Consider the following 66,106-nt stretch of genomic DNA (forward strand, 5'->3'; position numbering starts at 1 on the left):
TGTGTGTGTGTGTGTGTGTGGAGGGGGGAGAGGGAGAAAGAGAATGAGAGAGAGAGAAGAGAAAAGAGAGAGAATTTAAGGGTTAAGAGAAAAAACACCCAGGCTAAAGTCATAAAGAATAACCAAAATGGTACAAATAACATAGCAAGAGAAATAGGCAGGCTAAAGGTGACGGATAAAAAACAGACTAGATTAATAAACTAGGCAAGCATACTGGATTCTATTCATTTTCTTTAGTTATTGAATACTATTAATTTCCCCTAGTTATTTAGCTTCCTCTATTACTCTTAGCAGTAGATTAATTTCTATAATTATATTTTGCCCCACAAAAGATTGATAAGTCATTGGGTTGATAAGTAGATGACAGAAATTAGGCACTTATGGAAAATATAAAAATAATAGATGATGTGGATCCAATGTGTAGATGAAGACTAGACTGCGAACGACGATAGATAAGTTGGGTTGTAATAAATATATAAGGTCGTTGCTCTCCCTACAGAAATTAGTGCTTTTTTAAAAATCAATGACACATTCTTTTTTGTCCTAACAAATAGGTGATTTTTCACCAAATTGTAATCATTTTGTCCCTTCAGGAATGGTTCACCGTCATTGAGCATTACCACCGAACCAATGCCACCATTACTGAGCTGGTCATCGGAAACGAGTATTACTTCCGGGTCTTTGCTGAAAACATGTGTGGCCTTAGCGAGGATGCGACCATGACGAAGGAGAGTGCTGTGATTGCCAAGGACGGTGAGTCGGGAGTGGACCCGCATCTGGAAACCTTGGTGGGCTCACCGGGGAGAACTAAAGAGGAAATGCAAAGAAAGGGAGTGAGGATGAGCATGCTGGGAAACCACACAACAATATTCAAGTAAAATTTCGGCTCTACAGGCAGATTGTTTTCTGGGGGAATTGTATCATGGTTATAGAGCTTACTAATTTAATTCATTCCAGTTTCTGGTTGCTGGGTCTATACGTGGTGAATGTCACACAGATAGGGAAAGTGGCACATTCCTTGGTTTTCTGTTTGTGTTTTGACACCGTCAGGGTGGTGTTTACATGAGACTTGCTCTAAAAAGGGTGGGGAGGAGCTGAATTCTATAGTTTCATTCAATGGCTCTCAAGTCCTGTAAATGAATAATTAGCTAGTCTGTATAGAAGACACAACGCCCTGGTATTTTATTTTAGCAGTAAGCCTAGATTGAGCGGGTTGTGCCAGAGGTTGTAACTGACAGCCCAGTCATGCCCCTTGATGCTCCGAGTCTCACCCAGGTTATTCCTGCCCCATCCTTTTGCCCTAGGGGGCACTCCTCCAGCCACCCAGCCACGTGCTCCTGGTCCATCCCCTCTCCCTGTGTCTTTTCTCTTCCTCTTTCTCTTCTCTTACCTCCTCTTCTTCCTCCATGGTCTCTCTCAAAACTCCCCTCCCCCATTCTCAGGTCCCACCTTTCTCTCTCTGCTGGCTTTACGTTGGGGAGCAAGGTTTACACAAGAAAGGCTGGTGTATATGTGAGGATACTACACTCATCGGAGGGCAACCAGATCTCAGGGTTCAGAATTTAGCATGTGTGTACACAGCACCAGGCCAACCCCCCATCAAAATCCTTCTCTGTAATTTCCACATGAGGACGTATCTTTAAGAAACTCAGAAGATTTTGTGTCTCATAACCATTTCAGCTTCTGCTTCAGGTGTGGCCCGCTCTGTGTGTGTCCCCATCAGAATAAACGCCATGTGGCATTTTCTCAGGCTTTTCTGAGAAGAAAGTTTTACTCATGAGTAAAAGATGCTAAAAATAACACACTCTCAAGCTGACTTCTATTTTTAAACATCTTTTAATCCTCGTTTTTTAAGGTAAGATCTATAAAAATCCAGTGTATGAAGACTTCAATTTCACAGAGGCCCCCATGTTTACTCAGCCTCTGGTTAACACCTACGCCATCTCGGGTTACAATGCCACCCTGAACTGCAGCGTCCGAGGAAATCCCAAGGTACCGTGAATTACTCAATTCCTAAGGTACAGTGAATTACTTAAATCGATTCCAAAGCATCTCTTTTGTATTTGCCACGTTATATAGGCAGGTGAAAGATAAACAGGCCTTCCAACTCCTGTCTTCCTTGGGTCAGGGAGTGAAGAAAGGTGCAGTTTCTGGATAAACAATTGTAATATTTAAATGTGGTGGTAACAAACATGGGTGCACTTTTATGATCTAGTGGCTAGCTGCTGAAGAAACAAAACCACACAGCAGAAACAAGATGGGTATGGTTTCACCTGGAAAAAAGGAGGTGGCATCGTTGTGCATAGTATGTGTGCCTGTAACGTACACAATCTTGTATTTTTGGTTGTGATCCTAGCTTCTAACAGCTGAGCTATCTCTCCAGCCCAGAACTCACACATTCTTGATTCATCAGTTGCTTCCAGATTTAAAAACTTGATGTACAGGTGTGTGCTATGAGCTCATAACAGAGATGTGCGTACACAGTGTGACTTAATGCTCATCAAGAGCTCTATAACACACTCAACAGTCACACAACAATTCGGGGCAAAATCTTAACTGGGCTCTGCTAAAACGGGGGTATCAAAACCAATTGAGGACACTTAGAAGTATTCTCAAGTTTCACCTTGTTGGCATTTAAAAGTCACAGCAGAAGTTGTCCATAATCATCGGTATCCCTGGGTGGCTGCCAGGGAAAGAGTTTTTGAAAACTCTGATTGAATGAAATGTAGTAACAGTGGCATATTATCTTTGGCAGAATGAGGGAAGGCCAAGGGAGAAGCCAGGAGGAGCATGGGAGGAGCCAGGAGGAGCATGGGAGGAGCCAGGAGGAGCATGGGAGGAGCAAGGAGGAGCATGGGAGGAGCCAGGAGGAGCATGGGAGGAGCCAGGAGGAGCATGGGAGGAGCCAGGAGGAGCATGGGAGGAAGGTGCTGAACTAAGGGATGTGGGGTGAGTCCCTCCACATGGCAGTAGGGAAGTGTTAACCGCCAGTTTAGGAGGAAGGCTCGGGCTACTGCTCTCATCTGGGGAGTCTCATCATGGAGATGCTACACACCACCCTTTAGGAATAGCATGGGGGTGGGTGGTAGTAAAAAACCAAGGCCCCAGAGCCTCCAGGAATGTTTATTTGAGAGGTGGAAGAGGGAGAGGAATAGATAAAAGAAAATGCTCCCACTCTGGGATTCAATAGAGAGACAAAGTAATAAATGCAGAGAGTCTGAGAGATCGTATTGGGGGGGGGGGTATGTTTACAGAGGGAAGTAGTAAGTAGGAAAGTGGAGGGAATCAATGCCTAAAATGTAGACCAAGGGTCAATACACAGAGACCCACCTTCTTGGGTGACTGGTCTGTTGCTGATCTTGTGTTATTCAGTCAGAACTGATGTTGTGCCACTAAATGGTAAGTAAGATGGTGGACCGATGGGGGGGTGTTACGGAGGAGAGGCTTATGCAACTTATGAAAAATTAGAGACAATTTGAAGATCATGTCACCTTTTGGGGTATTCTTTGAAAAACTACCCATCAATACATTCTCTATTTTGAACTCACAGCACAAGCACAGCATAGATCAAGTTTTAACATCTGGATATGACTGATGAACCCAGAACGTGCAAGTTCAAGGCACACAGTGTGACTTGATGTGCACATTGTGCAACAGTTTTCACAACCAGCACACTTACAAACACACTTGGAGGCCAAGAGAGGCATAGAACTCATCGTCTTATCATTGAACACTCTGTGCCCGTGTAGATTAATGTGGAAGGCAACTTACTCCGTCTGGGAAGCGCGCCCCTGAGCCGAACTCTGAACAGTCCCTGCTTGCTTCTTCAGAGCTGCCCATGTGGCCTCTTGCTAATGAAATAGAGCTGAATCAGGATAGAGACAAACAGGAGAGAGGCAGCTGCCCTTCTTAGATGCCCCCTTCTTTCTGAACCATGTTTTTAAATCCTGACACTGGGTCTCCCAATATGATCCACGCATCATAGACTTTGACTTGACTTTCTTCAATCTGAACTTCAGCCCAAAATCACCTGGATGAAAAACAAAGTGGCCATCGTGGATGACCCACGATACAGGATGTTCAGCAACCAAGGAGTCTGCACCCTGGAGATCCGCAAGCCTAGTCCTTATGACGGAGGCACGTACTGCTGCAAAGCAGTCAATGATCTGGGGACGGTGGAGATCGAATGCAAGCTGGAGGTGAAAGGTACGCCAGCTAAGAGCTATCTGTAGGCTTAAGTTGAAGGCTGTGGCCTAAAGAACCCCGGAATGTAAAGTCCAGACAAGACACGGTGACTGGGATGGATTGGTGGGGAGGAACGGGACACCCCTACATCTGCAGTCATGCTTGTTAAGATACCTATTTGGGTTAACTTGCTTTGGTAGTTTTTTTAAACTTTTGTTAATTAAGGGAATATTTAATTATCCCATGTGTTAGGTGGGCAGCACTGTGAGAACGAATGAAGTAAAAACAGTACGGCTTTGTGACACAGTCCAGCTGCAAATAAAAGCCTAGTTAAGAGCTTCTACTCAAACTGCAGTTAAGGAAGTCACAGCATTCCTAGTAATCTGTGAGACTGCATATACATACATACACATACATAAATACATACATACATATTGATACATGCATATACATATACCTACCTATATACATATACATATATACATTCAAACCGCAGCTAAGGAAGTCATAGCATTCCTAGTAATCTGTGAAACTACATATACATACATATATATACACATACATATTAATACATGCATATACATATATCTATCTATATACATGAATATACATATATACACTCAAACTGCAGTTAAGGAAGTCACACCATTCGTAGTAATCTGTGAGACTGCATATACATACATACATATTGATACATGTATATACATATACCTACCTATATACACAAATATACATATATACGTTCATATACTTAATAATTTCACTTATAGGTTTACATTCTATTTAAGAAATGTCACAACAAATGCAAGCCAAAACAAACCACATAAGGATTTATATAAGATAAAACTATTAGCATATATTATCATCTTAATCACATTGTTTATTAACAACTGTTTAGCCTAAGAGTTTTCCTTAACAACCAAACCCACTTTGGGATACCAAGAGATATCAGCCAACATAATTACAATGTCTTTTATCTCATTCTTTATTTTATTTCTATCTTCTGATGACCAAAATATTTTATTTTCCCTGTCTATGATGAAACAATTAGAATCTAAAACTTAAAAAGATGGCTTTGTAAATATGTATCTTATAGTCACGATAAATGTCCGAAATACTTTTTAGAAGAATTTTTTTTCTCCTCATTTTGGTCTAAATAGAGTATAAGAAGTTTCTTGAACAATGACATGCTCTTGAAATGTTTCTTCCTCTTATGGTGTATATTCTCCTTATATTTTATATTCTTGGGCATATAATAATTCAGAAGTGAGTAAGGAGAGATGAACACAGGGCCTATGATAGTCATAAAAAATGCATTTGAGAAAGCCCTTACACATGTAACAAGTACACTCAGCTGCTTTCTTAGCATTAAGTGATGATTTAGGCCACATTTATAAGTCATCTGGTTTCTACACTTTTTTTTTTACATCAACGCGTCATCGATATCATCAAGGTATCATTGATGAATTTCTATCATCTAAAAGCAAAATTAAAAATTGTCATAAATTCATGCCTTGAAAATAACAAAAACATTAAGGGCATAAAATGATCATTTCCTAAGTGGTTCAGTATTTGGAGCCTTCTATACAAACAAGTGATATTATGCACGTAAATGTTACACTGCTCTGAGTAATTCTGTGGTGAACTGGATTTAATAATAATAACAATGTATTCTTTTGCAAAAAAAATTATAAGATATCAACTGTAATTTTTGTCTTAATATAAGCTTTTGGTCCTAAAACCAAAGACTGTCTATCGTCGAATTGTTTTCTGACAAGGGGTCATAGTTAAATGAGTTAAGCTATGTATTAAAAGGTAAGAATGCTAACTGAGAATAAATAAATATGGTACAAATATTCTAATTCTGCAGTGATATATCAAGGAGTAAATACCCCTGGACAGCCAGTCTCCCTGGAGGGGCAGCAACAGGTTCAAAAAGTTCATACCCCACTGGATTCTTCCATTTTCTGTTCCATTCCTCTTACATGAAAACGCACTGTGCATGTAAAGCTTGGTTTCCTTGGATGCTTTTAACTGTATTCCTTAGAAGCTCATGGCATACAGTGTTTATGCCATGAACGAGGAAGGCAAATTATCCAAGACTATTAATTAATGTAAAACCTCTATCTTTGATCAGAAGGCATAAAGTACCAGAGCGCTCTCCCTGAAAGCTAGAAAGCTACATTTGACGAAAACTTCATTTTATATATGACTATCAAAAAAACAAAAAACCCTTTGGAAACAAGGAAATTTACATAATGCTTTCATTTTTCAAATGGATAGAGATACGAGGGTCCTTGAAGATAGTTTTATAGCATAGGGAATTTAGATCCATGATGGAATTTAGGAAATGGGGCACCTTGAACTGAAGAGAGCATGCTCTGTGCATTTTGGGTGGAGAATACAAAGATGGATGTAACATTTGGAAAGTCTCGTATGTAAGATTTTTCCCTTTGTAAATTCACTGGAAGAGTACCTAACTTATTCCTCTATTGGTTTGGATATCTTTATGGTATTCCAATTATTTCATACGTTTGTAAACTTAAAGGAAACGTTTAAGGCCCTGTGCGAAATGTGTTACACATCAAATCTCTATTGTATGTATATGACCCGCTCTCACTTGGAAGAGCTAACTAGGAGTTCCTTGGGAGCTAGGCAAAGAAACGAAATTAAACTCTAATGTCGATCTATGCCTGACTTTACAGTATCTGCTTTCTGACTTTAGAGGTATCGGCAGTCCCGAGGAAAACGTAAAATATCAGAGCTCTTCCCCCAAAGTCTAGTAGATTACAGCGCAGTCACCCAGGAGCTTGAGTTTAAGGCTTGACTTAGGCTAGTTCCACATCATAGATCCCAAATAGAACATTATAAAATATGCTAGTTTAATATTTATACTTGATAATTTTGCCTTTTGTAATTTCAACATATATATATGAGCACTAACAGTGTTAAATATTGTCTATGTTTTTCTTTTGTTGAAAAACACAATATATATATGTTGTAGGGTATTTTTTTTTTTTTTTTTTTTTTTTTTTTTTTTTTTGTTAAGCTAACGGTTTGGAATCTCCTACCATAAATATTCACTAGTCGGATCAGCTTTGCCACCTATTCTAGCAAAGTGGTCATGCATATTATTAATTTTTTATGTATTAATGACCCTCTTGAAGTGACACCCTTCACTCTATTTTTCCTTTGCCCTTCACCCGACTAAGGATTAATGAAAATCACCTCACAATTCTGACCATAACTTCACCTTCAACGTACACTCAACTTTGATGTCGGCACTTTATTTTAATGCTCACAACATCTCTCTCTCTCTCTCTCTTTTTTTTTTTCTCTCTCTCTCTCCCTTAGTCGTAGCACAGTAAGGATTTTTGAATTGTATATTGTCACCTAAGGTAAGCTTTCATATGGTTTTAGCATATGAAGCTTATGAATGTCATAAGCCATACCAAGCCTGTGGAGTATGGCATGATTTTCACCCTGTAACCCAGCGGAAAGAGAACCTGCTAACTTCCTAGCTCTCGTTTGTATTTCTGGATCCTGGCACTAACGTCCACTGCTGACCCTTCGCAACCCTTTCCTCTTGACATACAGCAAATTGTTGGATGCGGCAGAGCATGGCTCAGAGCATTTGATGTAGATGAAATTGAATGAATGATCCCATGCAGTCTGAAGTCTTTGCATCAAGGAATGGACCTGTTTATAAGTGGCATCATTTCTACCAATATGTGACGTGGTTGGTTTTTTTTGTTTTGTTTTGTTTTTTGTTGTTGTTGTTTTGGTTTGTTTTATTGTTATCATTATTAAGGAGAATGAGTTTCTCAACTTTGCATCGAAGAAGTTTTAAGAATGTTCACACAGCATGCTGCTTTTGTCTGCTCATGGAGTTTTTTTTTTAGCAAGTGAAGCATCTATTAAAGGGCAGAGCAGAGTTCTGGTTGCATAGGTTCTCTCCTGAATGACACTCTGAGGGTTTTTTTTTTTTTTTAAATATATATGACAGGGATTCAGAAGGTACGTATGAAATACTAGTTGGCGTTTCTCTCACTCTCAGAAGGTATTAGTTCTAGGTTTTGCACAGTTTATAAATGGCCAAAGTTAAAGCGGGTATTTTTTTTTTTTTCTACCCTAGTGTGCTTGAATCAGAATGTTCTGTGCTTAACTAAAAAGAATGTTAAGAAATGGCTCTTCTGCTGACTTACAGCCACTTGGTCAGGACCTTTCCATCGCAGGGAGGGTTCCCCAAACCTGTCAGAGGGCAACCCACTCTCCAATGAGTGGGGATTTAAACCAAGATAGAACAATGGTAAAGGAGTAAATTATTATGGGTCTGCCAAAAACCTGATTATTATTTTTTTTTGAGATGCCAAGTACATTATATTGTGAATGTATTAGAACCAGGAGAAGAGTTCAAGTAGGACTGTGTGAGTCCTTGTAGCTAACAAGAACAAACCCAACCCTGTTTGTAGGCAGCTAGCTCAGGAGCGTTCTCCCTGTCATCTTCCACATAGCTGCTTTTAACATTCCCTTTCTTCATTTTGTCTTCTCTAGGTGGGCTGTCCTTCTGCAGGCTCCTCCTGCAAGGCGTGCCTCCGAACATAATTGATTCCTATTTGCGAGACTTACACTCGAGCAATCCTGAGGAATACTGAGGGGTGTGGGTGCCTTTGTACGCACCAGTGCTTTGACACTTGATTGGCAGCGGAAAGCATCTTCTGGTTTTCTCCCGGGCCCCCAAGTGTGGTCATTTTCTCTCCTCCTAACCTTGAAGAAAGAAAAAAAATTGTTTGCACAGATTGCTTAATTAAAAATTGCAAACAAAATCTCTCTTGCGGTCATACTTTGTTCACTGTGATCTTGCCTGGTTCGCTGGACCTTAGTAAAAGCCAGCTGTGAAGTACAGAAACACTGTCATGTCCGTTTATAATAGCATCTCCAAAGGCTTCTCTCTCCCACAGCAAAGAAATCACAATAATGGAGTCACAATCCACCATAATGGGATCCTGAAAAATCTATCTCTCTGGATTACCCTTTTGTTGTGTGGTCCTGGCTGGCCTCGAAGTGAGCCTCCTGCCGCAGCCCCCTGAGGACTGGAATTAGAGGCGAGGCACGAAATGCTCGTCAGCTTCAATAAATTTCTCTAAGTCTACGCCTCTAAATGGGACTTGTTAGGTCCACTCAAACCTACTTCATGTGAGGATCTATGCCTTCTTTTCCCATTTGCGTTTAATAAGAGGCACCATAAACTTTACCTTTAAGGCATTTTCTTTTCAGTAAAAAAGAAAAAAAAAGGGGGGGGGGGTATTTAGTAAAGGGAACGGATAAGTTTGCAGTCAGTGTGCCGAAATGACTTGGTATTTGCTTATGCACTTGGAGTTGTAGTCTCAGAGTTAGGCAAAAGGCGTAGGGCCCTGATGCTACCAAACTTGGGTCTGTTGCCCATAATGTTCCCTAGGAGAAATTTTGCCCAAACTGCCATTCCTAGTGATGGAGGCCTTCTGTACTTGATGAAGCAGCTGCAGACTTAGTATTCAATGATAGTAAACCTTAAAAAAAAAAAAAATCTAGCTGTTGATAAATGCTCATATAACAGTCCCTTAATCTGATTAACAACGTCTCTCTTCCTGAGTTTCAGCTAAAGGAACAGAAGCAGACAGTACCACACCTAATTTTTTAATTCTCTTAACCCCCCACTCCAATAACCCCCTTCTTCTGTTGTTGTCCCAGAGGCTAAGTCCATTGTTGCCCACAGATGTCACCATAGCATCTTGAAATGACATTTAAAAATATTGCCTTCTCTCTCTCTCTTCAAATTTTCAACGGTAATGTGTGAGAGCAGTCCCCCCTGGGCTGACAGTGAGCTCACCAAGGGAAAGATGAATGAGTGATTGCTATGCATTTTATGGTCAAACTATGATGGCTTCCTTTTTTTTTTTTTTTTTTTTTTTTTTTTTTTGTTCCCACTGCTTGGTAATCTTGCTTCCTGGATATTTGTTACTAACTGTGCTCTTGTACTTTTAATCACTCCAAAATAATAGTTGTTTCTCAGTCTACTAGGCTCCATAGAGAGGTTCTGACACCTTGTGGGTACTAACATTTTCAGATGCTCAAGTTTCTATATTCAAAATGTCATAGTATTTACATTAATCTATATGCTTCTTCCTGTATACTTCAAATAACCTTTAGATCACTACTATACAAAATGAGCAATATATATATTGCTAAGTAAATACTTGTTACATTACTGTTCAGGGAATTCTGACAAGGGCAGGGGAAGCCTTTCCTGCCTTCAATGTTCAGCACAAACACAGTTTTCTTTGAATATTTTCACTATCCTAGCAGCTGAATCGGGGACATGAAGAACTGACTGTTATAATGCACAGTCCTTAGGCAAACATCGTTGTTCGTTGGTGTCATGGGTCTGGGATTGTTCAGAGGTTAACCAGTCTGATTGTGAATATATTTTTTTAAAGGAGAGGCTTTTATTTCTATAGTGGTGTCTTGTCTACTCAGAAGATTCCGGAATGTACTGTCCAGCCTCCTCAGTCAGGGGCTTTTAAAGGCAAAGAACACAATGTTACATTGTGTCTATGCACAAGGTCATCTGGGCAAAGCAGGCTTTTGTTTCCAGAAATGGAAACTGGCAGGTTTGCTAAAGTCGTACAAGACAAGGCCGAGTGCAAAAATGAACCCTTAGCAGCCCCTTAACATTTGGAAGTCCAACTTCGCTTTGTCGTTCCCTTAAGTCCAGAGACTGTAAAGGTTTAAAGATAAAGCTAGCCATCGACATGTGAGCCATCCCATTAGGAGAGCTATCTGAACCTTAATGGCTCATATTTTTGCACAAACGACGTCTGGCTCATTAAGAAACACAAGCTGACTAGAACTCCTTGTACGCACCCAGTAAATGACTGTGTAGCAAAGCCAAGCAGCTCGCCCCCTGCAGGCTGCCTGTGGTCACAGCCGCTGGGCGGGCTGCCTAATGAGAACGCTGGCTGATTTTGCTGAGTCACAGTCAAGTCAGGGCAGAGAGTCTCAATTTTGAAGCTTCCTCCCAGAGTTTCTTTTCCTACACATAACTTAACCTCCTTAATTATATCTGAAGGGAGCGTGGCAAACGTAGCTCTGACAGGCCTTGCCCTTTTCCCCCAATCCCCTCTGCCGTGACAAGAATCTATAGATTATTTTTCCCCCTAAAGCTATCCCCTAAGGTCTGTTCCCTGATTCGGCGACTTCATCCTCCCGAGGTTGACTACCAAGGTCCAGCATTCAAAGTAGTGAATTCTAGCAGTCCAAAGCCCTCTTTGGCATTAACCTGCCAAATCAGAATTAAACACCTTCTCCTAACACAGTGTTTCCCATTTTTCCTTTATAAACTGCCGTTTTCTTATGGGCCACGGGTTGGGATTCTGTAAACCCCACCCCTCAGTTACCTAGCAACAGCCAGGTATACCCCACCCTTCAATTACCCAGCAGTAGCCAGATATGTTCTGTACTATACTGTTGTGTGGCTGGTCCCTCAGGGGGAAGGGATTCCCAACACGGACCCCCCCCCAGAGGCATCCCCCTTACCCCAAGCCTCGCGCATCTCCATGGGCCATATGCCCCCACTCTCTTCATCTTTCCCCTAAACCTAGGACGTCATCTTTTCACAAAATTGGTGCCCTGTGACTTTTCCTTTCAGTGACTTTTCCTTTCATTGGTGCCCCGTCATCTTTCCTTACACCACGTCTTTCTCCTCTCTATCCAGAGGCAGGCCTTCGTTGCCCAGGACAAATGTCCCTTCCCTTTGTTCCCTCCCCCTTTTCCCTTGCCTTCTATCTCCTGCTTCTTCTTCTTGCTCTTTGTCCTTCTGGGACAAATAATTTTCCTTTGTGCTGACAATTTGGTCTTGTGTCTTCAGTCAGACACTAGTCCCTTTAATATCTTCTACTCAGTAATGTTACATCTCTATATTGTTAGGGTCCGAGAACTGCCAAAGAACAATGCCTCAGACTCAAATAGTATGCTAAAGCAAAGGACATTTTATTCAGCTGAATTTCCTGCATGCAGGGGTCTCCCCATTTGGGAATGGAGACACTTATCAGACTCGATACTCGAAGACCCAGCTTTTATTGTCACTTAGGGGAATTCTAGGGAGGGGTATGTGACCTTTTACCTTGATTAGTTAGCTCTATCTCTAGAGGTCTGCCTGATTAATTGTAATTGGTTAGGCTCTAGAGACTTCCCAAGGGGTTGCTTACTCTAGCTACTTCAGGCCAGAAGAAGAGGTATCCTCAAGACTGGCTGCCCGAGGCTATGGTTGGCTGACCACGAATTCCTGGATCTGGATTCTCATTTCTGGGAAACGGAAACTCAGGCCTAGTCTCTCAAACGGCCAGTTTGTAGCCTGTCATGGAGTTAGTCTGGCTCTGGCTAACTCAGTCCTTTCATTATGTGATCTGTCTTCATACAAACAGTTCTTAGACTATGCAAAGCTCCAAGAAAAAAAAAAAAGGCTATTCTGAAACTCTGAACAATAAAACTGTCAGAAGCTGTCACTGACACCAGTTTATTTTTTCCTATAACTTTGCTGTAATTAGGTTTAAATGTCACTCCGTTAAAGAAAAAAAATGTGTATCATGGGAATATACCAGATTGAGGGTTGGAGGGCAAGAATTCATTTAAAAATTGAAAGATCACATTTATTTTTTAAAGGCCTAAAAAAGGCTTCCTCTAAGTCAATAAGGAAGTAGTAAAAAGGTCTAAGAAATGTTGAAATGAGATAATATGTTCTTAACTATTCACTTTGAAGTTGAGTTTAAAAACAAGACTCAGTCCAACAACTGAGTTATTGATAACTGGCTCTGTGTATCACGTCGACTCCAAACTCAGGAACACATAAACAGGGAAGGTATAGCGTGCATATATGGCTTTGAAGTTGGGTAATGTGTTTATATATCTGTTAGAATAAAGGTACAGGACAAGATATGTTACTTTCCTTTTCTGTATCAAATGTGACCCTGAGTCACATTTTCTAGCACCTTGGGGGATTGAAAAAAAATCCTCTGCCCGTATAGAGATAAAGCCAAAGGTTCTCAGATCAGCTGTGCTCTTTTCTGGTGCTTAGGAAAAAAAGAATGAAGGCAAGTCCTCTGGTCTTCAATCCAACTAGCAACTGACTCCATGGCTTATTAAAAGGGAGTGATTGTAAGACCTGTGGCACTGAGCTACTTCAGCCTCTGAGGCTATAGCTTGCCTAACGTATTAGGATCTCCAGAGACACAGAATCAAAAAGAGGTAGATGATTAAATTAGATTAGGTTAGATTGGATTAGATTGCATTGCTAAATGATTGGATTCTAGGGAGTGTGTCTAAGAGCATTGGTTATGAATTATGGAGACTCTGCGCTGACAGTTTTCTGTTTACAAGGTGCTCGCCTGGGGAAGCCAACAGCACAGCTGAAGTCTGGGAATCAGAAAGCTGGTGGTATAAATTTCATCCTGCATTTGAAAGCTAGCTGGAGGACCAGGAGTTCCTACAGGCCTCACTAGATGATGTCCAACCACTTAGGTTATCTGCTTTACTCAAATGTGTTAAAAACACCACAAGTGTCATCTAAGAATCTCTGTGGCGTTATGATACCCAGTTGTGGCAGAATATGTGATCACACTGTGAACCCTGAGATTGTGTGATTTGCTGGGGAAAAAAAAGTTTTTAGTTGTGGTGTGTGTGGCTCAGCCTTAGTACACACTTATAATCCAAGAGCTTTCTGCTTTAGTATTGCAAATAGGATTAAATAAAGTCCACCATAGGTGGAGAGGCGGAGCAAGTAACCAGTTGACAGGAAGTGAACATAGATTATTAAGAAAAATCTTAGAGGGAGTCAGGAAGATGGATAGAGAGACAAAAAGGGAGAAGGAAGGGACATTGACTTGGAAGGAGGTTTTTATGAGCCAGGCATGAGAGAAGGACATTGCTTCTGGGACACTGGCCGAGGAGGAAGGTCATCTGGGTGCTTTCACTCCCTCTCTGATCTAAGAGGCTTTCAACCCAGCATCTGACTCATTGTCTTCATTGGTAAAATTGAACGATTAAGACTTTGTATAAAAACAAACAAAACAAAACAAAACCCACCCAGTTCCATTACCACATAAAATTAACTGCCATCGCATGTCCCATGCTCCTTTATGTGTGTTCCTTTTGAAAGATTTGGACAGTTCCGAGACTCAGTACAATTTGGCAGAAAGGACCTCCAAATTTTCTAGAGTTTCATTGTGGATTCTCAAGACTTAGCTTCCTCCATAGGTCAAGGACTCCATGGATCCAAGCAGACCTTCCTGCTAGCTACACTTCCCACGGCCCCCTTTTCTTATGGTGTATATTTCTTGGGTCTATTTCTTGGAACTTTTTTCTGGACCCAAATTCCCATGGGAGCACCTCATAGCCAACATGCTCATTCTAGGCCCAAAAGTTTGTCCTAAAGTCACCTATGTGCCAGGAAGCTGGGGACAGAGATGTGACTTGAATTTGGCTGGATACTTGAGCACCTAGGCCCTCTAACAGTTGACTAAAATAAACTACACCTGTTGTGGTTCCTTATTTATGTGAATCCCAATTAATTAGTATTATTCTTTCATCAAAGATTCAGGTTCCTGCTACAAGACTTTGTGAAAATCCTTCACAATTAAATGTTTGATAAACGATAAGAGACAAATCTATTAGCGAGGCTGATGTGTTAATAAAAAGATAAAGAGAGGAAGGGGATGTGTTCTGGTAGAGATGTGGTGAGGCATGGGGAAAGGGGGTGCCTCAGCAGGTCCATGCTGAGGCACCCCTTTCCTGAGGGACCAGACATAGGACTGTATAGTATAGAATAGAGTTTATTCAGGGCATGGGGAGAGGAGTTAAGAGGGCACTAAAAGCAGAGAAAGGCACGGGGGGGGGGGGGGGGGTAAGAAGTCGACCATGAGCACACGGAGAGAGAGGGAGGAAGGGAAGGGGGTCAGAGAAGGAGCAAGAAAGGTAAGAGCAACTGTAAGAGATGAGCAAGAGAAGAGGGCAGGCAGTCCCTTTATAGTGAGAGAGGCATGCCTGACTGTTGCCAGATAACTGTGGGGCAGAGCTTAGACAATGCTAATAGTTGTTGTCCAGATCCTAAGGGTTGTCGCTGTTCTTAAAGTTTCCTGGTGATCTCTCTGGTGCCTGAACAATGTCTGAAGGCACTTACAAGGGGCAAACTACCAGGACATATGTAGAAGAGGACATAAAAGTGCTTAGGGCATTGGGTGACTCAAACATGTCACTAAGGAGACACTGTCCCGCTCCTATGTATCCAGCATTTCCTCCCAAGCAATACTGACATTACCTCTGTTTTCTGATAGGGACAGGGCCAGTTCCTCAAAGCAAGTGAATCATGCCTGCTTTTCTTCCTCCTTCACCTGCATTTTAATCTTGGGGCCCAGGAAAACATCTTAAAGAGATATTAAATTATACTCGCTGGCTTAAAGTTTTCAAGTGAATTATAAAGACTAAGCTGAGTTCCTTCACAGCACCGTGGCATGGAAAATTTGTAATTTGTAAGGCAACCTTCTTGGAGAATTATGACAAAGGGTCATCGGAAGGGAGCCATGTTTCAAAATAAATGGTCATGTGGCCATCTGGGAGAGTCTAGGGATGAAGGAGCCAAGGATCTGTCCTTTGCAGGCTGCAGATAGGGTGCCTCTTCCTGCCCCCTGGTGTCCACTGGGGCCACTGTGAACTCAGTTCCTATTGCTGCACTGGAAGGTACCACTGAGAGATGACAGTTGGGGTGACAGTGAAGAGAACCCTTTAGCGAGGGCTATTTTTCTCCTCCTCCCAGGAGCTCGTAGTCAGAGTACCACATAACATTCCTCCAGCAGAAGCCATCCAGTGAGCTTTCCTAAGTCAGTTCATGCTTTCAAGTCCTCCTTGTGGCCAACACCAACTGTGGCCAAATCCATCCCTTAATCATCCCCCCCTTTAAGGACTTAGGCACCAAGAGAGAGACCAAAAGCTTGTGACAGCCAAGACACAGCAAGGCTAGGCAGCAAGGGGAGGAGAGAAGGACACTCAAGTGCCTCCAGAGAAACAACACCAGAAATAAAGTGAGCAGGCAAGGACCTAAAGGAGGAGAGAACGGAACAGAAAGAACGGGGCTCTTATCCGCCTGCCATACAAGCATCAACCCAGCAATGGCTTCTTAACCCTTTCTGGTAGGGTATTCTTTTCGGAGTATCTGTGAAGCCCTGTCCTCACCTGTCCTGACTTAGGGCAAATTAACAACAACCTGTGCACCTTTTAATATTCAGACACTGCCCTTCACTTTTCTTCAGACATATTGTCAATGTGCTGAAGGTTTTCTAGTTCAATTCCAGCACCCACACGGTGGCTCGCAGTCATCTGTAATGGGATCTGATGCCCTCCTTAGGGTTCCTCGAAGCATAGTATAGAAAACATTTTAACACAGTACAATGTGAACCCAGAAAAGAATCATAAGTTAAAAAATGATTAAAGGATATAAACAAGACTGAGAGCTAAGAACTGTGTCTAGGGGAGATTAGTTTCTTTAACCCTCAATTACTTTTGCAATTTCAGATTTAAAAAAAAAAAAAAAAAAAAAAAACACCACAGTTACCACATCTCCGGGGTTCTGTTGTGAAATTCTGCTTGTTTTCTGAGCTTGAATATGACACTAAGCATTTCTAGAGAGTAGAGCAAAGGTTTTTGTTGATTAATTACTGAGTACTCTGTATCTGCCCACCTACATAAAGTGTGACCTTTAGGATGTCAAAGTACAAAGCTGTCAGGACAGGTCAGAGTAAATGTGATAAAAGCCAGTGTTTATGGGGCCAGAGAATGCTTCGGTGGTTAAGAGCATTTGCTGTTCTTGCAGAAGACCTGGTTCAGCTCCTAACACTCACAAGGCAGCGTACAGCTACATGTAACTCCAAAACCAGGAGATCCAACAGCAGCTTCTGGCCTCCTGAGGCATACATATGCTACACACACGGATGCAAGAAGGAAAAATAAAACCTAAAAACAACAACAACAACAACAAAAAACCCAAGTATTTATACAACAGGATCGTGCAATCATAAAAAAAAAAAAAAAGAATTGTGAACAGTACATTTTGCAAGTCTAGCCAAGAGAATCATTTAAAAAAGCCATTGTCATTTCAGTTGTGTGTATTCACTGGATACGATGTGAAACTTTGATACACGGAAACAACGTACCATGATCAAACTGGGGTCCAGAGGATATGGTGGTGCTGTTTTGTTTTGTTTTTCCCAGACCACTGAAAACTGGGTTGTGAAGTAGTTATTTCAGGTCCAGCTGTACCTCCCATGGTTGTGTGAAACTATGTAATAATTTTGGGAACTCTGGCTTAAACTTGAAAGTTGTTGAGGGAAATCTGAAAAGTGAGTACAAGTCATACAAACGAAGGGAGAGCAAGGCCCACTTCCTGCGAGAACAAGGCCCACTTCCTGCGAGAACAAGGCCCACTTCCTGTGAGAACAAGGCCCACTTCCTGTGAGAACAAGGCCCACTTCCTGTGAGAACAAGGCCCACTTCCTGCGAGAAAAGCAGCCGTGGACTCCAGAGCTCACCCTTCGCTGTATTTTGGAGGTGCTTATCCAGGAAACTAGTTCATTATGTCGTCTTAAAAGTCATTCACAGGCTGGAGAGATGGCTCAGTGATTAAGAGCACTGACTGCTATTCCAGAGGTCCTGAGTTCAAATCCCAGCAACCACATGGTGGCTCTCAATCATCTGTAATGGGATCTGGTGCCCTCTTCTGGTGTGTCTGAAGACAGCTACGGTATACTGACATACATAAAATAAATAATCTTAAAAAAAAAATTCATTCACAATGGCACAAATCTGCACAGTACATAGAAGCTGGGCTGTTCAATGTTGGCAAAAATAAATCCCCATCTAAGGCTTTGGTCATGTTGAGTGTCCTTTGCTAAAAATAATTGTGACAAGAAGTATTTGGGGTTTTGAGACTTTTCAGCCCTTGGATTCTATGTGTACGTACAAAATGAGAAATCTTGGGACTAGGAACCAAGCCTCAACACAAAATCATTGATGTTTCATATACGCCTCGCAAACTGTCTTGAGGGTATGTTCATACAGTTTTCCTATTTGACTAACATGTCTTATGACATCAGCTACGGAATATTCCACTTCCAGCATCAGGTCCTATGTATAAGTTTTGGATGATGGTGCATTTCAGATTTCTAAAGTAGCCATGTTTAACTCACACTTCATGTAATGTATTGGGTCGCATTCTGCAGTAATTGGGATTAAAGATTGTGAAGGTCACAACCTAGCTCAATATTGTATTGGCTGCACGTGTATTTGTGGACAAGAATTTGAGCCTAGTTAAGTTCATCTGTGAAATGGGGAGATGGGGGACGTCATTAAAATGGGGTCATCAATCGACTTATCCTGTTGTGAGCTACAGTAATGACCAGCGTGGTAAGGCATGCTCACTGACGATGCATGAAGAGAGGACGGGAAGAGCGTAAGAGCAGAGGACAGGGAGCACTGGGTAGAAGCAATGTCTTCTGGAAGTCACATGACAACTCTTAACTCATGAATTCACAGCGGCTGTGGTTGCCGCCACCAGACGTGCACAAAATCAAGCCAGTCAACATTCTAGAATGGAGAAAGAAAGTGTCCCCTACTCCCCATCCCCGAGGGAGGAGCTGTGGGCAGCTGAAGGCTTCAAGGAGAGGGAGAACCAGCTCTCTTTAAGGATGGATGTAGCCTTTATCTAGTAGGTTGACCGTGGCTCACTGGAATCACTCTCGATACTTGGTTTCACACGCAGGACAAATTCAGCTCACAAACTGGACTTGATGGGTTACAAAATCCAGTAATAATTAAGAGGGCGAAGATGGAGCAGTTAGGAGATAGGGGTGGTCTTGGGAGGAATTAGGGAGAGGAATAAAGGGTTAATATGATCAAAGTGTGGTGTGTGAAATTCTCAAAGAATTAATAAAACAGCATCTTTAAAAAAAAATCAGAACACAAGCGTGGTTGAAATGGGCAGAAGGCTCTCTAACATCCACTCCCACACTTTTCAATAGTAGTAGAAATTAGTCGACAAATCGTTGGCCAGCTAACGACTTTCCTTAGCTCTCCTTGCAATTAGGTGCCACGCTCACATAATAGGGTTCTGTCACAAATGAGGAATCCAGGAAGTTCAGCCTTCTTCCCTTTCCCTCCTCCTAGCTGTTTGGGAATGTGATCAGCCTGTTTTGACCAGGACAGAGACAATACCCTAAAGGTAGCAGACAATAAAATAGAAGAAGCCAGTATCTCTCTCACACTCAATTATCTGTCCAGACATTATGCTTGGGCAAAGTGAGCTTCTGCCTCATTGGAGCTGCCTATTGTACCTAGATGTAGTTTACCTAGACGTACCGTAAAGCAATTGTTGATACCAACTGAGAGAGTTGTGTGCACCTTTACAACTACAACGCTTTAGAAGACACCCAGTGTAATTGCTTGTAATCAGCTGCTCTGGAGGCTGAAGAAGTTCAAGGCCAGTCTAGGCTACAGGGCAGGATTCAGTCTCAAAATCAAAGCAAACAAAAGAATAGGAGATAAAGCTTAACAGGACAGAGCAAGGCGCTAGGTTCAAAGTCCCAGAGCAAGATAATAAAATACTAGGAATATAGAATGTGCTGCCAATTTTTCCCCACCTGGTTCTGCCTGGAGAATACTGGGATAAAAGCCTGCAGCACCACCACCCAGCTGTCAATTTTTTTTTTTTTTTTTTTTTTTTTTTTTTGTAAAAGGCCAGGTAATGAACATTCAAGACTTTGTAAGTCACCTTGTGCTATAACTCCTCACCTCGGTCGGAGTAAACCCGACTATAGTCCCAGAACTGAGACTTAAACTATATCACTCCCAACATCATCAACAGTATTCTTTGCTATTTCCCCCAGTAATTTAAAAACGTAAGAAGCATACTTCTGTAGTGTGCTGTGGAGGATGAGATGGGAGGCCTGTCTTTTGAGCCAAAGGTTGCTGACCCTTCCTCAAATTACAGTGAAGGGGGATTTATCTGATGACCTACGTTGCTTAATCCAAGAATTTGGAAAGTAGTTTCTAGCTTGTCTTATGCGTTTAAAAGGTGCAAAAGATCAAGTGGGCAGCCTGTGTCTGGTTAGGCAACAGAACATGCTTATGACAGGATGCCACTAGTCCAGATGGGTGCATTGTGAAGTAAGGAGCTGGTGACCTTCCATTATGTGGCAATCGGCCTTCTCCACTGAAGAAGACTGTGAAACTGGCTTAGACGTTTCTCTACTCCAAGGAAGAGCATGTCTAAAAACAGCCACCGCGATGAGTGTCAAGTGGTCTGAAATAACGGGCATTTGGGTTTCAAACATCCAGTTCCCCTTTGATGACAATATTTTTGTGATCTAGGTTTTGTTTGTTTGTTTTAAAACCTCGCTGTCTGACCTGATCCCTCAGTGAGGGTTAACTAAGTTAATATGCGGAGGGGCTTTTGTATATTCCCTCCAGGGTGCTTGAGTGTTTTCTGGTCAGTACATACATGGTGAGCACTCCAGCGTCTCAATAGGCGACATCTTGACTAATAAAAGGCCAGGGCGTAGACAACACTAGTCAGAGTTGTACCTACCACTCAGTAGAAAACCCAGCTCAACCAGGATCCAGGCTAGCCAGACGTCGTCACGGAAACCTAAGCAAAGGCTGGAGAGGAGGGCGAACCCTGGAGTCCCAATAGAAAAGTTACAGCGGCAGAGCCACCATTGCGTCTGAAAGCGCAGGCTGCGGTGACCCATCTCGGGCGCCAGGAACAAGCTCACCGAGGCCCCGCCCCGGTTCCGCCCCCAGTCCCGCCTCCGCCCGCGAGCTCGCCGCGGCCCCGCCCCGCGGCCCGGCCCCGCCCCCGCGGCCGGCCGCTCAGTGAGTCCCACCAGCGGAGCTGGCCCGGCCGCAGTGCCCTCGCTCGGCTCTCTCCGCCCCGCCCCCCGCGCGGGCCGCGGGCTGCGCTGGGTCGCGGCGGGCCCCGCAGGCGGCCATGGCGGCGGGCGCCGGGGCCAGGCCGGCGCCGCGATGGGTGAAGGCGCTAGGGGAGCCGCTCAGCGCCGCGCAGCTGAGGCGGCTGGAGGAACACCGCTACAGCGCGGTGGGCGAGTCGCTGTTCGAGCCGCCGCTGCAGCTATACTGGACCTGGCTGCTCCAATGGATCCCGCTCTGGATGGCCCCCAACACCATCACCCTCATCGGCCTCGCCGTCAACCTGGTCACCACACTAGTGCTCATCTTCTACTGCCCCACGGTCACGGAGGAGGTAGGGCTGGCCGCCCGCCGGTACTGTTCCCCGGGGCCCTTGGGCCGGCCTCCTTCGGAGCCGGCCCCACTCTAGGCGTCAGTGGAGCGGGGAGACCCCGTGTAGCGAAGCATCCTCGAGGTCTAGCAGGGAGGTGCGGACGCGACCAGCCCGCTGTCCGGTGGTGGTGGTGTTTATTTTCAGCCTCCCCGGGGGCTCCTAGAGACCGCCTCGCCATTACTCCAATCCTGTGACCATTCTGAGCTTCCCTGGAGGGGGCTGTCAAGGTCACTGCCCCTGCCCTGTGTCTGCCCACTTCATCCCTGGGGCCACGGGACCACCGGCCCGTTTTTCCGCACACTGGGGATTAAACACCCACATCCCCCATACTGGCGTGGATGGGTTGGGTGAGGCCAAGATGCCCTTTAGCACTTTACAATTTTCTTGTTTCTCAAAGGTGGTGCCTAGTGATCCTGAAATTACTAGCAGCTCTGATCAAAGATAAGTTGTTTTCTGGACGGCAACTTTCTCGTTGCTTCATTGACTTTTTCGCGAAAAACAAAAAAAAACAAAAAAAAAAAAAAAACAAGCAGGATGTAGGTGATGGTCCTTTACAGTCATCTAGACTTACAGATTATAAAAGCCAACACGTTTTGTTGGTTGTTATTATATATGACCTATAAGAATATTAAGTGACTTGGCTCTGTACAGTGGTGGTCGGAAGTGGTTCCCCGGGCTGGGTACAGAGGGCATAAAATCAAGGGAGAGAGCTTTGACACACTATGTAAGATAGCATTACTCTGCAGATCCCGTGACATTACTTTCTGTACGCTCCCTCCAGAATTACGTGTAAATATAGATCGGGCACAAATGTGAGCGTCGAGGTTGGATAACAGCAACTCAGTAGCAATAGTCCATGCATCGAAGAAAAAACTTCTTTTTTAAGAGCTTAGTGGAGCCCGCCGTTTAGAGCTCTGGCCTGCTGATGGCTGTCTGTCACTTGTTTCCGTGTGACCTGAAAGCACGAAGCTATTTGGGATTTTTCTGGTTTCCGAACCCCCAGAGGCGCACTGTATCAGGATGGAAGGATTGGCAGGCCTGCTAGTGAAGGACTTGGCTCCCCATCAGCCTCCACCATGGCAGACTTACCCGATCTGTTTTCCCGTGTTGAAAATAGAAATGTCTGCCGGGCCAATTTTACAAGGCAGCCTCCAGGAGCGAATGATCCGTGCAGATAATGGTAGGGCCCTGCACTTCACTCAACAAAATAAAACTCTCTCTCAACCCATGAAAAACACACAGTTGATAAACAGTGCTGGGAAGCATGCACAATAAAATTTAGCTTTGATTTGGGCTTAGATTTGGCTAACGGTCTTTGGGTGTTTCTGGCAACGTCCAATTAAGCTGTTAACGCTGATGTTATCAGCAGAATGGATAAGCGAGGCCTAGGGCCTGGGGCGGAAGGGGACCTGTGGATGAGATAAATTTGTGATTACCTTATTTTCTTAGACTCATTTTTAAAAGAGGATATGATAGGCCCTAGCAAGCACTTAAGACATGTGTAAAGCCAGAATGGCCCAGGTAAAAGGGCTGAGGGGTAAATGGTAGATAACCTATGACAATGTGTAAAGTCTCTGTCACTGGATCTTGCATTTGCTTCTAAGTGGCCTAAGTGAGAAGAGGAACAACATTGTAGAATCCACATTGTTTTGTTTTAATAAGATGTAGCTTCTAATGTGTTCTGAGAATAGTTTCTGGTCATTTTGCTTTAATAGATGGCTTAGCTTGATAAAATTTAGGGCCAAGTTGATCCAGCTGTGAAGGATACATGCTTTGGGTTGAGTTTGTGGTGTGTGTGAAAACACTGGTGTTTTCTAGGATGCAAGTATGTATGTGAAGGGCGCTCACATTTGTTCTAGGTTTTACTCGTATCAACCTGAGGAGGTTGGTTGGCCTTCCTGCCGCCCGCCGTCTTGGAATTTCTTCTTGCCAGCCTGAAGTAACAGTGGCATATTTTCATAAGAGGAAACCGAAGTCCGCAGAGGTTAAGTGAGGTTAACCCAGCTTGGTGGTTTTGGAATTTCATGGAGACTGAACCAGGGCCTTCAATGGGACAGCCAAGAAAGCTCTGCCTCGGAGCTTAGGTTAGCTCCAGCAGGTTTTACATGTAATTTTTAATTTTGGAATAGGGCACACTTGGTTGATCAGGCTGCACTAGAACTCAGAAGCTACGCACTTACTTCTAGAACGTGATTGGGAGCAAAGGGAAAGGGGTCAGAAAGTTCTTTGCAGACCATCCTTTCTGCTTAGGGAGCTTCCTAAGGTGCAGTTTGCTATGGCAGGGATTCTTCCTCTCATCCTTTCCTCCTTCACTTACCAATTACCTACCTGCCTTTCAGTGTCCAGTTCTAGCTCTGTCTCCCCTAACACTACCACCCCATGAACTCTTTTCTTCTAAGTCAAATCAACCACTCAGTCTCCGGGACTCCCACAATCCTGAGTGTGTGGTAACTAACAGCCACGGGCTGTTTACTGTCTCTCAGGCACTGTTCAGAGCTGTTCTGTTAACTCAGTCTCCTGGTCTGATGACGAAGATAGTTACTATCCCCATTTCATAGATTAAGGAAGGCAAGAGTTCTCTTCCAGGATTATAGAGCTTCTAAATTGGGGACTAAGATTCCGAACCAGACAGCTGTGTTTCTGCTGCTGTGGCTCTCCAGTAGAAAGTCTCCGTTTCTTTTTGTTATGTGTAATCCTACTGGGCAGGACAGCCCTACCAGGTTTCAACTGCTCACCCAGTGTCTTGCATCGTGTTTGCTAATTGGGTGCCTGAGCGAAACAGCACAGTGTAATCTTGAGATGGCTTCCTCAGCTCCCATCCAGTTCAGGATTCTTGGAGTATATATTGGCCTGTTTGGTCTGAGCATCCGCACATGTTAGTAGTTGGGTAGAACTCCTCCTCCCACCCCACACACACCTCGATGAAGCCTTTTCAAATATGATCCTTGGGATCCAGTCCCTGGCTCCTCTTGCTGAAGTAGAATTATAAGTTCTTAGGACATAACACGGTCCCAGAGCCTATTGAATGCACTTATTTCAAGTGTATGTCTGATAACTTGGTGATTCAAAGCTAGTTCTAGCTTCAGGCTTCTAGGGTTACCAGAATCAAATATCCTTGTTCCTAGCCACCGAGGTACCAGTGTTTAGGAGAATAAACAAGCATTGGTAGTAAGGAATCAGGTTTATGGGAAAGGCATCCCTGAAGGAGCTGAGTTAGTTCCTTGGAAATCTATTTTCCTTCCTAGGGGAGTCTCCATGGAGTGAAGGGGGTAGTGAAGCCAGGGTGAGCAGTGTGGGCTAGCCAGGGTGTGTGCGCTCCACAGCATTGCCAACAAACTTGCACCTCCTCTTTCCAGTAGTTACCAAGGAAGAGGGGTGCAAAAGTCATCTGAGTTCTGGAAGTTAATAACAGATAGGGCTTCTTGTTATCCAAAGGTTTATGGAGGTGCAGAAGAGCAAAAGGGAATATGGGGAGCCCCAGCTCAGTAGCGTTCTCTACTACAAAATACTTTCTGACCTTTTTTTTTTTAATGGCTAATATCAATTGTGGCATAATACCCTTTTACCTATTTGCGTTGATATTTTCTCCCCTCCTTAATCTGTGTGTTTACATTCACATTAGTGATTCTTTCAAGGGCACTATACACATTCATATTTTTTTAACTAGGTTTAATTCTTTGGGATCTGTATTTCCTTTTCATCACCTCTTATTTATTTATTTGTTTGTTTATTATTATTATTATTATTATTATTATTATTATTATTATTATTATTATTATTATTTTAACCAGCTCAATACTTTGTCAAGCACTGCTACTTAAGACAGGAATCTTGTAATGGAGGCACTTCTCTTACTAAAAGAAACCGTAATTCCCATCTGACAGAAGGTGAAAAAAGTTCAACAAGTAGGGAAGAAACTGGGGTGAAGTGAACTATGGCCCAGGATTTAATGTTGCTCTCTGGCACCTGGGAGCAGAGGTCTCCAGCCATCCTGCAGCTGAGGTGCCCCCTGCCTCCTAACACTTTCCAGATGTGTCCAGAAGAGGCCTTTTCAGGGGTCAGTTTTCTTTTGTGATTTGTTTCCGTTGGATGGTGACTTCACTCTAGTTCATTTCTAAGGAATATGCCGTTCCTCTCATAGAAGCCTACACTGAGTATTGACAGCGTGTGACATTGTGATATATAGGAAGGATTATACATTCTGCTCTTGCTTCATTAGGCCAGGGCATAATCGCTGACCCCTCTCATTTTATTGAATTAAAGAACAGAACATTTATTGGGCATCTGTCTAATGCATTTGATATACTAATAGTAGATTTGGGGTGGGAGTTGCCTTCTTCTTTTCCTCAGCTCCTCTTAGCATTTCAACAAGAACCCCAGAATTCCCAAAGATGGGGAAAGTAATCCAGGACTCTTCAAAACAAAGAGAGAAAGAAAGGCTACCTTCCAAAGGACTTCTCAGATCTGCAAACCCTTGGTCCTGGAGCGCCTGGCTGAGCACCTTCATGGTGTAAGAGTGTCTTTGCCCCTGCTCCTAGCTGCCATATTTCATATAAATGGGCGTGTTCAACTCAGTGCTGGTGTGTAAACTGAGCTGAGGCCAGGAGTCCAGAGGGAAACCAGCGAACCCCTGGGGCTGTTCTATTTGGCCAAGGATGTCCTCCTTCCTGACCATTCACCTGCCCTGGAGGAAAATTGCCTTTGGGAACAAGGAAGTGCCCTGCTTGTCACAGGCTCCCAATAAACAGTGTGTGAGAGAGTTTTCCTGATTTCTGTGTGTATGCATTCGAGTGCACAGAAGTCGATCTCCAGTAGTAATTTTCCTAACGCCCCCCCCCCCACATCTTGTTCTTTTGAGACACGATCTCTTACTAGGTTTGAGGGCTCAGTTAGACTAAGCTGGCTGGTCAGTAAACCCTAAGGGTTTCCTGTCTCTGCCTCCCCAGCACAGGGATTATAAACAACTCACCTGTCTTTTTATGTGAGAACCTTGGCCAACTGATTCCCACCGAGCTGTCTCCCCAGCCCACAGCAGAGTGCTTTCACACCTCCCAGGCACATAGAGAAGCTACAGAAGCGAGGCATTTAGTCATCTCTAATAGGTCTGTTTTCCTGAGCTTGGATAGCAGTCTACTGGAGAAGCTACAAGTTCTGTTAAAAAAAAAAAAAAAAATCAGAGACTCAGACTGGAGGGATGCCTCAGTGGTTAAGAGCACTGGCTGCTCTTCCAAAGGCCCTGAGTTCAATTTCCAGCAACCACATGGTGGCTCACAGCCATCTGTAATGGGATCCGATGTCCTCTTCTGGTGTGTCTGAAGACAGTGACAGTGTACTCATACATAAAATAAATAAATAAATCATAAAAAAAAAAACAGAGACTGGGGCTGGAGTGATGGCTCAGCAGTTAAGCTCACCGACTGCTCTTCCAGAACTCAGAGACTCACCCGACAGGGAGTCAAGCCGCCTCCAGCAGCATCACATCCTTCACACACACACACAGCCTGTCTCTTGTTTCCCTTCTCATGCAGATGCTGTCTGAGGTGTGGAAACTATTAGACTCTCATAGCTCACGTAGGGTGACTCTGTGACTCCCCTTGGCATGTGCCAGTTCACCCAGGGCCATTTAAAGCAAAGAGATCTTTTTTTAAATATAAAAATCCGGAAAATAGAGAACGACAGTTCTAGTGTTTCCTAAATTTCCATTTCAGAAGACCCTTGGGGTATTGCCTGTTCTAGCGTGGTTGGTTAATCTAACTGGTCAACAGGATTTCGGATCTTCGGGGTCTTTGGAGTGTGTCTGAGAATATTTCCAGAGGGGTTATGTGAAGAGCGGAGACTCTTGAATGTGGGGAAGCAGTGTTTCATGGGCAACTGGATAGAAAAGGGAATCACAGTGAACACCAGCATTCGTTGCTCCGTTCCTGGCTGTGTGGCTGGTGTGGCCAGAGTTCTCATAACCCCTTACAGTGCCTGCCCACCCGGTGGAGTATCTCACCACCCAAACCAAAATAAACCCTTCTCCTCTGAATCTGTGTCATACATTCTGCTACAACAAGAAAGTTAACAACTATGGAAGACCAGCACCAAGGAGAGGAGCCATTATCTTAGTGAACTTGATCATGGTTCAAAGGCTTTAGAACTGGAGAAGACCCAGAATGGTGTAGTGTATTGGGCTGTTCTGGCGGGGGTTGGTAAGACCATGAGAAACACAGTATAGGCTTGGATCATGAGGTTTCAGAGGGGGAAAAGGATTTAGGACCTGACTGCCAGTGATCTAAACTCTAAGAGTTCTCTCAGCTCACGATTAACTTTACCAAAGACAATTGACACATACTCTCCCTCTTATCTCTCGGTGTCTAACTTCCCTCCACACGCCCTGACTTCTGATAAGGGGATGTGTTGTAATGTAGAGTTAGCTTTATGATAAGGGTGTCTGTTTAGGAAAGAACACTGCCTCTGTGGGCTCCTGGAGTCTTATTTCTCTGTACTTTAGTCTCTGGCAGGACTTACAGCGTGGAAGCATGCGGGGCCTCCTGTTTGAGGATGCACTGGTGTCCTCTGAACCTGCTTGGGAACATGCACACCAGTGACAGCAATAATCCAGTTACCCTACAACCCAGGGCCCTCGTTCTTAGGAAGTCCCTTGTTCCCCAGTTCCTCTTTGTCTTCTTGTTTCTCCATCAGTAGGGCTCAGTGTTGCCTCTGTGGACGGCCTTATAGGCACCGACCACCTCCCTTCTCATAGCCCTTTCTGTGATTTAGTGAGAGGTGGTGGTAAGCCCTCACTAAGTCAAGTCGCCATTTTCTTCCTGGCTGACGTTCCACAGAGGACTCCATTCCTTCCGTCCAAGCCTGTGTATGTGACACTCTTGGTTTTTCCCCCTTTGCTGGTTTCTGCTTTGTGCGCACCATGTATGTGAGTTAAAGTGCCTGCCTCACACATGGAAAAGGTTCAAGTGCTTACAGTTCAACAGTCTGGTCTTCTCTCCAGTGCTTTTCCAGAACGTACATGGCACATGCAGCTACTGCTTAACACTCATTGCTCAGTGCGGCTGAAAGCCAAGGGAAGTCTAAGTTTTTTTGGTTTTCTGATGAAACAGTTTTCTTCGGGATTCTTAAAGTACTAATATCTGGGTATCTGTGAGGTTTCTCTCTCTACGAAACTCAGATAACAAACAGCTGATTTACTACCCTCTGGCTTTCTCTGTAAGAAAAGGTTTTCTTTTCTCTCGTTTTCGCCTAGATACATTGAATATTAAAATACCTTTTGGTCTGCACTGGCTGATTATTATGTCTCTTTTCGAGCTCCTTCTAATAAATAAAATAAAATGAAAAATAAACTGATTTTTTTTAAATTAAAAAAACTATTACAGGCTGGAGAGATGGCTCAGTGGTTAAGAACACTGACTGCGCTTCCAGAGGTCCTGAGTTCAATTCCCAGCAACCACATGGTGGCTCGCAACCATCTGTAATGAGATCTGATGCCCTCTTCTGGTGTGTCTGAAGATAGCAACAGTGTACTCATATACATAAAATAAATAAATCTTTAAAAAATATATTACAAATGGGAAGAGTAGCAGTAGAAATCTCAAATTCTCATGTTAAAAGCACCACTTGTCTTTTCGAGATTATCATTTCTCATTACAATAATGCAGTTTTGCCCGTCAAGTTATCATTAAGAACATCTGATATGTGCTCTTAAAGGTCTAAAGAAAGGTTTGAAGTAGAAAGCCTTTGCCATTTGTTTCCATTCATTTAAATTACACATTTTAAATGCCCATTGACTGGCTGGAGGGGTGGCTCAGTGAGGGAGAGCGTGCATTTCACTTCCAGAGGACTCAGGTTCGATTCCCAGCACCCAAGTCAGGGACTACAGCTCCAGGAGACTAGACACCTCTGGCTTTCACGGACATCCAAACACATGTGACATACACGCCAACAGACACACATGCAGGTAACTGAAAATGAAAAGAACTAAGATGCCAGTTGGCTATTTATTCAAAGAAACAGCTGGACGATTGACTAAATTCCATCCTCATTAACTAGAGGATTCTAGACCTGTGCTTGTTTACCTCACTGCTGCCAAGTCAGAGTATTCTTACAGATTCTCAGGCCCCTGTTAGTTTCTTAAATGTCTGTATTTGAGATGCCAACAGTCCTATAAACACGAACCATACTGCAACTGGAAAGCAAAACCTATGTAGAAGGTGTGTTTTAGCATGGAGTATCGTGACCGGTGTGGTGTGTCCTTTGATTTCTTTCTAGGTGAAGCATAGGTGGAGAATGTAGGGAGAAAGCTTAGGACATCCAAGGCGAGCCTGTGAGTACCCTGGCCAGTCAGGAATGGAGAGAGGCCCAGTCTTAAAAGCAACCCTTAAAAATGGAAAAGCAGGATAATCAGCTGCGTGATCACTGGTGTCAGGAGTCTACTAGTAACAAATTATGATTTTTATATAGTTTATCCAAAGCAACGTTCTGTTTACTAGTAGGAAGATTGAGGAGTAGATTTGGGTTGACTTGGCTATTTGTAGAATCACCATAAACCATGCACAGGTTGATATTTAAAATGTATATTTGCTGCAAGAAATAGGCAAACAATGATAGCAGCTAACGTTATCGGGCTTTTACTGGTGGCCAGGTTCTGTAGAAAGAGTGATAACAGTTTTCTTATCAGATAGAGCCTTTGTTGATCCCGCTTTACGGGCGAGGTAATCCTGCAGCTTATCTTGATATAACCGGATTCTTTTAGGGCTATACACCTATTAGTCCTAGCACCTGGAAGGCAGAGGCAGGATGGTCACTGTGACTTCAGAGTTAGCCTGGATACACAGTGAGACCTTGTCTCAAAACCAGAACATCAGAGGATAAATGACTTGTCTAAGCAAGGTCACATGGTCATTATGTAGCAGAGCCAAGAAACCAAATGCACATCCACCTTTAAGATCCTAGTTCTTTAACAATTGTGCTTTTTCCTTCTTCTACGTGTACAGTTCTAGGCTGGCTGCCTGGGACTTGAGTTTAAAATGTTCCCCCAACGACTCCAGAAAGCTTGGTAGCAAGTAGTAGGCCTTTGAGAGATCTCAGTTCATAAAGCATTAACCCATTGGTGAATCATTTTTGAGGGGAGGGTTGCAAAGTGAGTCTAATTGGAAGGAGTAGCCAATGGGTATGTCCTTGAACACCTCCTTCTTATATGCCTTCTACTGGATAAGAGGTCGACTGTTTTGGTCTGCCTTGAGCTTCCTACTAGCGCGCTCCCCCACCCCTACTCCCAGATAAGAAACAATGTGACCAAGCAACTATGGACCAAAACCTTACAGAAACCCTGCTGTACATTTATTTATCTGAAAATTGATGAGCAACGGGTCTCTTCCTCTTGTGTGTGTGTGTGTGTGTGTGTGTGTGTGTGTGTGTGTTATAGAATGTATGGAATGTATCTTTTTCTTTATGGCTTTTAAAATGATATTCATGGTCTTATTGTTCCTCCTCCTCTTCTTCCAAAATAATAATAATAATGATAATAATAATAGTAATAGTGGAATATGAGCTTGTACATGCGTATGCATGGTATGTGTGGGGGAATGAAATAGAATCTTGCAGTATCACCTAGGCTAGTCTAGAGCTTGCTGTGAACCTTGAACTCATGATCCTCCTATATTAGTATCTCAAGTGTTGAGTGTTGCTTTGGTTGGTTTTAAAACTATTTATTCTGTGTGGACTTTGTGGAGCTTCTCATATTATGTAGGTTTATAAGTTTCATATTTCAGTCATTGTTTCCCAACATTTTTTATGACCTGCCTATCCCTACTCTCTCAGAAGCACATCCACGTAAGTGCTTTTCTGTTCCCTGGGGCAGTTCTGTGTCAAGTACTGGTACTTTTAGTCCCTGTGCAGTGTTTTGGATAGTTTCCATCTAGTCTATCTGCCAGTTCACGGATCTTTCCTTGCATAGTGTCTAATGTAAAATAACACACCAAGGTGTTTTACAGATCAGATTCTACACTTCTCACTTCTAGAGTTTCTCTTTATGTCTTTTCTTCCATTTTTTTCTTTTGTAAATTTTTTCTACCTTCTTAAAATTATGGAGCATATTTGCAACCACTTTCTTAATATCTGATCTGCTGTTCCTATTATTTCTTACATTCTTGAATGTCATTGTTCTAATTGATTTTACTCCTCTGTGTCCTCTTCTGCTGCTTGTGTGGCTAATTTTTGATTGGGTGCTAAGCCTTGTGTGTTTGTATTTTGAATTTTTCCCTATCAGATGTGCTCTGTGTTGGTTGCAGTAAAGTTGTGGGGAATTAATTAGATCCTCTAAGCCAGTGGTTCTCAGCCTTCCCGATGCTGCAACCTTTTAATACAGTTCCTCATGCTGTGGTGACCCCCAGCCAAAAACTTATGTTCCTTGGTACTCCATAACTGTCATTTTGCTACTGTTATGAATCATAATGTCAATGTCTGGTTTCTGAGAGTCCTAGTCGACCCCTGTGAAAGGGTCATTCAGCTCCTAAGGGGGTCATAACCGCAGGTTGGGAATTGCTGTTTTAAAGTCTGTCTTTTAGGTTTTATTAGAGATGTCTAGAAACTCCCTGGTCCAGGGCTAATTTTGATGGCTCCAGGGTAGTACCCTTCTAAGACCTGTTCTGTGTCCCCACACATCACAAGGTCTTTTTGCCTGATGGGAACATGACTTCTCCCCAGCTCTGTGTGTGATCTGAGAAGAGTTTGACCTTCACTTCCTGGGACTTCTTGCCCTTGTCTTGTCTTGTTCAGGCACAGGTCAGTTCTTAGCCAGAGACTGGGGAGTAGCCTTTTGGAGCCTGAGCTTCCCTCAGCACAGCTGCCTCCTGGCTTCTCTGCTGTATAGATTCTGGTTCCCTCCATTTTCTCAGCTCTGCCCTTCTCAATACAGACCATGGGCTTCATTTATGTCCCCACTCCTGTGCTGTGGCCTGGAAATGACAGCAGAGCAGCCACGGGGTTGCCTGCTTCCTTCTCTCAGATCTCAGGATGGGAGAATAAATCCAGTCTGCGATCTCTATCATGAGCAGACACAGACAGTTCTGCTGTTTGCCTTAAAGGTCTTATGGCAAACTTTTTGAAAAATATCATACAAGTGCGGGTTATAAAGTGAGGGAATATTAGAGAAGCCAGGGACTTGGCATCTAGTGCAGAGTCTGAAGCTACTCGGCACTTAGCATTATGTTTTTTCATTCTTGTCAGTCATATTTCTTTGTAGGCACCATATTGGACATACCTTTTATGTGCCCTGGGACTCTTTATCTACCAGTCACTGGATGCCATTGATGGGAAACAAGCCAGAAGGACAAATTCCTGCTCTCCTTTAGGGGAACTGTTTGATCATGGTTGTGACTCTCTTTCCACAGGTAAATCTATGAAGTTTTTGCTTTTCCTCCCTTTTTTTAATGACAGCATAAAAACCTTAGAAATCTGAGCTATTTGAGTTGTCAGTGTTTTGCAGAGATATATATTTGGGATCAGTTTTGCCTAGCATATTTTAAATGTGTGTTTGAAATTTTCTTTTGTGTTAAAATGATCTTGCAGGCCTTCCAGCTTGCTCCTGCATGCACTGCCTCCAACTCCCCTTGGGTCGGACAGCTAAAATCCTCCTCCTCAATATACAGGGGCAATAGCACAGTGTCAACCGAAGTAGTTATGGAGGGTGGAACTTTGTCCCTCTTCAATTCCTTAAGGTTAAAAAGACAACCTTTCTTGATGGACATCTAAGCAAAGAGCAGAAAGGCAGTTGCAGGGTCTCCTCCAAGTGGCTGCTACAGCCACAGAGTTACATGCTAAACCTGACTAGGACCAAGATGACCCCTCACTACCCTGTGCTTAAGCACAATTCTATTTCCATATCTGTAGTCTTGCAAAATTGCCTGTTGCCATGCCACATCCTGAAAAGTCCATCTAAAGACAGGAGAGGTGAAAATCACGGTCCATTCCTGGAGTCCCCTCCTTGAGCTTTTTAACTCAAGAACAGTTGTCCCCTCCATAAAAGTCTGCCTATAAAATGAACTAGGGTAGATCTCAGAAACGTACCTTCCTCACTCAGGCAGCCTGACCCACCCTACAGCTGAGTTCATCTTACTGTTGTTTGTTTTGAGACTCAGTTGAAACTGGAGCTCCCTGCCTGCTAGGCAACTGGTCTACCACTGCCTATCAGTCTACTGGTCTACCAGGTCCTTTGACTGTTTTGACCCAGGGCCTCACTAAATGGTCCATGCTAGTCTTAACCTACTATCTTCTTCTTAAGCAGTCCTTTGTCCTCCATATGTAAATCTGTATAAACAAACAAAAATTGAATTTTGCATTGTAAAAAAATTTCTTAAAAACGTATTGTATTTTAATGCCAAGATTATGTCCCTTAAAACCATATTTCTAAGCAAATTAACTCAGTACTTGGGGTTTATTTCTTAACTGTTTCTAAAATTGTTTTTTTTTTTAGTATTTATGGCCATCGGCGCTTCAATTGCTGTTCGCCTAGGAACACATCCTGACTGGTTGTTTTTCTGCTCTTTCGTTGGGATGTTCATGTTTTTTTGTGCTCATTGGCAGACTTATGTCTCAGGAGTGTTGAGATTTGGAAGGTAAGCATGTTTCTTAAGTTCTACATTATATGATGCAACCACATTCATTTTTATAATCTATAATGGTATCTGTTCATATTACAAAGACAAAGCTGTGTTCAGTAATTAAAATTCTTGTAATTTATCAGAATATCCATGAGCCATACCTCCAACTGATTTAGTATCTTGCATGTCATAGCTACATTATTTAACAATAATATTTTCTTCTGTCCTCTATAGTTATATTATTTGACAATATTTTTTCTTCCAATCTTCTCAGACTTACTAGTTCAAATAAGGATAGAAAAAATAATTTTTATTTATTTATTATACCAAATTTTTTTTAAAAGGATATATAGTACCTAACAGTATTGGGCTCATAAAATAATATGATGTTGAATCTATGGGTTTTTGTTGTTGTTGTTGAAGAATTTTAAATAAAACAACCAAAAAAACTTTAGATAAGGTTATATATGCAGCCCTGAATGGCCTGGAATTCACTATGTAGACAAAGCTGGCCTCACACTCATTAATATCCAATTGACTTAACTAAATGCTAGGATTAAAGGCACGGACCACCATGCAATATCTAAAAGTGATTTTTTTGGTCAAATTATTATATATTCTAAAAGAGAGAATCCCCCTCTCCCCCAACAGTAGTCACCAACAACAGATGATCCAAAGACTCGGCTATGGGAGACAGGTGAACACCCAATAGATGCTAGAGCTACATGCTGCTTAGTACATATACCTTGGGTACCTCCTCCTTAGACATCCTATTTATTTATTTATATATTTATTTATTATATATAAGTACACTGTAGCTGTCTTCAGACACATCAGAAGAAGGCATTAGATCCCATTACAGATGGTTGTGAGCCACCATGTGATTGCTGGGATTTGAACTCAGGACCTCTGGAAGAGCAGTCAGTGCTCTTCACCACTGAGCCATCTCTCCAGCCCCTTAGACATCTTTTTGTTAGCACACAAACAGATGCTGTGCTGTCTGTTGAGGATTTGTATGTGTTTATATAAGCATATACCTGTGCCTAATATGTTCTTAAATGACATGGACATAGGACAAAGTTTAACATAAATTTAACTAAAAACATATGGTGAAGCTCATTTCTCATATATGTTCTTTGCTTTCATCTAAAGAAAGGTCATTCCTTGATATTGACCTACTTTTCTAGCTGCTCTAGTCACTAGTTAAAACCCATGGCAGTGTGCATAGGTCACATATGACTGATACTGAAAATACCACAACACAGATATTGAGTCATAAGTGTCGTAGGTAGTCAGCTGTTCTAGGATAGTCAATTGTTCTAATACAGGCATTGGGAAATCACTTTAATTCCTGCCCCCCACCCAAAGGAAAAAAAAAAAAAAACAAAAAAACAAAAAACCAAAACAACCCACCTCCAAATAATTGATAGCTCATCTAACATGCTGGGTTCTTAGATGTTAACATTCCTCTTCCTTCCTTCAGTAAAGTACCACATATGACATCAGTGTGTTCACTTCGACCAATCCCCAGCTAGCTGCAAGTCTGTATTTGCTCGCCATTGCTGTTGCAAATACTGAACGTTGTTGTTCACATTTTCATTTGTGTGTTAAGAGTAAGTCCACTGTATTCCTTTAACTGTGCCCCCAAATAGCCCAGTCAAGAAGTTTTCTTCCATATTTTTCAAAAAAACAAATCCCTACGTTTACTATATTTGCTAAGAAATTATTATTCCTCTCATATCTAAAGACAGGTATCAAAGCAAAGATGTAAAGTAGGTAGACAGAAAAACTGAATTTAGGGGAAAAATGTAAATTGGAGATCTGGATTTAGCATGTCAGAAGACAGTCTTAATTAGAGATAAAGTTGTTGAAAAGATATAAAGTTGCAGATAGAATTCTGGAACCAGTATCTTAGGAGCATGAAGATTTGCTCTAGAACAGGACTGCTTAAGCTATTTCTGCTCGCAATTCCTTTATTCCTGAGAAATGACTATATGGAATATAGTATATGAGCTTATAAAAGGAATAAAAATGTTTACTGATAACAATCATGAGGAATTTTATTTTTAAACAAATACACAAATGTGTTTGGTTTATTAAAGACAAAAGCAATGGAATTGGAGAGGTGTCTCTGACCTGATTCTATTCCCACATAGCTCTTCATAGCTATCTGTAACTCCAGTTCCAGAGACTGAACCTTTCCCTTCTGCAAATGACACATGGGTATAAATGCTGGCAAAATACTATACAAAAAGTTAGGCAATGAAGACAAAAGCAGATTTGCATTCTAATGAGATAGATATGCTTATTTATTTTTACCTAGAGAGTAAATCTTGATTATCTGATATTGGAGGACATAGAGCATCTTCAACATTTTCAGAGCCAATCATTTGTTTGGCATTATAATTATCAGTGCTGATTTCACACAAACATAATACAAAATGTCAGAAGCATGTTTAGGGCTATTATACAAATAGTGTGGTAGTTTGAATAAGAATATCCTCCATTTGCTCTCAGATGGAATGGCTGGTTGGCTTTATCCCACTGCCTCATGGCAATTTCTCCCTTTCCACACTGCGGCCTAGCCTGCATAACTCTAAGAGTTCCACCCCATCTCCCTTTGTCCAGCCATTGGCTGCTGGCATCTTTATTAATCGATCAAGAACCAATTGGGGACAAGACTGCTAGTGTTTGGACACAGATTTCCTATTGAGTCAAAGCATGAGAACCAACCTTCAACAGACACCTAGCAAGATAAAAAGTCACAGTAGAACAGAGTCAGAATCTAGCAAAGTAGTTCAAAAAGGAGAGAATGACTCTCATCTTAAACATTATAGGCAGGTTATGCAAGATAATCACTGAAAATGAACCTCTGAGTAATTGAGAGTCGTTTGGGGATGTGACTCAATGGTAGCATACTTGCCTATCATGTGGAAGGACCTGGAATCCTCTCCAGCACTGAAAAAAGCCGTTTATTTAAAAAACTTCAGTAGAATAATGGGACCAAAGGCTAGACTCTAGTAAATTAACTGGCACCTATGAAGAGAGGAAGAGAGCATCGGTGTAGACAGATTTTTCAGTCTTCCAACTTCCATATCAGAACAGAAGAGTTTAACAGTTTCTAAGGAGCATAAGCTAGGGGGACTCATGAAGCTTTATTAGTGTCTTTGTTGAGAGAAATTTAAACATGTCTATATATGAAACAACAAAGTATCTGTAGAAACCAAAAAGTTATGGCACTGGTAACTTAATAAGGAAAGCTGTTAGATTTCCCTCTACTTCACTCATAAAATTAACTTAAATGTTTAAGAACTTGCCTTAGGTGAGTCTGGAGAGATGGTTTAACAGTTAAGAGCACTGGCTGCTCTTCCAAAGGACTCAAGCTTGGTTTCTAGCACCCACTTTGCAGTTCACGGCCATTTGTAATTCTAGTTCCAAGGGCTATAGCACCCTCTTCTGGCCTTTGTGGGCGCTAGACAAACATATGGTGCATATTACATACATGAAGACAAAACACCCATACACATAGATAGATGGATGGATGGATGGATGGATGGATGGATGGATGGTTGGTTGGATGGATGAATGGATGGATGGATGGATGGATAGATAGATAGACAGATATGTATGTACATACATACATACATACATACATACAAACAAACATACACACATACTGAGTGGCTCAGTGGGTTTGCTGCACAGTCATGGGGCCTGAGTTCGGATTCCCTGGCTCCACATACAAACAGGCACAGCCACAGTCATCTCTAGTCATGGTGCTTCCATGGTAGGACGGGAGGTGAAGACAGAAGGATCCACAGAGATTTGCAGGCTGGCCAGCCTGGCACATGCAGCCCCAAATGACAGAGACTAGTTTCAAACAAGACACAAAGTGAAGCCTAACACCTAAGATTGCCCTGTAACTTCCACATGAACCTGCACTCACATACCAATAATAATAATCAATCACAACAATAACAAACACTTTGCCTTATGTCATGTGATTACGTATGTATTATTATAAATGTTTTGTGATTTTTTTTAAGATTAACACATAATTCTTTTGAAAAATTTAAACTACATAAATACATCAAGTAGAAAATAAATGTCTGGGTACTACATAAAGGTACCTGGGTGTCCCCTCCAAGAAGACTGGGAGGGGGCAGTGGAGGGAGGGATTTGTAAGGGTGGGACTGGAGAGGAGGGAGCAAGCTGTGATTGAGATATAAGTGAATTTAAATAACTCAAAGGAAATGTCTTATTTCTGTAGGTTCAGTGACTTTGCAATGTATGTATGTTATACAGTAATTTACAACACAGCTGCCTATACTGATCTTTACCTGTGTGAGAGCAAATGTTCTTTTCTACCCAGCATAGTCTGCTGATACAGAATTCAGTGAGGGGTATAAAGGCATAAAACCATGTCTGTGTTGTTTGTTTGCACCTTAATCATAAGAGTATGTGATAACTCACCTTCATGTGCAGGACCTTTGTTTACAGACGCTCTCCGCTTTTGGCTCTTCTCTGTAGGGTGGATGTAACTGAGATCCAGGTAGCTTTAGTGATCGTCTTTGTGTTGTCTACTTTTGGAGGAGCAACGATGTGGGACTATACGGTAAATTTAAATATTCAAATTCATATTTAAATGCTTTTTACGGACACAGGAAGATATTAGATTGTTGCCTGTCTTTAGAAATCCTTGGAGTTTGTTTAACATTGAACTTTTGTAAGCTTTTACTTTCATATAATAATATTAATATTCTGTATGCTATCTTTATATTACATTTCTTTCTGTAATGAATGTTTATTGCATAGAAGAAAATCTCTCTATTTTCCTAATACAAAAGAGAAAAAATGCACTGAAATTACAAATACTTTAATAGAATTAGTAAAATATCCCTAAATATCCTCTGCTTCAATGCACATATATCAAACACATAGACACATTTTTAGAAATCAAACCTAGTCGTAACCCTGTGTTCCCCAAGGCATTCTTGCTCTTTCCCATATGAGCAATAGAATCAAGGACATTCTCCCACTGACCTGAATCTGCTGGCTGCTGAATGCGGACCAAGAAGCAGTTGGGCAGTTCTAGTCACTAAGTCAGGTGCACTTGTCTTCAATTTGCAATTGAGTCTTAAACATATGGGAAAAAAATCTCACACTGTGATAATTAGGTTTTCTATAGTTAGTGTTATCCTCTAGTTTCCAAAAATTTGGGCATCATTTCTCAAAGTCTATTTTCAAAGTATAATAGCCAATAGCATCAAGCAATTCATTATTATTGTTTTTTAAATCCTTTGCTGCCTTTGGAAGTTGTCTTGAACAACAGTTGACCAACAGGTAAATATATCACTAGAGGTTTAATCCTCGGTCTTAACTACAGTCTTTCTGCATGCACACACATGGTTTTTACCACATGTACAGTGCCGACCATGGTGTCTGCCTTTTCTCTGATGCTGCCTTTTAGAAGCTAGTAAATTCCAGTAAACAGTGCTTTCTCATGTTTAAGTCAGCTAAAGCCTTGCAAAACTAACTCTTTGATTACAATCCTATAAACAAACTGAACTGGTTTGGTGGATTAATTTTTCAGTTAGTAAAGAAAGCAGTGTCGGAAAAGTTCCTGTTCATATTGTAGGCTCTCAGGTTTGGTTTTGTGGAACAGGGTAGCCTGTTGTACACAATCATGTCCTGCTTCTTTCTGTTTAATAGGAAGAGAATTCTGTTGTGTTAACGGTTTGCTTGTTTCCTCTACCCCCAAAGATGCCTCTTCTAGAAATAAAACTGAAGATCTTTCCGGTTCTTGGAGTTGTAGGTGGATTAATATTTTCCTGTTCAAATTATTTCCATGTGATCCTTCATGGTGGTGTTGGCAAGAATGGATCTACTATTGCAGTAAGACATTACTCTCATCACCTTTCAATAGAAACACGGGACAAAGATAGACAAATGCCTCAAAACTCAAGAGTGGACAAAGAAAGCAATTATCTTGAAGAGTTTGTTTTAGACAAAAGCATTTTTAAAACAGTTTAGACTTAATACATTCTTCTTTGAGTGTTTTATAATTGCACATAGTAACCGTAAGCCTTACCCCTGCCATCTGCGTTCATTTTGAGCCTGGACCAAACCAGCAGCGAGGAGAATTGAGCTTAGTTCTGGATTGATTCCAAAGGCCAAAGGTTTCATAGATGAATTAGTTTATGACTTATACATTTTATTGAAATTTTACTGAAATTAAAACTAGTTAAGGAACTAGTCTGATAATTTGGAATTTAAATTTTAACTTCATTTCCAGAGTACATATGCTGTCTATTTTTTTTCTAGTTTGTGTATGCTATCATAATTTGTGGATTTATTTATATTTGTTTTAAAAAGTTGGGACTTTTGAGCCAAAAGAAAACAGTTTCTGACACTTTTGATATGTACATTTTTATTATCTCCAAGATAGTTGGTCATAAGAGGGTAGTACTTATACAGATGATGTTAGTTTTTGCAAAACTGTTAAAATGGCTTTTAAGAATGACTTTAAACCATAGCATTCTCTAATTTCTTTGGTTCTATGACTCAAAATTTCTGTCCTTGAAGCGTTTATTGATTTAAAACAAGGTTAATTTTAGGTTTTGTTTTTTTTTTTTTTTTTTTTGTTTGTTTGCTTGTTTGTTTTGGGGAGACAAGGTCTCACTCAGTAGATCTGAGAGCCCTGAAGCTTGTTGTGTAGACCAGGCCAGCCTCACACTTCTCACCCCTAGCTAGAATAAGATTTAATTATTAAGAGTAATAAACAGAAGATACAGTATTTTTAGTTACAAGAATTTTCAACTTTCCAAATAACTTGTAAACTGCCTCTCTCAGACAGTTTCAAATGTCTTCTATAATTAATAGTCTCAACATTTTAAGGTACCATTTATAATTCAAAAGCAAATAAAAAACCAAATTATAAAATTCATTTAGATATACAGGTTCTCATCTACTTGTAAAAACTGTTTTTGAGGTGTTTTTTTTTTCTGCTGACCTTCGTATAGTACAGTGCTTTAGGTCCTTGAGAATAAATATTGCTTGACAATGGGTAATAAAATAGAGCAATAACAGGAACAGAATGAGTTCTAATAAAGAAAATTAGATTTGGTAAGATTCAATATCACATAGAGAATATACCAAGAAATAATTATTAATTAAATGTCTGAAATATGAATTAAGTAAAACTTAAGCTAGGAAGTGATTTCTAACTGAAAATAGTGGGTTATCAACTAGAAAACAAACCAAGTAGGATATCATTACATAGTTGAAGCTGGCCTCACATTCCCACGCCTGGCCCTCCCAAACACTGGGATGGGTGCAGACTTTTTAAATTGAATTAAAGAGAAGAGCATAATATATAAAACACACAAAATAGTATTATTACTTAGAACAAGGTTTAAAACTTTTTTTGAGGCAGGGTCTCTTTTTACAGTCCTGGGTATAATTTAGAGTTAATTCTAGCTTAAAACATATAAACAGTAAGTCTCAGTGCTAAAGGGATTTCAGCATTTTGTTTAGGATAAGAGTTGATTTAAACTAAAGAAAGTTTAATGACTTAGAATATATAAATTTATATGTAGAAAGAAACCAGAGTTAAATTGAGCACTTCCTAGTCAATGATTTTAGTATTTTATAGCCAACAGGATAAGTAAGTTTATTTTAACACTTTTATAAAAATTGACAGTCTTAATTATTCATGGCCTTTGACTTAGTAAAAGTTCATATAAAATCTAATTGTCAGTTTTGTTTATTGTTAGAGCATGTATATGTAAATTTGAATCAGTATCTGTTGTGTCATATCATTTTCTGTAAAACCCAAAGATTCTGAGAAAGCTTGAATGAGGCCATATACTAGCTATGTTCTGTATTCTCTAGTTCTTTGCACAAAACAGATGTTCAAAGCCAGGCTTAGTGGCACATGCTTATAATACCAGCATTTGGTAGGTGGTGGCAGGATCAAGGATCAGTAACAATTAATTTGAGGCCAATTTGGGCTACATAAGACCCTGTCTCAAAAAAAAAAAAAAAAATGTTTGCAGTATTTTTTTCTCCTGTCTACTCTCCTAGAGAGCAGGTACTGTTAAACTTTCTAGGACTATAACTCTGACTGCCTGTAGCCTGAGAATAGCCTCTTCTTCTCAGGTCATAGAAAACAAAGGGTCACTGGTCAGTGGATAATTCCACAGAAATGGCCTCTTTTGATTGAATCCTTCTCCCTTCCTCCACAAGAGTATCTTGTTGGCTGAGAGACCTTGCTTCCTGGAGCTAACAAGTGTTTCATTGCTGGGGCTGGTGCTTCATACCCAGAAATAATCATAGATTCCCAGCCCCTATAATAACCCACTAGACCAGAAGCTACTATTACACAAAGAACACTTGGGAAAAATGTACTTTATATGAATATCCGCAGCACTGTGTAAAAATGGCAGTTTAGAGAGTATAAAATACCTAAATTGTCTTAAAAAGTCTTATAATTCAGATCTTCAATTCTGTCTTATAGCAACTTCCAAGTAGCTGCTTGGCATGCAGCATTGGCACCCTATATCCAAGACTTGGTTTGACTGTGCCACAAAAGGGTGCATACACCCTGGAATTACTTCCAGCTACTAAGGCTTGAAACAGTTTGAGAATTCTTGACCTTCCGTTTACATTTACACCTTGGTAGAAAGATGTCTATTTGACAGGTCGCTTTAGTGATTAATCCCTTGGGCCTGGCCCATTGCTATCCTGACCCTCTTCCAAGCTCCCATGATCATGACCATGGCCTTGTGTAAATATGGTTTGTCCCCAGAGTTGATTGCTTCCTCTACTTTAGAAAGATTATATTCCAAAGAATCATGTTTTTTTTTCTTACTAAAAATAAGATTAAAATGCCCAAGAAATGAAGGTTAAAACACATTCTGGTAATTTTCTTGGGCTTTTCAACATGTGTGTGTGTGTGGGGGGGGGATATAGTACATTACTATATCATTTTTCTTTATTCACAGGTCTTATACATTTACTATCAGTCAGGCTTTATATTACCTTTTGATGACAAGTGGTAATCTTTTTTTAATCTTTCAGGGCACTAGTGTCTTGTCACCTGGACTCCACATAGGACTAATTATTATACTGGCAATAATGATCTATAAAAAGTCTGCAACAAATGTGTTTGAAAAACACCCTTGCCTTTATACATTAATGTTTGGATGTGTCTTTGCTAAAGTTGCACAAAAATTGGTGGTAAGAAATTCTTTTTTCTTCTCCCCTTTTTAAAAAATTTACATTTCAAATGTTATCCCCTTTCCCAGTTTCCCCTCCATAAACCTCCTATCCAATCCCCCCTCCTTTTCCTTCTGTGAGGGTGCTCCCCACCCACCTATCCCCACCTGCCTCCCTGCCCTGACATTCCCCTACACTGGGGCATCAAGCCTTAGACTTAGGACTAAGGGCTTCTCTTCCCATTGATGACCAGCAAGGCCATCCTCTGCTACATATGCAGCTGGAACCATGAGTTTGTCCGTGTGTACTCTTTGGATAGTGATTTAGTCCCTGGGAGCTCTGGTTGTTGGTATTGTTGTTCTTAGGGGGTTGCAGACCCCTTCAGCTCCTTCAGTCTTTTCTCTAATTCCTCTATTGGGAACCCTGTTCTCAGTCCAATGGTTGGCTGAGAGCATCCGCCTCTCTATTTGTCATGATCTGGCAGAGCCTCTCAGGAGACACCTATATTAGGCTCCTGTCAGCATTGGCATCCACAATATTGTCTGGATTTCCAGGTGGGGGAGTCTCTGGATGGCCTTTGCTTCAGTGTCTGCTTCAAACTTTGTCTCTGTATTTCTTCCTGTGAATATTTTTGTTCTCCCTTTTAAGAAAGACTGAAGCATTTGCACTTTGGTCTTTCTTCTTCTTGAGCTTCATGTGGTCTGTGAATTGTGTAAGAAATTCTTTTTATAAAAGATTCATGATATATAAATATTATAGTCCTCACCCACAAATTTGGGAACAATTTCTTATAAAGTATTGTTTTTTTTTTATGGTGTCAGCAGCATAACAAATAGCTGTTTGTGCTGCAGGTAAAGCTGTGAGTTAATAGTGTATTCAATTCCTTTTTCAATAATACTCAGTTATAACTTTCTGATATCAAGGTGCTTAAAGATTAGAACTTTTAATAAGCTATCCTTTCATAAATAAGATTTATATTAAGTATTCCTTTATCAAATGTGAAATGAAATGTAATTGCCTTAATAGTAAATTAATGTCTTTCTTGTATCCTAAAAATTAGGGCAAAAATATTTAAAATTTAATAGTGAAATTATTTTGTTTTTTTTTTATAGATAGCTCACATGACAAAAAGTGAACTATATCTTCAAGACACTGTCTTTATTGGGCCAGGTCTTTTATTTTTAGACCAATACTTTAATAATTTTATAGATGAATATGTTGTTCTATGGATAGCAATGGTAAGTACTTTTTTACTTTTACTTTATATATATACATATATAGTATATATACTATATATATAGTATTAAGATCTATATTTATGGATTTTTTCCCTATCTATGGCTCATATATTTCCCTCATTAACTTTTATCAATTTCCTAGTAATATATGTGGATGTTTAGAGTCTACAGCAAATCTTTTGCTAATTTACATTAACCATCTGTTGCTAGACAGGTATTTTAAAAATCTGTTCTCTGTTCTGTGCATAAGCACTAGGATTTAATGACCCTTCAATAGGTTACACATTAAACTTCCTGGAGTAAATAAATTAACAGCCTACTATTAGTTAATATTCTGTTTAGTGTTCTGTTATTCCCAGTAGTGATATACATTTTTTAGTTCTTTCTAATGAGTAGTGAATGTTTTTAAGCAATATTCTGAAAACTGATAACTAATTTCTTTTAGTTTGCTGCCTATTCTTATGGCTCCAAAACAACCTAAATTTAACATCACATTTGTGGAAAACAATCTAAATGGGAAATTACTCAAGATAACTTGAAAAGTTGATGTAAGGATCTTTAAAAAAAGAAACTTTTTGAGAATTTCATACACACACACACACACACACACACACACACACACACATATATATTGATTGTATTCATTACTACACCTTCTTCTAACTCTACCCAGGTCCATCCTGACCCATCTAACAAACACCCCTCCTAACTCCTGTCCTTGTAAAAAAAATAATCCATTGAGTCCAATACACTAGTGGGTGTGGGAGCTTACCTCTATTCCTTTAGGAAGTGAATGAAGCTCATCTTGGTGAGCTTCTCTTTCTACTGAGCCATTCATGACCAACATCAATCAATAGCTTTTTCTGAACTGTTATTTTTTTAAGGTATTTGACTCTAATCTCATATATTACCCTTTAATTTTTTAATATAACAGAATTTTATGTATGCTTCCCTCAACTACAGCTTCTTTCCTAGGCCTTTTAAGTTTTTAAATGTCAAAGGGATAAAAATATGTGAACAGCCCCTTCATATAGGAAATGTGTGGCTTTATTGCCACAGAAAGCTGGAAGAATGTAGAATCAGAATCCTTAGGTCATCCTAAGTTTTAAGCATTTAAACTTTTTACCTCTATGATTCAAATTTCATAAATTTCTAGAACATCTGTACATTGAGCACAAACTTGTGATTCCAGAAACTGAGGTAAAAGGAGTTCAATGAGTTAAAGGCCAGCCTGGGCTACACAGTTAAAAGGCCAACCAGGACCTTATATCCCAGACCCTATTTTTAAAAAACCAAAAAACATGAAAGGCATGCACTCTAAAATACAGTATTTTTTTTGGTTAGGAATGTTAAGGACATTTGAGATGGGAGTTGGGGTTAATAGAAAATTAATTGTATTTTTTAAAAAGATAAATCATAACCCATTTTGTATTTTCTGTTTTGTTTCCAAAGGTTGTTTCTTCATTTGATATGATGGTATACTTTAGTTCTTTGTGCCTGCAAATTTCAAGACACCTTCATCTAAATATCTTCAAGACTTCATGTCAACAAGCACCTGAACAGGTTCACAAGCATATTGACTGACTAGTAGCCCAAGGAAAAGAGGAGAAGCAGTTAGGGGAACCCATGTATGAAGGATATCCCCCTATGCAGGAGGCTAGTATACTATCTATAAGGTTATGTTTAGATATAAAACATAAGTCTGTAGCTTTCATTATGTCTACATCAGTAATGAATCCCTTGTCATTGACTTATCACAGATGTTATCAATGTAATATAATATATGCATTAGAAACAAGAACAAAAATAAATTTAAATACCGAGGGCAATAAGAAATTGTACCCCAGTAAGTCTAAATAGCACTATATCTACAAAACACCTATTAGACTTGGGGTTTTGATTGCCAAAGGATTACACAAATATTCAGAACTTAAAAACTTCTAGCCATTGTCACAGTGACATCTGATTGATAAAACTTGAAAAGAGTTCATAATGCTAAGTATTTAATGATAATACTATAATTGAGCCAATTTCAAATACTGTGAAATTTGTGTGTACTAACCACTGTTCAAAATAGGTATGTACTAGTTGTATACATACTTTAGTGTACTATCTAGAACTTAAAACAGTGGTTGTGATATTCTGTTGTATTAATTCAGCATAACATGAATCTTTGAGGGTAACTTGTGCCTTAAACAATCTAAGTACAAAATTTATTTCCATGGGGGGGGGGGATAAAAAAGAACCTTAAATCCTTAAAGAAAGACAGTAGTTCAAATAATTGATAGGAAATTGGTAACTTGGAAAAATGGCAAAAAAAAAAAGATATAAAGGGGGAATAAACAAGTGTCAGTATTCAACACTAGGTACATTAGGTACTGATTATCTTTTCTATTCTCAGTTGAAAATACCAAAGATTCTCTTTATAAATACTACAATTACCTTAACACTCTTCAGACCTTATGACCCATATGACCTTATTTCTGATTTCATACAAAATTTCCATAGGCTATATACCATATAATGAAAGAATCAGACAGAGTAAACATATATTTTAAGTAACCCAAGCAAGAAAAGTGTATGCTTCTCAAAAGGTAAAAATATGTGAATAGAGAAAACACTATAACGTATCTTTGCATCTCTAACTCCTGGGTAAGATTCTCAAAGATCTTAAAGGTGTGAATGATGCTTAAGGTTTATAGTCCATGTTGCAGACATAGCTAAGTGGAAGAGTAAAATGCTTAGCATGGATGAGGCCCTGGCTTGATCTACTAGCAACGCACACCCCTTCCACCCCAAATAAAAAGGAATTGGGCTATCCTTTTAATGTCAAAGCTAATAGTAGAAGGGTAATTGTCTTCCTAGACAATAAAGAGTATTATATAGACTTGTTTGAAATCTTTAAAAGGTGGGTTATAGAACAAAATTTAAAAAGATAGTTTTCCTTCTAATGGGTATGTTTTATTCTGAATGATTCGTTGGATCCAATTTCAGCAAAACTAGAAAGCTCAAGTGACTTCAAAGAAATGTTGAAACAATTCAACATGAATTTGTTTTTCATGCTTAGAAATGAATATGAAATCAAACTTCAGAACATTTACTGGACGTTACAATGGAAAACATACCTAGGAAATTCATATTTGAAGACAGATATGAAGTACTTAAATCATAAATAACTTTAGCTGTGTTTGTGATAATGCTCTCAATCATCAATTAAATGGTATCTTGATAAACTTGAAGAAATGAAATTACTCATAAATCTATGTATTAAAGCTAATATTTAGAAACTTTTTCAGGTGTTTTAATTATTTTAGCATTCACGATTTATTTCAAAATATAAGCTTGAGTTCTTTTAATAAACTATATAGTAGACTCTCTTTTCTTTGAATTGGCAATCTATTATTTTAGTAGACATATGAAGTTATACACACAACAAATTCTCTAGGATTTTTTCCTTAAAGGATAACAGTGTAAACCACCAGTGGTGGCTTGTATTTGTTCCTGCTACTTGGGAGGCTGAGGTATAAAGAAAGATCTCTTACTCTTAAAAGTTTGAAACTAATCTGGGCAAGAGGGTTAGACTCTTATCTTAGAAATAAAAAACCCAGAACCATCTATATTTGGAACTTTGTACCTTGGGAGTGTTAAGAGATACACTGAAACCAGAACATAAATTTAAATCTTTATTGACACAATAGTGGAGAGAACAACTATTAAAACAAACAAACAAACAAAACCTGAAAGCTTGATACAGTGGAATAGCTGCTACTTATTCTACAGTTGTTTAAGTTTATTTAGAAGTTAACAGTAACAAAAATCTTCTACTTAAACAAGCTAATAATTACTGATGTTATAGTTTAAACTGTAATTACTAAAGGCATGCCTTTTAGCTAATGTTTTAATTGTATCATATTACATAGGTTCAAGTTCTTTCTTCAAAGACTCATCAGAATAACATGGATTGAAGAGACTTTCGAACATTTGCCATCTCTTGCTGCTGCTGTTTCATGAAAGGAGATATGAAACATGTTTAATTTTTAGTTAAATGTTATAAAATTTTCAACAAATAAAACATTTAAGTGCCTCCATTAATCCATATCTTTGCAATTTAAAATAGAACTTACAGTTTCCATCATAACTTTTTTTTGCAACATAGCCATTTCTTTTTTAAGTTCACTTTGGGTGCCAGTAAATAGATTATCATTATTCTTCTCCACATCTTCCAAATTCTAAAACACAAAAAAGCCCCTTTAGTTATAAACTGTAACTTTAACCAGAGGTTCTAAATTGTAAAATCTTCAAAGGTAAAAATATTTTCATTATTCAGAAAATGCTCATTATCCCAATATTCTAAGTAACTCATATAGACCAAATTTCCCACTATAAACAAGTAAATATATCACTCATTAATCAAATACAATTAAAATAAAACAGTAACATTATTGTCCAAAACAATCGCTTAATGAACTAAGGTCAAGGTGATGAAAAAAATGGGGAAGGGAACTAAACAAGATGGGAGAATTGCAAATTTGAGGCTATTCTGGGCAATGTAGGATCTTGTCTCAAAAGAATAAGAAAATGAAATTTATAAACACTGTAGCTGTTTTCAGACACACCAGAAGAGAACATCAGATCCTATTTCAGATGGTTGTGAGCCACCATGTAGTTGCTGGGAATTGAACTCAGGACCTCTGGAAAAGTAGTCAGTGCTCTTAACCACTGAAACATCTCTCCAGGCCCTCTACTAAGTTTTTTAAGACATCTGGGTATAATCTACTTATTGTGACTAAGAGTCGGTGTGACTTAAACTCACAAAAAGGAATAAAATATAGTATAAAGTCGTTAAAAGAAAATTATTAGACTTTTAAAAATTTTATATTTTCATCCATTTAGTGTATGTGTGTATGAGTCACACATATAACTGATTATATATAGCGGACAACTAGTGGGTACTAGGTTTTCTCCTAGTATATGGGTCCCATAGATTGAACTCTGCCCTAGTATTTTGTTTTTCAAGACAAAGTCTCATAATACAGGCGAGGCTCACCTCAAACTCCCTAATACTGTCTCAGGTTTAGAGAAATGTGTCATAACACCTAGCTAAACACTTTTTAAAAAATTAGTACTCATCCACCAAATATACGGTATTCTATTGCCTATTATGTAGAAAATACTGTTCTGTGGAGAACTAAAAAAAAAAAAAAAAAAAAAAAAATACACGAGTGTTTTTTTTTCCAATCAGATAAATTATGTAAACAACCTAACTTTATAAGAATGGAAATGCAACTCCTATAGCTATCTAGTGGAACATATAAATAATTCCTGTTTAGTTAATAAAATTATTCTATTTCATTAATTAAAAGGGAACTTAAGATATTCTAGAGGAATAGTATAACCAAAGGATGGAACTACGTAAGTCTATGGATTCAGAGAAAGCCATTATGTAGATAGTTTGGAGTAGTGTGCATGTATAGTTTGTACAACTAAAAATTTAGAAGGGATGACCATAGGCACATTTTCAGGTAAGAGATGATTTATTAAGATTATAGGTCAGAGTCAAAGAGTGGTCTGAAGTAAAGAGAAATCAGTGAAGAGTTTTAATAGGACAAAATGTGATGAGAAAGTAAAATAGTACAAGCAAAAGAATGAACAAATGTATTAAACAGCCTAGAGAAATGAACCCCTGTAGAGGTAAGAATTCTAGAATTTAATAACATTTCTTATCTTTTATAAGAATATAAAGAGTAGGGCTTTAATCCCAGCACTCAGGAGGCAGAGGCAGACAGATCTCTAAGTTCATGGCCAGCCTGTTCTACAGAATAAGTTCCAAGACAGCCAGGGCTACACAGAGAAACTCTTCTCAAAAAATATACAACAAAACCCCAGATATAGAGGACTTAAAATTATATTGACATTTCTACCAAATTATAACATTAATAATATTTAGAGAAATCTTTTCAAGTACAAGTCATAATTAAATTGTTCTGAAGGAACATTAGAGCAAGCTGACAAGGTCTCTTGGAAATACTTAATTAACTTTTCTGTTCATATTTATCTTTAATATTACTTACTATTAGGGAACAGCTTTTTAGTAAGCATATGGGTTAAGAGATAATTCTCAACTTACAAAGTCTTAATTAATCCTCAACTGTAATAAATTTTGGATAACTCCTCTCATATATAAGTTGGTATATAAAGTCAATGTGGTCACTGGAATAATTCTAAAAGCTAATATGTCAGAAAAGACCTATGATACATTTGAAAATGAGAAAATAACTCCAGTGGGTGCTTCCTATTAAAAATACACCGGGAATACTGGGATGAAAAACTGCAGAAATAATTTACAGACTTACTATTTTCAGTTAAAAAATACAATGGTTAAAAGGTGTTATTTAATAAAGTATGGACTAACTATATAAGAACTTTTTAAGGTAAAATTCCTACTTTACCATTTACTGTCTTGAATAATCTTCATAGGACCATAGATCTTTACAGACATATTTATTACTTTGGTCACAAACAATTCAAAATAGAAATTTAAAAAATGAAAACATTTCCCATGAATTTGCAAAAAAAATCCTTAAATTATGGTTTATAAGTATATATATGTTAGGGGCAGGAAATGGCTCAGTGGTTAAGAATACTTGTTCTTATAGAGGACTTAGGTTTGATTTCCAGCACCTACATGGAAGGTTACAACCATCTGTAACTTTAGTTTTAAAGGATCTATTACCCTTTTCTGACCTCTGTGTGCAGTAGGCATATACATGGTGTACAGACATACATATAAAAACACTTTAAAGTCGTTTAAAAAAAAACACTCATATACAATATTAACGAACATAAGGTTACCTGGATGTGGTGGCACACATCTTTAACACCAGGTGTACTTGGGAGGAAAAGGCAAAAGAATCTCTGTGAGTTTGACACAGCCCAGTCTACATAGCAAGCTCTAGGTCAGCCAGGCAATATAGTGAGTCTTGTTTTAAACAAAAACAAAGGAGACCCAAAATAAAACAAAAACATGTTACTGTGTATAACTCACCTTTATGAACTGCTCATGTATCTGTTTGATTGCTTTCATTCTTTGGCTCTGAACAATTCTAGACTGCTGAAAAATCTTTTGTTGTTGTCGGAAAAGATTCTATAAACATTAAAAAAAGTGATAATTATTTGGTAAAAGTATTTTTTTATAGTGGACTTCATGCATGGTAGGCAAAAGCCTAGCTCTATTGCAGTCATTATTAAATTCAGCAAAAAGTAATTACACATTAAACTAAAAGTCATAGTTTAAGGTTAATAACTAGTATTTTAACAACTATTATGACTAAGCTTAAGTACTTTTCACCACTAACATGCACTATAATAATCCTATCAGTCAAAGGGTATATATACATTTAAAAAATGTTTTGTGTGCCTGAGTATAAGGGTGTTGGATCCCCTGAAACTGGAGCTACAGGCAATTATGAGCTGTCATTTGAGTGCAGAGAACCAAACCTGGGTCATCTATAAAATCAATAAGAACTCTTTGTATATGAGCCATTGCTCTAGCCTCAAATTTCAGTTTTTTTTTTTTTGTTTTGTTTTGTTTTTTGAGTCTAGGTTCCAGTGTTGTACAGCCATACTTGGAACTCTTCCTACCTCAGCCTCCTAAACAGCCTGGATTAAAGGAGTATATCATTATAAAAGACTGAATATGAAATCTCAGTTTTCAAGGCTTTGAGACAGGGTCTAAGCTGGCCTTAAATTTACTGTGTAGTCAAAAATGACCTTGAAGTGCTAGATCCCTTTGCCTCTAACTCTCAAATGCTGGGATTAAAGATATGGTTTATTTACTGAGTTTGTGGAAAGTGAAAAATACACTGGTTTATGTAGTGATGGGGATCAAGCTCAAAGCTTTGTGCACACTAAAGTCTACCAATGATGTACATCCCTAGCCCAAGACTATCTTATTCTTAGTAATTTCGATGAATTACACAGATGTTTTCTGGCTCCTTAATCTATTCTCCACAAGTGCCTTTGTCTTATAGTACCCTTAATCCATTCACTCACATCCTCATAGAGACTTTTCCATTATAAATGGCATAATATAACCTTTCTATAGTATTTTATGTAATAACAAAATATGTTAATTGCATGTTAATATTAAATATTTTGAGTCCCTTAAGTACTTAAGTCCCTTAAAACTCAATTTAGATATTCATCAGTCATATCCAAAGTAGAGGAAACTGAAACATAACAGGAAATTACCTGTTGTTTCATAGCTAACTATTGTTCAAGCAGAAGCAGAATTTGATTCCAAATATGTTTCTATAACCAGGCTCTAATCACTGTACATATGGTTTCTCTAGTATACCATATATTCAACTCTGCCTGCCTCTGGCTAACTCTTTAGTACTATAGTATAGTTCAATCTTAGTTCAGGACTAAACACTGCATTCTTCCTTTTACTGCAATTCCCACATTAAGTTGCACAACACTCCTTTGCATATACATTTTGTTGCCTTCTGACTGTCACATTTACTTAGCTTTATAAATCCCTATCTTGTAAAACTCATCTCGTTACTCCACATGATGGTATTACTCTTCACTACGTGATGATCCTACCAAATCAAATAGAATCCAGAGAGAACAGTTTTTTATTATCATATACATCTACCACCACCTATATCTGTTTGTATTCATACTCATATACTCTATTCCTCTTGTTTCTAAGGATAACCATACTCAGTCCAACTTCTTGTCTTTTCCATTCTCAAGAATTCAGCAGTGCCCCCCTTCTGTTACTATTAAAATTCTCTCTGTAGCTAGACATGGAGCTGCAGGCATATAACCCCTAGCTTCTTTTAAGGTGGAGACAGGAGGCCAAAAGTTAAAATCCTACCTAGTACAAGACTAGTCTGGGTATCTTGAATTCTTATCTCAAAATGAAAGGTTAAAAAGGAGAACATAGTGTAGTGGTAGAACAGTTTTGTGGGCCTCGGTTTAATCTGCAATACCAGAAATAAGTTTGTTCCTCATAATTCCTGTCAGTACATAAACATGCACTTGGGAGGCAAAAGTAGGTAGAACTCTGAGTTCAAAGTCAGCCAACACTACAAACCTTTCTCTAAACAGAATGAGTGGGGTTACCTTCCAATATCAGTGGAGATAGAGAAATAATACAATCTGGATAATTTAAAGTAAACCATATTCTGGGTGGAGGCTATAGCTCAATGATAGCATGTTTTAGTAGGCTGCACAAAGTGTCTAGATTCGGTCCCTAGCACTCGGGGTGGGGGTGGGGGTAGTCTTGGTGGTGGAAGGGAACGAGGAAGTACAAGGTAAGCCATGTTATGTCTACAGTCATTTGCTAGGAATGAGCAAATGATACGAACTAGATTAATTAAGTTACACTCACATAAATTTTCTGCCAAAAATATTCAGAAAGATAATCTCAGTCTGTACAGTCACTAAATTTGTAGTAAGTCTAGAACTGGGAGAATTAACTTAGTACATTCATGGAGGCCTAGCAGCAGAGCTCAGTTGACACTATAATAAGCAAACTTTCCCTACCCTCCATCGACTGCATTATGTCTAAAGCTAATTTATCTACAAATTCTTTTATATAAACTAGTAATTCTTTTATCCAGTGACAAGTTTCTGTTACTTAAAATTCCAAGAATATTAGTTGATATCCTTAAGAAGACCAATGCTTTTAAGAATATTAATATTGTATGTGCTTATATTTCTGTGGTTTATCATTTGACAATAGCAAAACATGACAATGGGTAATAAAACTTGTCTTAGTTCTATGGACATAATATAAGACTATGTTCTTTACTTCTGCTGAGGCTTAGTTTTAATAGACTAATTATAAAGTCAGTTGTGATACTAACAGTTAGTTTTTCTCCTTGTTCCTCAAATTTCTGCATATCCAGTTCCCACTGCTGCAACACACTCATAAATTGCTGAGAATATTCATTGTTAAGCTTCTGTCTGTAAAAATTAATGAATCCTGTCAAATTTCATACCAGTGTGAAAAGAACATTTAAGACAAATTTAATTCTTATATCTTATGCTGTAAAAAAGAAATAATTGTTTAAGTACTTTGATAAGAAAATTTAAAAACTTACATTGATTTTGGTATTTTTTCCTAACAGATGTCTTTTCACATGCTTTAGCTCTTGACACTAAGGAAGTTTTATTTTATATTTTCCAGAAAACTTACTTTTAATCTCCAAGGAATTTTTCACTTTTCCTACTGAATATAGTTCTGATAAGCAAATTATTTCACTTAGGCTGCCTCCCCCATTTTGACATGGTAAAGATTTTTAGTACAAAGTAATAGTCAAGTTGATTAAAATATGTAAATTAATTATGATATAAAACATTTTTTCTATATTTTCAGTTATCAAATAGTAGTTTCTATGACATTTACTTCTTTTATTCAAGTACTATATTTCCACAATGAATATAGATCAATAGCCTTCAAGTTATTTAAACGGAGGGAAAAAAAAGCAATCTCCACTGACTTCTGAGAAACATCTCAATTCTATGAAGGCATGTGGTTATAGGACTACTTGATTAAGAAAAAAATAAAAGCCAAACATTTTTACTAGAGACTCTAATAAGCAGATGATACTTATTTTCTGTAGGTAATTTGCACCAGGACATACTAAGAAATGATAAAGATGTAGTTCTCTGAAAACCTTACATTTCCTCTTGTTGTGTTTTCCAAATTTGCTCAATTTTCTGGTTACTGGCTTTGAAAGAAGCTTTGGTATACATTTCTATTCTTTTCCTCTTGGCAATAAGAGCTTTGTTGATGTCAGCTATATTGAAAATAAAAATTGAAGTTTAATGTTGACATAGTCAAGTAATATAATTATGGATTCATTCAATAATATCAAGGAGATTTAAAGTTAAATTTAGGGACTAAGGAGTTCAGCAGAAGAAAAAAAATTGTTCTGGGCCTTATTGTCACATGCCTTTAATCCCAGCACTTGGAAGGCAGAACTCTGTGAATTTTAGGCCAGCCTGGTCTGCATCGTGAGTTTCAGGCCAGTCAGGAAACATAACTATCACAAATACACTTAAACGCTTGCCATAGCCTGACAGCCTAAGGTTGATCCCAAGAATCCATGGTGGAAGGGGGATTACCAAGCCCTGAAAGATAACATCTTCCGCAGTGGAAGAGGAGAGACAACTTCCAAAAGTATCCTCTGACCTGTACAGGCATACTATTACACACGTAATAGAAGACCCACACTCACACATATACATCACATACAAATCATAAAATTTTAATTAAGATATTATAATTTAAAATAACACCAATGCTTTGTATTTTAGAACACTTAGAAGTTTGGATTTTCAGACTGAGGCAGGTTAGCCAGTAAAATCTATGCAAATATTACAAAATCCAAAAATGGCTGAATTCTGAAACACTAGTCCTAGATATTTTAGAATACATAAAATACCCAAACTTATCTCAATTCTTATTTTTATAACTGAGGTAAAATGTAAATTTAATGATAATAAAAATAAAGGATCAAGGCCAGACTTATGAACAAACAGTAATAAAGGTTAAATATTTCTAAATTTATAGTATATCCTCCATTTGATAGACCATACTTGGTGTAATTGTTAGAACTTTAGAACTCATTATCAGAAATACTAAATTTAAAAAAATCAAAAAAGATTATTAGTAAAAATTTTAAAACCAATAATATTAAACATTTTTTATAAAAAAATCTAGGGAAATATCTAAATAAGGCATCTGGGAATACTTTATAATATTTTAATGGAGGACTTTTTTCTTTTAGTTTTTTGTTGTTGTTGTTTTGTTTTGTTGAAGTGAGGTTTCATGGCATAGCCCTCTCTAGTCTGGAACTCACCATGGAGATCAGGTTAACATCAAATTCAGAGACCCTCTTGCCTCTGCTATCCAAGAGCTGGGTGTGTGCTGCCAAGCCCAGTTCACAGTGATTTGTATAGGGCATTTTTATCACTAATAAATATGGCTGTTTATTAAAAATTTAATACCTCACTGTTTGCTATACATATATTTTACCATAAGTTACCTATTAGTGACTATGATGTAACTATATTATATATTTTGTATTTTCAGGATTTAAAGTAAATTTATAAAGCAAGCAGTTTGTTACTACCAAAATAGAGCAATTCTTATAAAGACATGATGGTATGAATAATGCCTATAGAAACAACTGTTCTTTCTAAAAGAGTATTTGGGGGATGGTTGAGTATTTGGCTCAACAAGTAAAGGTGTTTGTAGCAAAGCCTGACAATTTGAGTATTATCCCCAGGATCCATCCATATGGTAAGAGGAGACACTGACTCCAATAAGCCATCTTCTCTCCACTCATGCACCATGGCATACTACTCACCCCCCTCCTGAAATGTTTAAAAAAAGTATATTCTTCTAATCTAGTCAAGATAACTGGTACCTGTAATCTCAGCACCCACAAGTTTGAAGAGATACACAGTTTAAGGTCAACCTAGACAGACTAGCAAGTTCCTGTCTCAAAAAGAAGCAAATAAGCAGAGTTCTGTCTTCTAATTAAACTCATAAAAACCAGTATTTAACACTTAAGGTCTTTGGCTCTGGTTATACATTTTTTTACTGTCTAAAGTCTTTTTACTTTCAGTTACATGCATTTATTACTATAAAAATAATAATAGTTCTTTTTCATTGTTATTGTTTCTTGTTTTTGTTTTGAGGCAGGATCCTCAGTGTAGCCCTGGCTGTTCTGGACTCACTTTGTAGACCAAATTGGCTTAGAACTCAGAGATCTGCCAGCCTCTGCCTCCAAAATGCTGGGATTAAAGGCATGCATATATATATAATCACTTTTCTGTGAATATAAAGAAGTTAAAAAACTTTCCCCTTCTATTTTTCTAAAATCCTTAATATCATGAAAAGGTTAAGAAAGAAAATCTATGACACTAAATCATATTTATGCAAAACCCTATAGATAAAAACAAAGTATTAATATTCACATAGTGACCTCATTTTCTATTATACAATTATTATACCATTTTATATAATTTTTTAAAATATGTCTCCCAAAAACATACCTCCAAATTTTTCCAGCATATTCTGTACTTCACCTCTGTGAAAAATTAACAGTTAAAAAATTAAGACCAGGAGTATATTTCAGTGGTGAAACATTTGCCCAATATGCTCAAAGCCCAACATCATTTAAAAATAAAGCAAAAAAAATTATAGATTTACAATATACTTGTTTTGGGAGAAATGCCACATGATGAGTATTTTATATCACCACTCACTAGATAAACTAAAGTAAACTTTTCTTAAAGTACTTTACTGAGCAAAGAAAACATCTGTGGGGCTTAGTGAAATAGTTCAGTTAGTTAAATGTTTTCTCTGCAAGCATAAACACTTGACATTCAACCTCCATACAAAGTACTCATTGTGCATGTGACACATGCACGCATGCATGCATGCATGCATGCACGAATACATATACACACGTGCACATGCTCACCCTCAAGTACTTTTTTTAATAACATCTTACCCCACATCTTCAATTGCTCCTGCAGATCTTTTCTTTCCATGTTTATCAATTACTGGAGTCTTTTCTATATTGACAAAATAAATTGTGACATTAAATATGCTATTTTGGTAATGAAATCTATTTTCAGTCCTTTCAGGATTTTGTAACAAATTTTTGTAACAAATTTTAAAAGCAGATAAATGTTTTTTTTTTTCAGGAAAATTAATTTATATCACAATTCAGGACCCATTTTTTAGAAGCAAAATTTCAAGTATGGTCATGTACTGTTTACTAACATGTTGGAACTACAAAGATAAAGAATACTCTTTGAAGTGTTACAACTGTGCTACTGAGATAGGGAGATCTCATAAGAAACAAAGTATGGGTGCTAAAGAGATGGCTCAGAGTTTAAGAGCCTGGCAGTTCTTCCAGAGGTCCTGAGTTCAATTCCCAGGAGCCACATGGTGGCTCAAAAACCATCTATAATGGGATCTAATGCCCTCTGCAGATAACAGTACTCATAAATAAATCTAAAAAAAAAAGAAAGAAAGTTATGTGGAAATGCTTTCTTAATTCAGTTTAAGTGTAGTAAGTTCAAAATAAATGTACTCTAGAACATTGTTAGTACCCAACATTACATATTTACCATCAGCAACATCTTCTTCTGAACCAGACAGATCTTTATTTTCTTTCTCAAAGTCAAAAGCTTTTTTAGGCTGATCAACCAATGGTGGCTTCCCAGATTTCCCAGAATGCTTTCTTCCACCAGGAACCATCTTTAGATGTTTGCTTGTTTAAAACAAAAACAGCAAAAATCCCCAAATCTCTAGTGCAAGCCCTTAATTCCCTGCTCCCAAATCCTTATTTTCTAGGCCCACCTAATCCCCTAGGCTGCCATCCCTAATTCCCAATGTTCCTCCTCCAGATTCCCTTAACCCTTGACCCCTAATTCCCTATTAACTTCCTTAGGCCTTGACCTTTAATTCCCTCAGCCTGAACCTAACTCCCTAGATCCTGACCCCTACTTCCCTAAGCCCCGACCCTAATTCTCTCAGCCATGACCCCTAACTCCCTATTCCTGTTTCTTAAGCCAATGACTCCTAGTTCCCTAGACCCTAAATCCTAGATCCTGTCTCCTAATTTTCTTAGCCCACTACTCCAATTCCTTAGGCTCTGACAGCTAGCTCCCTTGCCCCACCCCTAGTTCCCAGGGCCCTGACCAACTCCAACTCCAGTCAGCCCAAACCCCAACTTCCTTTCCCAGACCCCCAGCTCCCTCGGCTCGACCCCCAACTCCCTCGACCGGACCCCCAACTCCCTCGGCCGGACCCTTCAACTCCCTCGGCAGGGCCCTCAACTCCCTCGGCCTGACCCCCAACTCCCTCGACCGGACCCCCAACTCCCTCGGCCGGACCCCCAACTCCCTCGGCAGGGCCCTCAACTCCCTCAGCCAGACCCCCAACTTCCTCGGCAGGGCCCTCAACTTCCTCGGCCTGACCCCCAACTCCCTCGGCCGGACCCTAAACTCCCTCGACCGGACCCCCAACTCCCTCGGCCGGACCCCCAACTCCCTCGGCAGGGCCCTCAACTCCCTCAGCCAGACCCCCAACTTCCTCGGCAGGGCCCTCAACTTCCTCGGCCTGACCCCCAACTCCCTCGGCCGGACCCTAAACTCCCTCGACCGGACCCCCAACTCCCTCGGCCGGACCCTCAACTCCCTCGGCAGGGCCCTCAACTCCCTCGGCCTGACCCCCAACTCCCTCGGCCGGACCCTAAACTCCCTCGACCGGACCCCCAACTCCCTCGGCAGGGCCCTCAACTCCCTCGGCCTGACCCCCAACTCCCTCGGCCGGACCCTAAACTCCCTCGACCGGACCCCCAACTTCCTCGGCCGGACCCTCAACTCCCTCGGCAGGGCCCTCAACTCCCTCGGCCGGACCCTCAACTCCCTCGGCCGGACCCCCAACTCCCTCAGCAGGGCCCTCAACTCCCTCGGCCGGACCCTCAACTCCCTCGGCCGGACCCCCAACTCCCTCAGCAGGGCCCTCAACTCCCTCGGCCGGACCCTCAACTCCCTCGACCGGACCCTCAACTTCCTCGGCCGGACCCTCAACTTCCTCGGCCGGACCCTCAACTCCCTCGGCCCGACCCTCAACTCCCTCGGCCTAAACTCCAGTCCCTCAGCCCCTGCCTGCCCCCACCGGCCAAGGTTGGTGACCCACCCTCGGTGAGGCAGTCAGGCCTGACTTGCTGAGGCGCCTTCCTCCCTGGCAGGACTCCTCCTCTTCCCGAGGCCTAAGCTGTCACTACCCGGCTCCTTACTTCAGCTGCTCTGGTGAGCAGTCGACGTCTTCGTCTCCGCAGCCTCGAAGCATCTGAGGAAACCTGGCTTTTGGGCGGGAGAAAATACAGCCTGGCCTTGGCCAAGCTCTCTGCTGATTGGCTGAATGCTATGGGTACACTCGCTTACGTAGTAGCCCCGCCCCCTTGGCACATGCTCCATGCCTGTTTTCACGTGGTAGCCAACGGCAGCGGCACGGTGGGCGGGGCACTTCCATGACAGACACATCACGACCGCTACTTTTCAGCTTTTCGTTCCTGGCTCTCCCAGCCCACCTGATCTCCTGTCTTTGCCCACGGTTCCTCATTCACACCTATATAGAAACTGTAAATTACCCATCTTCCATTTTCTGATGTCTTTGTTTGATTCTTTGTTGTTTTCTGATACAGGGTCTCACTCTAACGCAGGCTGGCTTCAAAGGCATGGTAGTCTTGCCACCGCTTTCTAAATGTTGGGATTATAGAAGTAAACCACGACCGATTTACAGTTTCTGAGTTTTGATAACACATAGACATGGTCTTTAATATAGCAATGCACCATACTTTTCTGTATGTCTGAGCAGTTCAATAATAAAATATGTTCAACATTTTATATAATATTCTGCAGCTCACCTTTTAATTCATTATTACTATAAGAACCACTATTATTATAGATAGCTAGGATTGTCATATAAACTCAAGATTTATGCTAGAACATTCACTAGAACTGAGTCTATAAAAATTTTTTTGGTAGCTTTTCATCTATGTTTTGTATCTGGGTTCATTTTCATATAAAAATTATCATTACTTTGAATGCTAATCATTAAAAGTTCCATGAGTTTTTAGGTTTTTTAAAAATATTTTTTTAATATTTTAATTAAATATTTTTAAATATTTTGATATTTAAAATCTTTAAGAAAAAATATTACCTTTTCTATGGAAACTGTCTCATAATTTATTAAGAAGTGTGTGCACAGAAATGTGAATGTGAGAGGAGGAGGAGTGGAAGGGGGAGAGGAGGAGGGGAGGAGGGGGAGGAATGGCCTTCATAACGTAATATATGAGAGAAGAATAAAAGTTTTTTGAAGTGTGTTTCTATCAGCTGTGTCATATATCAACTACCTCTTAGCTATATGTCAAGAAAAATCTTGCTGGAACAACTGTATATGTCTGTCATACAGCTCTGAGGGAAAAGGCATTCCCCAAAGCAAGTGGAACAGCTCTCCTCTGCTCAGGCAGGGGAGACTTCCCCAGTGCTGTGTTACAGCCCTGCTGAGGAAGGTATCCTGGCCGTGGAGATCCAAGACGTACCACAAAGTCACACCACACAACAAACCTCACACAAGAGATTTATTGGGAGGGACAATCCAGGAAGGTGGCTGCTTCTGCTATGGTGAGAAAGAGCAGGGAACTGAGTGGAAGGCAGGTTTACCTGGGACTTCTTGAGATGGGAGTGCTTTCCAGGGTGGCCTGGGATTGGAGCATTATCTGGCCTAATCTCCAGGCAAGCTCTGGGGTTGGTGGGATTTTGTGAGCTGATCTTGAAGCTCAGTCATTAGTGGGATTTCATGCTCAGAGAATTGGTGGAGTTTTGTTGTTGTACTTTTTTTCTTTTTGTTGATTTTGTTTGTTTGTTTGTTTGTTTGTTTTGGCCTTGGTCTCAGGCTTGGAGTCATGTCAAATGTCTTGGCCCTTTACCCTACATTTATGGGATGTAGAGTGATAATGTGACACATGTATACTATACAGCATGCCATGATCAAATCAAAGTATGTTTCCCAAATTTGAGTTTCCTCTTCCTGTTGATCAACTGGCAGATTTCCCTGTGTCCCTGCTTGCAAACCACGATTTTCATTGCTTCAACCTTAGCGAACTTTCAGTTCCTGGTACAGCAAGTCTTACACCTTGTTCCTTCCTAAGACACATCCTGAGGATGCTTGACTTTTCATTTCCCAAATTTTCAATAGGTTTACCTAGACCCACTCGAAACAAACAAAACCAGCCTTGCTATTTTCTTTGATGTGGGAAGGGTGCCACTGATTTATAGACTGAATTAGAGAGAGTTGAGTCCTGTCAATCTTATGCATTTGTGGTGTGTGTGTATGTGTGTGTGTGTGTGTGTGTGTGTGTGTGTGTACCCATGCATGCATTTGTGTGTTGTGCACATGGGTATTCTGGCACGTGTGTGCACATGTAATCTGAAAACCAGCAATTTTGGGTGTCATCCCTTAGGTTACAGTTATGAAGTGGCAACAAAATAATTGTATGTCTGAGGGTCACCACAGCATGAGGAACTGTATTAAAGGGTGGCAGTGTTAGGAAGGCTGAGAACCACTGAAACCAAACCTTCAGCTAAATCTAGGCATGTGTCATCTTTTTAAAATCCAGAGGCATGTCTTAAGGAAGACTTGTTTAGGCTGCTTTTATGACCTCAGGAGTGACGCTTGTAAAGACATATTTTTTGTGCTGGTAGAAGGCTGAGCAGAAAAGATCTGGAGTGGGCTGGAGAGATGGCTCAGTGGTTAAGAGCACTGACTGCTCTGCCAGCAGTTCTGAGTTCAAATTCCAGCAACCACATGGTGACTCACAACTATCTGTAATGAGACCTGATGCCCTCTTCTGAAGACAGCTATAGTGTAGTGAAAAAAGAAAACGTTTGGAACTAGACGGGTCGTGTGAAGCAGACATTAAAAAATATTTCAACATTACATGTGCATTTCTCTTCTTTCCTCACTCCTCTCTGTATGTGTGTGTGAATTTGACAATGCTCAGTACTTGTTGCCAGTATCTTTCTAGATGGGCTGAAGTGCCTGACATATTTTATAAGTAGTAAAGTACCACACTGTCAGTAAGCCTTTGTTAAAATTAATGTGACATATTGTTCGGAGGAGAATAGCAGACCTTTCCTAAATTGACCATGTTGTGACAGTGTATGGTTCAAAAAAAAAAAAAAAAAAAAAAAGTATAGCTATTGAATGAATGTATTAGAACTACAGAAAAGGTTCCTTTGGCGCATGGAGTTGTTAGGCGACTACGTCTGGACGCTGAGAGTCAAGACACGCCCATATGCCGGCAGTGGAGGGGCAGAGGGAGGCTCAGAAGTCCAGACTACCAGTGTGCTGGAACTGAGGCTCTCCTGAGAACCTTTGCCATAGGTTCACAGGTTCATTTTGTGTTTGTTTTCACTTAAATCAGCGGTCCTTTTTCTCCAATATTTATATTTTTATTCACTTTATATCCCGATCTCCGCTCCTCCCAGTCCCACCCTTACAAACCCCTCCTCTCGTTAGCCCCTCCCCTTGGGTATCATCTTATTCTGGGACATCTAGTCCCAGCAGAACTAGACACATCGTCTCCCACTGAGGACCAACCAGGCAGTCCAGTTAGGGGAAGAGGGTCCAATGGCCAGGAACAGAGACCAAGACAGCCCCTGCTCCACTTGTTAGGGGACCCACATGAAGGACAAACACATCTGCTGCAGATGTATAGGTGGCCTAGGTTCAGTTCCTATACGTTCCGGGTTGGTGGCTTCGGGTTGGTGGCCCTGAATGAGACCTCGTGGGCCCAGATTAGTTGACTCTGTGGGTCTTCTTGTGGTGTTCCTGACCCCTCCAGCTTCCTCACCTCTATTCTCCCACTCTCCACAAGATTCCCGTGCTCTGGCCGTGCGTCTCTGCAGATGCCTCCCATCCGCTGCTGTATGAAGCCTCTGTGAAGACAGTTATTGCTAGGTTCCTATCTGCAAGCATAGCAGAGTATCGTTAACAGTGTCAGTTTCGCAGGCAAATGGATGGAACCCGAGTATATCATCCCGAGGGTGGTAGCCCAGAGCCAGAAAAACATGTATAGTATGTAGTCACTGATAAGTGGACATTAGCCAAGAAGTGAAGGATAACATTGCTAAAATCCACAGACCCAAAAAAACCGGATAATGAGGTCGCAAGGAAGGATGCACAAATAGTCATTGGGGATGGAGAGAGGGCAGGAGAGGGGATAAGGAAGGAAAGAGGGATGGTGATCGGGTTTGGGGCTGGGGTGGGGCACCAAAGAGGGCTAGGAGTAAGAATGGAAATCAGTGTGTACGGTGGGGGCATCTCTGGGACTAGCTGGAGGCCAGGATCGGGGAGGATACAGGGAGCCTATGGGGGTGAGCCTGGCTGAAATTCCTACAAGGTGGGGGGGGTAGAGATTGAAGTGGTCACCTCTGTAGCCAGACAGGACTTCCAAAGGAGAGAGGGGGGACATCAGTCCGCCCACAAAACCTTCAACTCAAAATTGATCTAACCCACACGATGTGCAGGGATAAAGATGGAGTGGGGACAGAGAAAATGGCTAACCCCAAATAAAGAGAACAGAGAGAAGTGTCCCAGCCTGAGACTCATCCCACGTGAGAGAGCCAACCCCTGACACTAGTAGGGATTTAATATCAACTCCACCAGCATTTCTAAAGGGTCTGCTGCCAGGCCTTTGTTTGTTTTGTTTTGGCTTCTGTCTTAGTTTGGGTCACTATTGCTATGATGAAAGATCATGACTGAAAGCAAGTTGGGAAGGAAAAGGTTTATTTGGCTTCTGCTTTCACATCTATAGTACTTAAAGAAGAAACCAATACAGGAGCTTAGACAGGGAGAAAACCTGAAGGCAGGAGCTGATGTCTGTGGAGGGATGCTGCTTACTGGCTTGTTCCCTGTGACTTGATCAGCCTGCGTAGGATACCCTGGCTGTCCTGAAACTGGCTCTGTAGACAGGCCTCCAACTCAGAGATCTACCTGCCTCTGCCTCCCGAGAGCTGGGATTAAAGACATGCTCTGCTTAGCTTGTTTTTGTTTTATTTTGTTTTTTAATATAGAACCCAGAACCACTTGCCCAGGGATAGCATCACCTACAATGGGCTGGGAACCTCCCATGTCAAGCACTAATTTAAATTTTTTTAAAAAAAATTAAAATGCATAATAAAGGATAAAAATAGCTAATCATTCTGGAACTCCTTCTGTATGCCAGGCAGTGTTAGTTTTGGTTTATTTGAGATGGTGTTTCTCTGTGTAGCCCTGACAGAAAGACAGACAGACAGACAGACAACTCGTTTGTTTGGTTTATTGGTTGGTTTTGTTTTGTTTAGATTTCATTTTTTCAGGAAGTGTGGCCTAGTGCCTACACAGGCCCAGACACAAGAAATAAATAAGTTCTCTGAAACACAAACTTGGGGTGGGCCCTAGGTTGGCTATGGACACACATGTCGTATTATCTTACAAACAGCTACACCCACACACGTGGGAGAAGGGGGACATGAAACGATCTCAACAGCCTTCCATGTGTGTCTCCTTGGTCTGACTGTGGAGGAGAGATTGAGGAAAGCTGCAGTGGCAGATACTACAGAAGCCTGGAGTGTCGTGAACCAGAGTAACTTACTATACCTGCAGCTGCTTCACTGAAGACAGAGATACAGAGGTTGGGATTCCGACCCCATCCTTGGTTTCAAAAAGTGATAGAAATGGTCGAGAAGTTGACAGTCCTAATATGCTTGTTCTTGTTATTCCTCGCAGTTTTTTTTTGTTGTTGTTGGTGGCGGTGGTTGTTTGTTTATTTCTAAATATCTCTTATGGAAGCATTTTCTCAAGTGAGGCTACCTTTTCCCAGATGACTCTGGCCTGT

The 66,106-nt window shown here is 40.3% G+C and overlaps 3 protein-coding genes across 10 annotated transcripts in view; 2 read left to right on the forward strand and 1 right to left on the reverse strand.

Moving 5' to 3' along the window:
* The window catches only part of MYBPC1 (myosin binding protein C1), a 79,653-nt gene extending 70,647 nt beyond the window's left edge, over window positions 1-9,006 (forward strand). For 4 of the 7 annotated variants that reach the window (XM_080936013.1, XM_080936016.1, XM_080936014.1 and 1 more), the window contains 4 exons: window positions 594-753; window positions 1,856-1,992; window positions 4,020-4,206; window positions 6,056-6,189. In XM_080936013.1, coding sequence (XP_080792139.1) covers window positions 594-753; window positions 1,856-1,992; window positions 4,020-4,206; window positions 6,056-6,174 — 603 coding nt within the window. In that variant the 3' untranslated portion in view covers window positions 6,175-6,189. Of the gene's footprint in view, window positions 1-593; window positions 754-1,855; window positions 1,993-4,019; window positions 4,207-6,055; window positions 6,190-7,539; window positions 7,584-8,739 lie in introns of those variants that run through there. The other 3 variants (XM_080936015.1, XM_080936017.1, XM_080936019.1) reach the window with 3 other exon arrangements.
* Window positions 9,007-21,151: 12,145 nt separating this feature from the next.
* Window positions 21,152-48,710, forward strand: CHPT1 (choline phosphotransferase 1). Of its 2 annotated transcripts, none has more exons than XR_013975501.1 (9): window positions 21,152-21,526; window positions 32,805-32,952; window positions 34,035-34,176; window positions 38,692-38,776; window positions 39,925-40,056; window positions 43,243-43,401; window positions 44,493-44,618; window positions 46,071-46,274; window positions 48,539-48,710. XR_013975501.1 is itself a non-coding variant. In XM_080935882.1 (9 exons), the coding sequence occupies exons 1-9, from the start codon at window positions 21,254-21,256 to the stop codon at window positions 48,581-48,583; spliced, it is 1,221 nt and encodes a 406-aa protein (XP_080792008.1). In that variant the 5' UTR covers window positions 21,152-21,253; the 3' UTR covers window positions 48,584-48,710. The 2 variants fall into 2 exon arrangements, 1 of the variants encoding a protein (XP_080792008.1); XM_080935882.1 differs by having other exon boundaries at window positions 46,071-46,181.
* SYCP3 (synaptonemal complex protein 3) lies at window positions 48,565-60,513 on the reverse strand (the record flags this gene model as incomplete). The annotated part of the gene is made up of 9 exons (XM_080935883.1): window positions 48,565-48,618; window positions 48,743-48,847; window positions 51,664-51,762; window positions 54,497-54,596; window positions 55,315-55,432; window positions 57,699-57,733; window positions 58,160-58,223; window positions 58,785-58,927; window positions 60,461-60,513. 9 exons carry the CDS (start codon window positions 60,511-60,513, stop codon window positions 48,565-48,567), a joined length of 771 nt encoding a protein of 256 aa, XP_080792009.1.
* Between the last annotated feature and the right edge of the window lie 5,593 nt (window positions 60,514-66,106).

Source organism: Micromys minutus (genome assembly GCF_963924665.1).
Source record: "Micromys minutus genome assembly, chromosome: 22".
In the NCBI taxonomy this organism is placed as follows: Eukaryota; Metazoa; Chordata; class Mammalia; order Rodentia; family Muridae; genus Micromys; species Micromys minutus.

Bases quoted from the DNA above. Each gene is read 5' to 3' on its own strand.
- CHPT1 (XM_080935882.1), top strand. From the start codon at position 21,254: ATGGCGGCGGGCGCCGGGGCCAGGCCGGCGCCGCGATGGGTGAAGGCG. The intron at 38,777-39,924 runs GTAAATTTAAAT...CTACCCCCAAAG, and splicing joins CAACGATGTGGGACTATACG to ATGCCTCTTCTAGAAATAAA. The intron at 40,057-43,242 runs GTAAGACATTAC...TTAATCTTTCAG, and splicing joins AGAATGGATCTACTATTGCA to GGCACTAGTGTCTTGTCACC.